This window comes from Trachypithecus francoisi, unplaced genomic scaffold (genome assembly GCF_009764315.1).
Source record: "Trachypithecus francoisi isolate TF-2019V2 unplaced genomic scaffold, Tfra_2.0 Lachesis_group2, whole genome shotgun sequence".
NCBI lineage: Eukaryota > Metazoa > Chordata > Mammalia > Primates > Cercopithecidae > Trachypithecus > Trachypithecus francoisi.
This window is the reverse complement of record NW_022681465.1, coordinates 153,718,864-153,786,085: the sequence shown is the minus strand read 5'-3', so window position 1 is coordinate 153,786,085 and position 67,222 is coordinate 153,718,864. Positions and strand designations below refer to the sequence as shown.

Genomic DNA, 67,222 nt, shown 5'->3' with positions numbered 1-67,222 from the left:
GGTGGGGGCCTGTAGTCCCAGCTTCTCGGGAGGCTGAGGCAGGAGAATGGCGTGAACTGACTAATTCTGTCAAGGAGGAGAGATGGAGGAACGGGGTGTAGAAGGAAGACTAAGAGTTCACAGGAGGACGTGCAGGCAAGGGAACAGCAAGTGCAAAGCCAGGGAGGTGTGTTCAGGAACCAGCAAATTAATGGTGGGGCAGCAGGAAGCATGGAGGGGAGGGGCAGGGAATATGGCTGGAAAGGCAGGTTAGGGCCAGATTTGAAAGGCCCTCAGTGAGAGTCCAGGGGGTTGTACTTTTCCTGAAGGCAACAGGGACTGAGATGGCATTAGTGTGTAGGCACACCACTACTTTTGATCGTGTTTCTGGGTGTCTGAAAAGGTATACAGCTTCAAGTCTCCTCAGGAGAGTCCTCTACTTCTGATGTAGCAATAATGACAATAATTTCGATGGATCACTTCGGATTGTATGCATGCTTTTTAATTTCAGCTTTCAATAAGGTCTGGGCTACCTGAAACTCAACTATTCAATCTTTTCTTTTCTTTTTCTTTTTTTTTTATGACAGAGTCTCACTCTGTCACCTAGGCTGGAGTGCAGTGGCGCGATCTTGGCTCACTGTAAGCTCTGCCTCCTGGGTTCATGCCATTCTCCTGCCTCAGCCTCCTGAGTAGCTGGGACTACAGAGGCCTGCCACCATGTCTGGCTAATTTTTTGTGTTTTTAGTAGAGGCAGGGTTTGATCGCGTTAGCCACGATGGTCTCAATCTCCTGACCTCATGATCCGCCTGCCTCAGCCTCGAAAAGTGCTGGGATTACAGGTGTGAGCCACCGCACCTGGCCTATTCAATCTTTTCATTAAAATTTTTTTAAATATAGAGGTCAGGGGCTTGCTATACTGCCCAGGTTGGACTTGAATTCCTGAGCTCAAGTGACCCTCCCGCTTCATCTTCCAGAGTATCTAGGACTACAGTTGTGTGCCATCATGCCCAGCTAATTTGTAATTTATTTTTTATAGAGATGGGGTCTCACTTTGTTGCCCAGACTGGTCTTGAACTCCTAGCCTCAGGCAATCCTTCTGCCTTGGCCTCCCAAAATGCTGAGATTACAGGCATGAGCCACCATGCCCAGACAATTATTCAGTCTTAATCTAGGCTGGGTGTGGTGGCTCATGCCTGTAATCCCAGCACTTTGGGAGGCAGAGGTAGGTGGATCACCTGAGGTCAGGAGTTCAAGACCATCCTGGCCAAAATGGTGAAATCCCATCTCTACTAAAAATACAAAAATTAGCCAGGCGTGGTGGCAAGTGCCTGTAATCCCAGCTACTTGGGAGGCTCAGGCAGGAGAATTGCTTGAACCCAGGAGGTGGAGGTTGCAGTGAGTCAAGACCATACCACTGCACTCCAGCCTAGGGGGCAGAGTAAGACTAGGCTCAAAAAAAAAAAAAAAAAAAAAATATATATATATATACACACACACACATATATAAATTCTAAAAATAAATTCTAAATATCTATTTTGTGGCTAGATCAAGCTTCATAATTTTTATTGTAGAAAATCTTAAATATCCTCAAAATAGGGGGAATGATGTAATAACCTCCCTGTATCTATCAACCAGTTCAACAATGATCAATTCACAGCAGTCTTGTTTTTTCTATAACACCCTCTTCCCTACCCTCACCCACACACACTCGATTATTTTGAAGCAAATCCCAGACATTATATAATTTCATCTGTAAATACTTCAGTGTATATCTTCGTAAGTATTTTTAAGTTCTTTTGCTTGAACCAGAACCCAAAAAAGACCACTTTGCATTTGGTCGATGTCTTTTAAGTTTCTTTTCAGCCACAATAGTTCCTTTTGCTATCTATTTACTGAAGAAACCAGGTTATTTGTCCTGAAGAATTTCTCACTTTTTGAATTGTACACATTGCATTGTTCCCCCCCCCTTATAATTCCGTTCAATATATCCTCTGTCTCATCAATTTCACATAAGCTGGTTATCATACCCAGAGGCTGGATCCGACTTGGGTTCACTTTTTAGGTAATGCTATACACTTCGTATTGCACATAACAAGAAGCACGTAATTTTTAGGGTTTTTTTTCTCTCTCTCTTTACTTTCCTATATGGGATTTCTAAATGGTGAAATATAATTCACATAACATAAAATTCTCTATTTAAAGTGTACAATGTAATGAGTTTTAGTACATTTATAGTGTTGCACAACCATTGCCACTAATTCCAGAACATTACAGTTATCCTCAAAATAAACCCTGTACCTGTTAGCAGACACTCTCCATTCCTTACCACCCCCCTGCCCCCAAATCACTGACAACTACTAATCTACTTTCTGTCTCTACCAGTTTGCCTGTTCTGGACATTTCATATACATAGAATTAAATAATATATGGCCTTTTGTGTCTGGGTCCATTCACTGAACATAATGTTTTCAAGGTTCATCAATTTTGTAGCGTGTCTCAGTACTTCACTCCTCTTTATGTCTGAATCATATTCCATTATATGGATACACCACATTTTATTTATCCATTCATCAGTTGATGGACATTTGGATTGTTTCCATTTTTTAGCTATTCGAATAATACTTGTTGCTGTGAACATTATGTACAGGTTTCTGTACAAACATATGCTTTCAATTCTCTTGGGTAGTTATCTTTTTGTGTGCGTGATGTTAAAATGAATTAATCAGCCAGGTGCCTGTAGTCCCAGCTAATCAAGAGGCTAAGGCAGGAATATCCTTTGAGCCCAGGAGTTTGAGGCCACAGTGAGCTATTATTGCATCTGTGAATAGCCACTGCACTCCAGCCTAAGCAACATAGGAGACCCTGTCTCTGAAAAAACCCAGATTGATTGATGGGTCCAAGTATCATTGGCATTACAAAGTTTCCCTATACCTTTCATGCAATGGTTACAGAAATTTCCAATGATCAATGATCCTTATCTAAATCTATTATCTCATTAGGGGTTAAAAGGGTGATTTTACTTATTTTTTGTTTTTCTATTTTTTTGAGATGGAGTTTCACTCTTGTCACCTAGGCTGGAGTACAATGGCGTGATCTCGGCTCACTGCAACCTCCACCTCCCAGGTTCAAGCGATTCTCCTGTCTCCACCTCCTGAGTAGCTGGGACTACAGGCGCACGCCATGACAACCGGCTAATTTTGTATTTTTGGTAGAGATGGAGTTTCACTATGTTGGCCAGGCTGGTCTCGAACTTCTGACCTCAGTTGATCTGCCTGCTTATCCCAATGTGCTGGGTTCACAGGCATGAGTCAATGCACTCGGCCAAAGGGTGATTTCATAATTCTATCATTCCGTTTGCATTTGTTTTTTTTTTTTTTTTTTTTTTTTTTTTTTTTTTTTTTTGAGACGGAGTCTTGCTCTGCCACCCAGGCTGGAGTGCAGTGGCCGGATCTCAGCTCACTGCAAGCTCCGCCTCCCGGTTTACGCCATTCTCCTGTCTCAGCCTCCGGAGTAGCTGGGATTACAGGCGCCCGCCACCTCGCCCGGCTAGTTTTTTGTATTTTTAGTAGAGACGGGGTTTCACCGTGTTAGCCAGGATGGTCTCGATCTCCTGACCTCGTGATCCGCCCGTCTCGGCCTCCCAAAGTGCTGGGATTACAGGCTTGAGCCACCGCGCCCGGCCCGTTTGCATTTGTTAGCCAGAATTTTTCTAGACTAAATCATAATTGTAAAGAAATCATGATAAATACTCAAGTCTCTTCTTTCATTTGTCAATGACAATATTTTGTACTTTCCTGTATGAAACCCCAAAGAAATTCTGAATGTCTACATGGTCAAGGCTTTCCATGGAGCTGCAAATAAAAAATTATGATCCTGGCCTGATGTGGTGGCTCACGCTTGTAATCCCAGCACTTTGGGAGGCTGAGGTGGGAGGATCACCTGAGGTCGGAAGTTCAAGACCAGCCTGACCAACATGGAGAAACCCTGTCTCTATTAAAAATACAAAATTAGCCAGACATGGTGGTGCATGTCTGTAATCCCAGCTACTCGGGAGGCTGAGGCAGGAGAATCACTTGAATCCAGGAGGCAGAGGTTGTGGTGAGCAGATATTGCACCATTGCACCGCACCATTGCACTCCAGCCTGGGCAACAAGAGCGAAACTCCATCTCAAAAAAAAAAAAAGGAATTATGATCTTGGAGACAGAAAACAAAAATAAATCCAATCTTGACTTGGAAAACTACAGGGTGTCTACTTAATGCCTCAGAGCAATACTGTACTCTATAAAATTCCTCCTAACCTTTCCTTTCTACCCCCTCTCTTTCCCTTCTCTCTTCCCCTTCCCTGTTCTTTATCATATAGATGGATTTAGCCTCTCTGTCTAAGTTCTTCTTTCTCTCAGCCTCTCTAGTTCTCCATCTCCTTCTGTCTCCAACCAGCACCCTCACCCACTCATTTCGATTCTGTATTACAAAAGATGCTGGACTGGGGATGGCTGAGAGCAGACTCCTGGAGCTGGGAGTGGGCATGAATTCTGAGCTGGAAACCTTTTGTGGATGGGTAAGAGGAGAGAAAACAAGGAGAAACACTCAAACTAACGAAGCTTATTTCCATCACATGTATTTTCTGCAATGAGCATGAATCACATATGGTGGAATAAAAAATAAATAAATAAAATGTTTTAAAAATAAGAGGTGGTAGGGAAGGAAGTGAGCACTACTCTTTCTCACTTTCCAGTTCCCCTTCTTCTCCATACAGACTGCTGCATCCTTGGCTTTCTGTTCCAGGGAAAGTGAAGTGGAACCTTTCCTCTGACTCAGGATTTCAAGTGTTTCCCACCCCCTCAGGCCCGCAGCGTGGGTGGGAGCCTTGGAGTCATGTTCCTATCACCATGCAGAGGAGCTCTGTGAGCTATGGGAGCCAGGCTGGTTAAAGGCCTTCAGTGATAGATGAGAAGTCTCCCTGATTTTTTTTTTTTTTTTTTTGAGACGGAGTCTCACTCTGTCGCCCAGGCTGGAGTGCAGTGGCGCAATCTCCACTCACTGCAAGCTCTGCCTCCTGGGTTCACGCCATTCTCCTGCCTCAGCCTCCCATGTAGCTGGGACTACAGGCACCCGCCATCGCGCCCGGCTAATTTTTTGTATTTTTAGTAGAGACGGGGTTTCACCGTGTTAGCCAGGATAGTCTTGATCTCCTGACCTCGTGATCCACCCGCCTCGGCCTCCCAAAGTGCTGGGATTACAGGTGTGAGCCACTGCACCTGGCCGAGGTCTCCCTGATTAAAACTGCTGGGCTCGGCCGAGCCCAGTGGCTCACGCCTGTAATGCCAACACTTTGGGAGGCCGAGGCGGGTGGATCACTTGAGGTCAGGAGTTCAAGACTAGTCTGCCCAACATGGTGAAACCCCATCTCTACTAAAAATATAAAAAGTAGCGACCATTTGTATGGTGCAGTCAGTTGGTGTGCTTGCCTCCAACTCTGGAGATGGGTGGTTTGAGCCCGTTCTGGGGAGTGTCTCTTGCATTTTGGCCAAGCACAGTGGCTCACGCCTATAATCCCAGCACTTTGGGAGGCCGAGGTGGATGGATCATGAGGTCAGGAGTTCGAGACCAGCGTGGCCAACATGGTGAAACCTCGTCTCTACTAAAATACAAAAAATTATCTGGGCATGGTGGTGCACACCTGTAGTCCTAGCTGCAGGTTGAGGCAGGAAAATCACTTGAATCTCAGAGGCAGAGGTTGCAGTAAGCCAAGATCACGCCATTGCACTCCAGCCTGGCGTGGTGGCGCGCGCCCATAGTCCCAGCTACTCAGGAGGCTAAGGCAGAAAAATCGCTTGAACCTGGGAGGCAGAGGTTGCAGTGAGTGAAGATGGTAACACTGCACTCCAGCCTGGGCAACAGAGCAAGACGTGGTGTCAAACAAACAAACAAACAATCAAACAAAAAACTGCTGGGTTCTCCAGCCTCTTCTCCAAGAAGCACCTCCTTGGGTCTTCAGGAGATCTCCTGAGGCTGTTCAATTGAGACATCTTGGTCTCTTAGGAAAATTTCAAGGCTTCGGAAGGGTAGTAGAGACCTCTCAAGTCTCCTCCTGCTTCTGGAGTCCAGGTTGGGAGAGAGAGGCCAGCTGACAGCCAGAGTCCCAAGACACAGGGCCCCGTATCACCCATGCCTATCTGTCCACGCCCCATACATGCTCTGGTGGCAAGTGTGAACAAAACAAAGTGAACAGCGGCCAAGTTTTCCTCTGTGTGTGGAGCACTAGGGAAATGTAGGTGTGGGCAGATTTTTGTGGTCTCAGCCTATCTGAGCAGGAGCCCTAGGGGTGGTGAAGAAGCCTTGGTGAGTTGGGAGACAGCAGGGCAAAGAAGACAAGCACACGTGTTCTGGAGTCACACAGACCCAAATTCTGAGCCCTTGGTCTGCCATTTACATACTTCATGATTACAGGCAAGTTCCCTACTTCTCTGAACCTCAGTTTTCACCTGTAGAAAATGGGAGTAATTCTCATTCTAGTACGTGTTAAAAAAATAAGAAATTTAAAATAATTAAAGTTTAAAAAAAAAGCAAAATAAAACGGCCATAATGGTTTCATCTCATTGGTTTATGTGGGTTAAATGAGGCAATGTCTACAGAGTGCTGGGCCAGCTCTCTTTTTTTTTTAGAGACAGAGTCTCACCCTGTCACCCAGGCTGGAGTGCAGTGGCGCGATCTTGGCTCACCGAAGCCTCGACCTCCCAGGCTCAACCAATCCTCCCCTATCTCAGCCTCCTGAGTAGCTGGGACTATGGCATGCACCATCACGCCTGGATAATTTTTGTATTTTTGGTAGCAGGGGTGTCTTGCCATGTTGCCCAAGCTGGCCAACTCTCTCATTAATTGGGAGTTGTTATTGAGGAGTCCATATGCTTCAATTTCCTTATCTCTAAAAACAGAGATAACAGTAGGATTATCTGAGGGGGGATTAAATGAGATAATAAATGAAGAGTGGTTGACACACTGTGGGTAAATGTTAACTATTAACACTATCAACACCTCTCCTGTTTTGCTCAAGGTCAAAACCCAATAGTTCCCTCCTCCTCTTGCTTTCTCCCTGACCCTGTTCCATCTGCCTGGAAATGACCCTTCTTATCTTTTTGGACAGAAGAATGCACTCAGAAGAGAGCTCGTGGGAGAGCAGGAGGAGATCCAGGGATCTCTGTCCTTGCTGAGACCTGCCTCTTCCCTCCCACCGCACTCAGATCCAGGGCTTTCCTACGACCATTTCTCTTGGACAAAGCTCTGCCCAAGGGTTCATTTTAGAGACTTCTGTAATCTCAAGAGGATCAGTATTAATCTTCCCCACCTACAAGATGAGTGGCAGCCCAAAGCCAAGTGCTTCCCAGCCAGGGAGAGAAAGACATGGAAGTTCCCTTTTTTTCTGTGTCTCTCCCCGCCTCCTTTTTGCAGGGGAGCTGAATGTGCTCCTCTGGAGGGACTGAGGGAAGCCAGGGCTGGCTCGAAAGCAATTTTGCCTAGATGAAGCTGGCAGCTGGGAACCACTTTCCCTCCGCTTGCCCTCTGCCGGGGAAACTCCATGACGGAGACAAGGCAGCTGGCAGGGAGAAGCCTCTGGATTGGGGCTGCTGCAGTGCCAGGCAGGGCCACACAGGAACACATGGGCCCAGAGGCAGACGCTGATGCCACCTTTCCTTGCTGAGGACTCCCTAGAAAGGCAGTGCCTTCGGGCCTGCGGAGAAGACTATTTTTACCTGTAGCACAGAAGCAAATATAAAGGAACAGAGAACTAGTGGAAACGGTAAGGGGATGGGCTCTGAAGAACAGGGTTCCAACCCTGGTGCTGCCACTCCACGGCCGTGCGATTTTTGGTCAAGTTGCTTGAGATCTTTCCGCAAATTTTAGTTTCCCTATTTGTAAAATGAATGTTGTAATACGTCCCTCATAGCAACTGTGCGGAGAATTAGTTGAAACGATGTATGAGAAGCTGGGACATGGGAGATGGCTAATAAATATTCATTTATTCCACAGAGGAACTGAAGAGAAAGGAAATCGCTGGATTTTGGAGGTTTTATGATTTATCAGCTTATTCTACGGAATTAATGCCATTTGTCAGGGGCCTGGTTCTAGCGAAGATATGTGTTTATCCTTTGCCATGAGATCCCAAGAGCCTCCCAAAATATTCTGGGCCTTAGAACTGGTTTCTCTGGGTGGCAGAGGATCAGCACATAGGACAGAAGGAACCTGTTCCTCAGAGATCCAATTGGCATCTCCCTTAAGCCTTTTGCTGCCCTCCACGAATCCATCCTTTTGTGCTGCCAGCTCCATGTCCCCGTTCCGGGGGAGGCCAGAATGACACAGCTACATGTCACCCCGTAGTCTACAATGAGGGGAAGGAGCTGTGTCCCTGCTGGAATTGAAAAGCATCCTTGAGGGCTGCAACTTTTACAGGGAAGGTTACCATGCCAACGACAGCCTCCTTGCCTGACAGGGATGAAAGGAAACAAGACCGTCGGTGACATGCATCTATTGTGTGTCCACAAACTTGCCTGGAATCTATCAGGGGCTGCGGACTGCTGCTCAGCAGGATGGAACAGGAGGATTCAGGTTAGATTTCAGTGGGACTCCGGGACAGGCAGGACTGATGAGGGCAGGGCACGGCCAGCAAGCGAGGATTGGGAAATGCTTCTCCGAGATGGATATCCATCTCTTGGTGAAATGTGTGGGTGTGGTACTGACAGCAGGCGTGGGAGGGGACAGTGTCCTAGATACCAGTTTCTGGCTGTGATGGGAATCTCGACTTCCTCCAGGTTCTTTCTGCTTTCACAGGATGGTCAAGGAGGTTACCTATGCTCTGGGGTAGATAGAGGAGGGCAGCAGTCACGGATGGCAGGTCCCTGGGGCAGTGGGGCCACAGGCGTGCCTATGGAAAAGGCTGTCTTGGCGAGGAAGCCCCAGAGATGCCTAAGGAGGAGCGTCTCTCTCAAGGGGCAGGGCTTCCAGGGAGAATGGCCCTCACTCCCGAACACGGAAAGGGCACAGAGGACTGAGGAGCTGGCACTGCCAAAGCACCTACGCCACGTCAGGCACTTGACACAGCCCCCATTTCATTTAATTATCTCCACAAACCTGCACAGCAGGAACTCTCACTCCCATTTCACGGAGGAGATGAGGACACAGGCTCAGGAGAAGGTGAGTACCCATCCCAGCATCACCCGACTGGCAAGGGGAGACCTTGGGGCTGGAACCCCGCTGTCTGAACTGGAAAGGAAAACTCCAGATTCAGGGTGCCCTATTTTCTTCTGGAAAGATCTCTCCCGAAGCCGTCCGCTCCTCGTTCTGCCCTTCGTACAGGCTTCCCGGGCCCGAGACGGCTGGGAAGAAGCTAAACGGGCACGTCCGGCCGGCGTCTGGGAAACCGCTCCTCCAGCCTGCAACTGCGAGGGCCCAGAGCCGCCACGCGGGCCTCCCCCGCAGCCTCTCGTTTCACCACAGCCTCCGGAGAGGGCCCGAGGCTCAGAGACGAAGGTGTTGCACCCAAGGCCACAGAGCGCGCGCGGCCTTGCTGGAATTCCCGCCGGGCCCGCAGGCGTCGAGGCCGCATAGAATCCCGGAGCCCCTGCGCCCCGCCCGCGGCTGCGAGGCTCGGGGCCCGCGGAGGCCCCGGCGGAGGCCCCGGCGGAAACGGCTCCATCCCGAGCGGACTCCCGCCCCCGGCCCGCCCCCGTCCGCCCCGCGCCATGTATGGCGCTTCCTCCCCGAGCCCTACAAGGCGCTTCCTCCCGGCTCCAGGCCCATACAAGGCGCTTCCTTCCCGGCGCGTCTGGCTGGCGGCCCGCGGGCTGGGAGCCCGGTCCTCTGGGCCCGCCCAACCCCGGAGCCCGCGGCCAGGGGACCTGCTGCCAAGAAGGGGGCGGCGGCGGGAGGGACGGGAACGCGGGGCCTGGCCCGGCGCGGGAGGCGAGGGACGGGCCGACTTAGGGGTCCCGCTGGTCCCCGCCAGTTTCGTATTTTGCCCCGCTTTTCTTCCCCAGCTGGAGCACAACACGCCCTGCTGGAGGTTGTTCAGCGGCCCCAGCCTCGGACCTCCAGCCACACAGGCCTCCGCTCCTCGCCGGCCGCTCTCCCCTGACAGTTGACAAGTGGGTCTTCCCTGACATCTCCCTTCCTCCACGCTTGCGCTTCTCGTACCTCCCTGGATTCTTCCGAGCTGCCCCTCGGCCTTGAACGCCCTTCCCACACTATTCTGGCAGAAAGAACCGCTACGCATCCTTTACTTGGTTCAGACTTCTGGCCTCCTGGAAATCCTTCCCACCCCCACCCATAGGTCACCAGCCTCTGCTGAGCTGATTTAGGATCATAGGATCTTAACAAAGTGTCGTTATCTGAGTGATCCTGTTTCAGGCCTGCCGCTGTCCCTTTTCACCTTGTACGGGCATCTTTGACTTTAGGTCTGGTCCCCAACGTCTCCACCTGCTATGGCTCCCTGTGGTCTGAGGCTCATGAGCCCCACAAGTAGTTTGACTCTTTAGGAGAAAGCTGGAGGGATGGGGTGAGGGGAGCCACAGCAGGTGTACACCCGGAGTGAGTTGGGGCTGAGCACTGCCCCTGGGTGCTCCCATCACCCAGAAGGGCCTCTCCTGCTCAGCCTGACAGCTCTGGTTTATCCACCACTGGAAGAACCAGCAAGCCCCTACAGGCCCTCCCAACAGCGCCTCCAGTAACAAACCTGGTCCAGCCATGTGGTTACCCTGATCTGATCTGCCATGAGAAACGTCCCAAACAGGGACTGGATCTCAGCACAGAGGGAGCCAGCAGCAGTTCCTGAGCCCCCTCCCCCCATGTTCCAGCAGGACAGCTGTCACAAAGTCCAACTTTCTGCTGGGGAGGAGACAAGCAAGTCCCCATGTGGCCAGCTAGACCAGCCTGTGAGCCTGTGATTGTTCTGCCACAGGTAAGGCAGGGAAAGAAGAGCCCAGAGCTTGGGGCTGAGTGGGTGAATATGTCAGAGAACGAGCTTTTAGGGCCAAGCGGCCTCTGGGCTTGATCCAGAATAAAATCAGTTACAGGCTTCCAGGTGCGACACACACACACGCTGCAAATAAAGCCAAAACTTAAGGAGCCTTGTGGGTCTCCACAGCCCCAGGTCGGCTGAATACCTGTGAATGGGTGCATGGAGAGGATCTCAAAGCTCCAGGAGGTAGGCTTGGGAAAAAACCGGGTCTCAGAATCTGGGTTGCACACTTAGAGCCTAGGATGCTTCTTGCCTTGTTCCCACTTAGGGCTGCAGGCCCCCAGCAGCCTTCTCTGCCCAGCTATGCTCTAGGATTGTGGGTAATGTAGTCCACAGAGGCCAGGCTCCCAGTGGTGCTGCTTCGGTGCCCTCTCCTCCCCTCCTCTCAGGTCCCTGACAGCCACCCGCCTTCCTGCTCCAGGAGGAGGGCTGGTCAGAGTGAGGAGGTGGGCTCCTTGCAGGGATGGGAGATCCCAGACTGGAAACCAGTGAGCTATTTACGATTCAGCTTAGCCAAGGGGCAAGGTGTGAGGGGAGCTCCTGTAGGCTGCTACAGAATTTGCAGGAACCCCAGGTCTCTGCTTGGGTAGGACTTTTATTCTCTTCAGGGTGCAGGGGCCTTGATTCTTTTTTTTTTTTTTTTGAGACGGAGTCTCACTCTGTTGCCCAGGCTGGAGTGCAGTGGCGTCATCTTGGCTCACTGCAACTTCCGCCTCCTGATTTCAAGCAATTCTCCTGCCTCAGCCTCCCGAGTAGCTGGGATTACAACAATGCGCCACCATGCCCGGCTAATTTTTTTGTATTTTTAGTAGAGAAGGGGTTTCACCATGTTGGCTAGGTTGCTCTCGAACTCCTGACCTTGTGATCCTCCCGCCTCGGCATCTCAAAATGTTGGGATTACAGGTGTGAGCCACCGCGCCCTTCCAGGGCCTTGATTCTTTGAAAGCTCTACGAAACAGAAAGGGTCCTGGGCTATTCCCTGCCTTAAGACCTATGCTCTAGTGGTCCTGGGGCTGGCTTTCGGGCGTGTTAGGAATACTGGAGCTGGGGACTGATAATCTTTCAACAACTGCCAGTGTGACACCCAATAATACCACAGCTGCCTGTTATTTCCTGCATTTTTCTTCTCATTGTTTTCCTGTGCTTGCTTCCTCCACAAAATGAGATTTCCAGACAGAAACCAAACCTTCTCTTGTCAGTGGATTGGGTGCCACTTTGGTTTCCCTGCCTCACAAAACCCTCTGTGCTTTTAACCACCAAACCAGGGCTTTTTTGTTTGAGATGGAGTTTCACTCTTGTTGCCCAGGCTGGAGTGCAGTAGCACCATTTTGGCTCATTGAAACCTCCGCCTCCTGGGTTCAACAATTCTCCTGCCTCAGCCTCCCAAGTAGCTGGGATTACAGGTGCCTGCTACCACACCCGGCTAATTTTTAATTTTTTTTTTCAGTAGAGACAGGGTTTCACCATGTTGGCCACGCTGGTCTAGAACTCCTGACCTCAGGTGATCTTCCCACCTCGGCCTCCCAAAGTGCTGGGATTACAGGTGTATGAGCCATGGTGCCTGGCCCATGGCATTTTCATTTTTTTAGCTGGGTTTGCCACTAGATTGAACACTCTTTATTGACACGGACTGTCTGCCTTGTTGACTACAGGTCCTCAAATAATATCGTTTCATTCAATTCAGTGTCGTTTCCTTATAACATTGATGAAAAAAAATCAGTTTCCGGCCGGAGTTGTTTGGGTGGAGTTGGTATATTCTCCCCATGTCTGCATGGGCTTTCTCTGGGAACTCTGGTCTCCTTACACATCTCAAAGATGTACGTGTTAGATGAATCAGCATGTCTACATGGTCGCAGGATGAATAAGTGTGGGTGTGTTTGTGAGTGTGCCCTGCCATGGAATGGCAGCTTGTCTAGGGCTGGTGTTTTCCTTGTGCCCTGAGAGCTACTGGGATGGGCTCCCGCCACCTGAGACCCACAACCGGAAGAAGTGGGGTGGAAAATGAATGAATACAAATTATTGTCAAATAAAAATCTGTAAATATCCAGTAATCATATGATGCACAATGATAAACAGTGCCATATGAAAGTGCTCTCAGCAAGCCTTCCATATTTGTGATTGTTTTTGAACTCAGGCAGGTGAAGCAGTAGGAGGTGCTCCTTACAATTTTTGTTTTGCAAACATTTATTCCTTCATTTAACCCACCACCACAACCTCCCTGATTCACCAAAAATTGAGTAAATAATCCTTGTGTTTTTTTTTTTTTTTGTTTGTTTGTTTGTTTTTTGAGACAGTTTCGCTCTTGTTGCCCAGGCTGGAGTGCAGTGGCATGATCTTGGCTCACTGCAACCTATGCCTCCCAGGTTCAAGCAATTCTTCTGCCTCAGCCTCCCAAGTAGCTGGGATTACAGGCATGCACCACCATGCCCAGCTAATTTTGTATTTTTAGTAGAGACGGGGTTTCTCCATGTTGGTCAGGCTGGACTGGAACTCCCGACCTCAGGTGATCCATCCGCCTCGGCCTCCCAAAATGCTGGGATTACAGGCATAAGCCACCACGTCTGGCCAATCCTTGTTCTTATGAATCTTTCTTAAATGTGTGTATAGCTAACATTTTATTTATTTATTTATTTATTTGTTATTTATTTATTTTTGAGACAGAGTCTCGCTCTGTCGCCCGGGCTGGAGTGCAGTGGCCAGATCTCAGCTCACTGCAAGCTCCGCCTCCCGGGTTTACGCCATTCTCCTGCCTCAGCCTCCCGAGTAGCTGGGACTACAGGTGCCAGCCACCTCGCCCGGCTAGCTTTTTGTATTTTTTAGTAGAGACAGGGTTTCACCGTGTTAGCCAGGATGGTCTCGAATTCCTGACCTCGTGATCCGCCCTTCTCGGGCTCCCAAAGTGCTGGGATTACAGGCTTGAGCCACCGTGCCCGGCCTATTTTATTTATTTATCTATTTATTGAGACGGAGTCTTGCTCTGTCGCCCAAGCTGGAGTGCAGTGGTGTGATCTCGACTCACTGCAAGCTCTGCCTCCCGGGTTAACACCATTCTCCTGCCTCAGCCTCCCGAGTAGCTGGGACTACAGGTGCCCACCACCACGCCCAGCTAATTTTTTGTATTTTTAGTAGAGACGGGGTTTCACCATGTTCGCTAGGATGGTCTCGATCTCCTGACCTCGTGATCTGCCCGCCTCGGCCTCCCAAAGTGCTGGGATTACAGGTGTGAGCCACTGCGCCTGGCCTAATTTTTTGTGTTTTTAATAGAGACGGGGTTTCACCATGTTGAGCAGGATGGTCTCGATCTCTTGACCTTGTGATCTGCCCGCCTCAGCCTCCCAAAGTGCTTGGATTACAGGCATGAGCCACCGCGCCCGGCCAGCTCACATATATCTCATTTTGAGACAGAGTCTTGCTCGGTCACCCAGGCTGGAGCGCAGGTGTGGTCTCAGCTCACTGCAACCTCCACCTCCCAGGTTCAAGAGATTCTCCTGCCTCAGCTTCTGGGATTATAGGTATGTGCCACCACGCTTGACTACTTTTTGTATTTTTGTAGAGAAGGGGCTTTGCCATGTTGGCCAGGCTGGTCTCGAACTCCTGACCTCAAGCAATCTGCCTGCCTCAGCCTCCCAAAGTGCTGGGATTACAGGCACAAGCCACTGCACTGAGCTTCACATTTATTTTAATGTTTAATATTAGAAGTTGGTGGGGCATGGTGGTTCATGCCTGTAATCCTGGTGTTTCCTGGGTCCAAGGCAGGAGGATCACTTGAGCCCAGGAGTTCAAGACCAGTCTGGGCAACAGCGAGATCCCATCTCTATTAAAAATTAAAACAAAATTATCTGGGTTTGGTGGCACACACCTATAGTACAGGCCACTCAGGAGGCTGAGGTGGGAGGTTTGCTTGAGCCCAGTAGGTAGAGGATGCAGTGAGCCATAATCCTGCTACTGTACACCAGCCTGGGCAACAGAAAGAGACTCTATCTCAAAAAAAGATTAAACAAACAAACATACTACGAAGTAACATAAATCAAAACAATGTGGTACTGGCACAATAAAGTTAGAAATATAAACCTGTATATCTGTATCAGTTGCATATGGGATTATTATACCATACCCAGTTGGCCATAGGAATATGGGATTATTTCTGAGTTTAGAAGTAATTCAGAGAGTTCAGAGTTCAGAAATAATCCCATATACCTATGGCCAACTGATTTTCTCCAAGGGAGCAAAGAGCATTAAATGGGGAAAATAATAGTTTCATCAACAAAATGGTGCTTGCACACCTTTTTTTTTTTTTTTTTTTGAGACAGGGTCTTGCTCTGTCACTCAGGCTGGAGTGCAGTGGCAGCACCATGGCTCACTGCAGACTTGGCTTCCTAAGTTTAAGTGATCTTCCCACGACAGCCTCCCCAGTAGCTGGGACCACAGGTGAATGCCACCATGTCCAGCTCACTTTTTTGTATGGATGGGGTCCCCCTATGTTGTCCAGGCTGGTCTTGAACTCCTGGGCACAAGTGATCCTTCTGCCTTGGGCTCTCAATGTGTTGGGATTACAGGTGTGAGCCACAATGCCCAGCCCTACAACAACTAGATATTCATATGCAAAAGTATGAAGTCAGACCCCCGACCTTATACCATGTGCAAAAACTAACTAAAAATGGGCCAATGACATATAACAGATAGGATCTTGCTCTGTCATCCATGCTGGAGTGAGATGGCACAGTCATAGCTTATTGCAACCTCAAACTCCTGGGCTCAAGTGATCCTCCTGCGTCAGCTTCCCAAGTAGCTATGACTACAGGTATGCACCACCACACTCAGGTAATTTTTAAATTTTTTGTAGAGATGAGGTCTTGCTATGTTGCCCAGGCTGGCCTTGAACTCCTGGCTTCAAGCCATCTTCCTGCTTTGGCATACCAACGTGCTGGGATTACAGGCAGAAGCCACTGTGCCTGGGCTAAAACTCTTACGAGAAGAAAACATGGGTAAATAATGACCTTGGATTTGGCAAAGGATTCTTAGATATGGCAACAACAGAAAAATAGATAAATTGAACTTCACCAAAATTAGTTTTGTGCATCAGAAGACATTATCAAGAAAGTAAAAATACTTAGGCCGGGCGTGGTGGCTCAAGCCTGTAATCCCAGCACTTTGGGAGGCTGAAACGGGCAGATCACGAGGTCAGGAGATCAAGACCATCCTGGCTAACACGGTGAAACCCTGTCTCTACTAAAAAAATACAAAAAAAATCTAGCCAGGCGAGGTGGCGGGCGCCTGTAGTCCCAGCTACTCGGGAGGCTGAGGCAGGAGAAGGCATAAACCCGGGAGGCGGAGTTTGCAGTGAGCTGAGATCTGGCCACTGCACTCCAGCCCGGGCAACAGAGCGAGACTCCGTCTCAAAAAAAAAAAAAAAAAAAAAAAAAGTAAAAATACTTGCAAATAATATATCTCATAAGGGTTTGGTATCTAGAATATAAAGAACTGTTATAACTCAACAGATAAACCAATTCAAGATGGGCAAAGGAGTTGAATAGACATTTCTCCAAAGATACGCAATATCAACCCACGAGAAACAAAAAACATATATTCACATAAAGACCAGTATGTGAATGTTCATAGCAGCATTATTCAAACAGCTAAAAACTGGACACTGGCCGGGCGCGGTGGCTCAAGCCTGTAATCCCAGCACTTTGGGAGGCCGAGACGGGCGGATCACAAGGTCAGGAGATCGAGACCATCCTGGCTAACATGGTGAAACCCCGTCTCTACTAAAAAATACAAAAAACTAGCCGGGCGAGGTGGCGGGTGCCTGTAGTCCCAGCTACTCGGGAGGCTGAGGCGGGAGAATGGCGTGAACTCGGGAGGCGGAGCTTGCAGTGAGCTGAGATCCGGCCACTGCACTCCAGCCTGGGCGACAGAGGGAGACTCCATCTCAAAAACAAAAACAAAAACAAAAACAAAAACAAAAAAAACTGGACACCGTCCAAATATCCACCAGTGGAAGAGACAAACAAAATGTGGTATATTCATACAATGGAATACTACTTTTGTGCTGTTTTACCCACAACACTTCTGACACCAAATGTGTGGAGTTTTGTTCCCACATCAACTAATTCTCCAACTCTCCAGACACAACTGGTTGTCCTACAATTCAACTCAATTCTGACACTAACTACCCTAAGTTAGCAGACCCCACAGATTAAGGGTTCAGTTCCATAAGACTGCCCCAATATCAGATGCCAATCACAAGTTACCACCAGTACTTCTGACTAACTGGCTATAAGGGGTTCCCATCACGCCCTCTTCAAGTTTGATAATTTGCTAGAACACTTCACGGAACTCAGGAAAAATCTACACATTATGGTAGGTTATTACAAAGGATACAACTCAGGGACAGTCAACAGAACAGATGCATAGGGCAAGGTATGGGTGCAGAACTTTCATCCTCTCTCTGGGCATGCTACCCTCCCAGCACTTCAATGTGTTCACCAACCTGGAAGCTTCCTGAACTCTGTCATTTAGGGGGTTTTATGGAGGTCTCATTGTATAGGGATTAGGGATGATTGATGAAATCATTGGCCGTCAGTGATTAATTCAACCTCCAGCCCCTGTCCCCTCTCTGGAGGTGGGAGGCAGGTGCTGAAAGCTCCACCTTTTTTTTTTTTTTTTTTTTTTTTTTTTGGAGATAGGTCTAGCTCTGTTGCCCAGGCTGGAGTGCGGTGGAGCCATCTTGACTCACTGCAACCTCCGCCTCGTGGGTTCAAGTGATTCTCCTGCCTCAGCCTCCTGAGTATCTGGGATTACAGGCATATGCCATCACACCCAGCTAATGTTTTTTGTATTTTTAGTAGAGACGGGATTTCACCATGTTAGTCAGGCTGGTCTCGAACTCCTAACCTCAAATGATCTGCCCGCCTTGGCCTCCCAAACTGCTGGGATTACAGTGTGAGCCACCGCGCCTGGCCCAAAAACTCTACTCTCTAATCACGTTCTGGTCTTTCTGGTGACCAGTCCCCATCCTGAAGCTACCTAGGGGTCCCCAGTCATCAGTCATCTTATTAGCACAGAAAAGACACTCTCATCACTCTGGAGATTCCATAGGTTTTAGGAGCTGCATGCCAGGAAAGGGGTGGAGCAAAGACCTGTATATGTATTTCTTAGTGTATCATACTACTCAACAATAAAAATGAACATGCAACAGGCTGGGTATGGTGACTCACACCTGTAATCCTGGCACTTTTGGAGGCTGAGGCGGGAGGATCACTTAGAGCTAGGAGTTCAAGACCAGCCTGGGCAGCATAAGGAGACCCCCATCTCTATAAAAAAATATATATACAAAAAAATAGCCCGACATGGTGGTGTAATCCCAGCTACTTGGGAGGCTGAGGGTAGAGGATCACTTGAGCTCAGGAGATCAAGGCTGTTATTGAGCTGTTAATGAGCCACTGCACTCCAGCCTGGGTGACAGAGTGAGACTCCATCTCAAAAAAAAAAAGAAAGAAAGAAAGAAAGATAGGTGTATCTCAAAAATTTATCTAAATGAAAGAAGCTTCACATAAAAGACTACATGTTGTGCTTTTCCATTAATATAAACATTTCTAGGAAGGCCAGAACTGTAGAGGTAGAAAGCAGATCTGTAGCAGCTGGGCATGGTGGCTAATGCCTACAATCCCAGCACTTTGGGAGGTCGAGGTGGGCAGATGACGTGAGGCCAGGAGTTTGAGACCAGCCTGGCCAATATGGTGAAACCTTGTCTCTACTAAAAATAGCAAAATTAGCTGGGTGTGGTGGCAGGCACCTGTAGTCCCAGCTACTCAGGAGGCTGATGCATAAGAATTGCTTGAACCCGGGAGGCGGAGGTTGCAGTGAGCTGAGATCGCGCCACTGCACTCCAGCCTGGGCGACAGAGCGAGACTCTGTCTCCAAAAAAAAAAAAAAAAAAAAAAGCAAAGCAAGTAGATTGATCAGCAGCAGTTGCCCAGGGGTTGGATGTGGAAACAGAGATTGACTGCAAAAGAGCACAAATAATCTTTCTGGGATGCTGAACATTGAGTTGTGAGTTGTAGGATGTTTACATAACTATACACATTTACTTTTACTTTTTTTTTTTTTTTGAGACAGAGTCTCACTGTCACCCAGACTGGAGTGCAGTGGCAGGATCTTGGCTCACTGCAGCCTCCACCTTCCAGGATCAAGATACTCTCTTGCCTCAGCCTCCGGAGTAGCTGGGGCTACAGGCCTATACCACCACACTCAGCTAATTTTTGTATTTTTAGTAGAGACAGGGTTTCACCATGATGGTCAGGCTGGTCTTGAACTTCTGGCTTCAAGTGATGTGCCTGCCTCAGCCTCTCAAACTGCTGGGATTACAGGCGTGAGGCCAGGCGTGTAGGCCTGGCCTACACACATTTACTTTTAAAAATAAATAGCCAAACTATACCTACAGTGGGTTAATTTTATAGTTTATAAATTATACCTCAATAAAGCTGTTAATAAACCACAGAAATGATAGCAGGATGAAAAAACCAGTGTCTTAGCCGGGCGCAGTGGCTCACGCCTGTAATCTCAGCACTTTGGGAGGCCAAGGCGGGCGGATCACGAGGTCAGGAGATGGAGACCATCCTGGCCAACATGGTGAAACCCCGTCTCCACTAAAAATACAAAAATGAGCCAGGCATGGTGGTGCACACCTGTAGTCCCAGCTACTTGGGAGGCTGAGGCAGGAGAATCGCTTGAACCTAGGAGGTGGAGGGTGCAGTGAGCAGAGAGCATGCCATTGCACTCCAGCCTGGTGACAGAGCGAGACTCCGTCTCAAATAAAAAAAAAAAAGAAAAAGGAAAAAAAAAAAGAAAAAACTGTGTCCTGAAATTGGAATGTCTTCCTGGCCTTTGGATCCAGTCAGGACTGATCCACGTGCCTCTCCAAACTTACCCTCTCATCTCTCCAGCTAATTCAGGTCGCAACATAGACCCCCGGAGGAGGAAGGAGCCACCCTGCACTCCCCTTGTCCTTTAACATTCCTCGCTCTTCATTGTCATTCCTTGTTCAGAGTCTCCACTGCTGAACCTTCAACACCGAAGGGCAGGGTGTGCACCTCCACTGTTCGCCACTAAATCTCACGCAGGACCTAGGACATGTCTAAATGCTTGCTGAGTCAAGGAATGAGACTGACTTAACCCAAGTCTCATTTAAGGAATAGAGGCGGCAGTGGAGTGCGTCTGTGGAGATGGCTGGAGGAGACTGGGGTAGCACTCCTTCCATAGGGGAGAACTCCTTTCATGTTACCTTTCAGAATCAGAGCCCGACAGGGGTGCTAGGAAGGGCCTCTAGCCCTGAGCACAGGAATTCGTCTTTATCTGGAGAAGCAACTCTCTCCCAGGCGACATCCTGCCTTATTACAAAGAGCCCCCCTATGCAGGCCCTCCAGGCCCACCCCAGCTTGTTCATCTTGCCTTCCCTTTCCCCACCAGGGAGCCTAGACTGGGCATGTCTTTGGGTCTGGACAGTCATATAACATGGGGCAGAGCGTCCTGGCATCATCAAGCCCTGATTTCTCCTCATGCCTCCCAGGAATGGGAATATCTCTGCATCTTTGCCTCTTAGAAGATCCGTGTCATTCCTGCTTGGAGCCTTTCTCTCAAGTTTCCACCCTCCTTCCTTATTCTCCTGGCTTCCTTGGAAACAGGTTTGCCCTCTAGCTTTCCTTTGAGTGGGGATGGAGAGGCAAGCAGAAGGGGCTAGGTATAGTATCTCAGCCGAGTGGGAGGAACTGGAAGTCTGTGGCAGTCAGGGAGAGCTAGATGGGGCTAATTTGGAAGCCCGGGGGCTGGAGAAGCAAGTTGATCTACACACCCAAGCCAACCTTGACTCACAGGGAAGTGACTTCAAACAGCTTTCATAACTCCATCTGGATGTTGGCCACCTTTCCTCTCCTAGCTCTTTGGTTTCAGGCCATGTGCTCCCTCCAATTGTCCCTTCTCTCATTTATAACATTGGAGAGAACAAGGCCTGGATGAAGAATAAGAAGATCATCCAGCTGTTAAGAGCACTGAATCTGGAGTTGCAGCAAGTGTTCATGTCGGCTCTGCTAATTTGCTGTATGAGCCTGACAGGTCACTGTGTTGCTCTCTGACCTCAGTTTTCTTCTGTCTTCATTGAGGGGATTGGAATAGGTAAGGTGCAAGACCCTTCTTAGTGCTAAAATTAAGGGGCCTGGCACAGTGGCACACACCTGGAATCCCAACACTTTGGGAGGCTGAGGCAGGCTGATCACTTGAGCTCAGGAGTTCAAGACCAGGCAGGTGCGGTGGCTAACGCCTGTAATCCCAGCACTTTGGGAGGCTGAGGCAGGCGGATTACGAGGCCGGGAGATTAAGACCATTCTGGCTAACACAGCGAAACCCCGCCTCTCCTAAAAAAAAAATACAAAAAATTAGTCAGGCATGGTGGCGGGTGCCTGTGGTTCCAGCTACTCAGGAGGCTGAGGCAGGAGAATGGTATAAACCTGGGAGGCAGAGCTTGCAGTGAGCCGAGATCGTGCCACTCCACTCCAGTTTGGGTGACAAAGCAAGACTCCGTCTCAAAAAAAAGTCCAGCCTGGGCAACATGGCGAAACCTCATCTCTACAAAAACAACAACAACAAAAAACTCCCAAAATTAGACAGGTGTGGCAGCGTGTGCCTGTAGTCCCAGCTACTCGGGAGACTGAGGTGGGAGGATTGTTTGATCCTGGGAGGATGAGGCTGCAGTGAGCCAAGATTGCACCACTGCATTCCAGCCTGGGTGACAGAGTGAGACCCTGTCTCAATTAAAAAAAAAAAAGTGCTAAAATGATAATTCCTTAAGGAGTCTAAGTATTGGGTACTGTGGAGAAAAGCTATATAAAGGTGTGGCTGTACACTAAGGACTAGAGTTGAAAGAGACTCTAGTCCTTTCTGAGAATGGGCTTGACATTCCCAGGTACAGCTTTGCCTTCTCATCACTTCCAGGATTGCTCACCTACTTGGGACCAAGGACCCCCAAGAAGCCCTTCTTCATGCTGTTTTACTTCACTCTGTAGGGATGACCTGCATTTGTACTGGCTTTGGAACCAAACAGACCTGACTTTGAGTCCCAGATTTTGCCACTTAGTAGAACGTGGATGGGAAGATATAAACAGCATCTCCCTCACTACGTTTTTCTAAGGATTACGTAACTGTTCAACAAATGTCAGTGACTATAGTTACTTCACAGACAGCTCAAAACCCAGAATGAGGAGTAAGAAAACTGGGCAGAGCTGGACTGAGACTCCTGGGCTCTCCTCTCCGTTCACTCATCCCTACTCCTTTGTTAAATTGCCCTCTCCACTTTCCCAAAATTTAAGGGCAAAGCAAGCTGTCCCAGGCACCTCTTAATGCTTGTCAGAAATCCCCCCTACTTCAGATGAAGCAAATTTCTTCGTCAGCGTCCTTAACTCTATAGCACCACCTTGTGGTCACCAGCACAAACTTTCCCTGGCCACTTCCAGAGGACCAAGGTTGGGAGTGGAGGAACCACGAGTAGCTGCCATCCCAGTCCTTGCTAAGTGCTTTCATGTGCCTTATTCCAGTTAATCCTTATTACAGGTGGTGAAACTGCTACTCAAAGACATGGAATAATTTGCCAGCCTCTCAAGTGGAGCCAGGATTTCTACCTCAGACCTCAGATCCTGCTTCCTACTGCGCTCTCCTGATAGCTTCCCGGGAAGCTGGCTAGCATGGCACTTCAGATTCAGGGACTGTCTGATACTGTGAAGTCACAAACCCAGTTAACAGCAGAGCCAGAGCCAGAGCTTTTTTTTTGCTTTGAGACAGTCTTGTTGTCGCCCAGGCTGGAGTGCAGTGGTGCCATCTCGTCTCTCTGCAGCCTCCACCTCCCAGGTTCAAGCAATCCTTGTGCCTCAGCCTCCTGAGTAGCTGGGATTACAGGCACCCGTCACCTGTCCGGCTAATTTCAGAAGAGTCAGGGTTTCACCAAGTTGGTCAGGCTGGTCTTGAACTCCTGATCTCGGGTGATCCACCTGCCTTGGCCTCCCAAAGTGTTGGGTTTACAAGCATGAGCCATGGTGCCTGGCAGAACCAGAGCTTAACTCCCTTGTTTGGTTCTGGGCTCTTAGCTAAGCCCCAGGTACACCTGCCAGTTTCAGGGAAGGACTCCTGGAGATGGCTGTACCTGAAACTGAATTCACCAGACAGGGTTTTAGACTTGATTCACAGAGAACCCTGGAGGTGGTGCATTGTTTTCACCCGTATTTCTAGTTCCTGCTATTCAGCCACATCCTCAGCAACGTGCAGCACCCACACTGCCACAAAACAAGCAGCTGTGCCCTGCTTCCCTAGCTCTAATCGGATGCTCCCACACCACTTGGCTATTCAGTTCCCAGGTCCCCTGAGACCCGGTCCCATCAGGACTGGACTTGGCAGGCAGGAATCCCAGCTGGCATTCACTCAAGTTGGCAACAAAGGAGAAGCTGGCATGAGGCTTAAATTCCACCTTGGCTCTCAGCCCTGAATCCACCGTGCCTATCTGGGAGTGTCATGGCATGCGTCTTGGAGTCAGAGAACAAAAGATGGCAAGTGCTGCAGGCCCAGACAGGCAAGCACCACAGCCCATACATCCTGCACCACTGTGCTGCCTCCCAACAATTTTGTCTTCAACAACAGCACCTAGACATGCATTAGGAGGGAAAATTACACTTCCACTAGCACAGGCATGTTCGCCCCTTCCCAGCTGGTAATTGAGTTTCGTTGTCAGGGCTATCATCTAGATCAGGTGAGAAAATGGGTGAAAAGTATGCCAAGTGCCATTACTGGTCAATTTTATTTAAAACAGTTTTCTCAAACCTAGAGAAAGCAAACCATGCACCACCTTGGCTCCTCAACTAGGCTTCCTAAACTACCAAAGAGGCTCTCTAAGCACCTCAACCTTGGGGGAAAACAAAGAAAACAAATTCTCTTCTGCTCTGAACCTGGCCTAGGAGCCTTGCTCTACTGGACCAGCACCTGCTCTTGGACGGGCTACTACTCTCCTACCCAGTGTAAGGTATGTAAGATGAAGGAGCGTGGGAGGGAGAGGGCCCAGGCCTAGTTTCTGCTATTCCATCTGGCCCATTCTATTATAGGACTCAAAGACAGATACAGAGAGAACTTTGGAATAAGGCCTGGGATAAAATTTTGGTGTTATCACTAAAGAGCTGCTACTTAACCTTCTTTTGTTCTGTTCCATCATCTGTAAAATTGGGTACCTCCATGGGATGCTGGGTTATGGAATAATATACCTAACATACCTTAAAAAAAAAAAAAAAAAAGCAGCAAGATTCCCTTTGGCGTGCGTGCATGTAGAATGGGGGAGAATACAAATTAGTGTGGCCCCAGCAACCTGAATCTTCTTCCTCTACCATAACTCTGGGATTGTGACCTCAGAAAAACTTTGCATATACCTTTCCATAGACAAATGTAGTAAACACAACTCAAATCCAAGGCTGAAATGCTACTGGGCATGACTAATCTGAGGTATGCCTTGGAGAACTCACTATCTCCACAGTTCAGGCCTTTCTAGACCAGTCCTAAAAAATCTCAAGCACACAAAGTATATTCTTAAATATGGTTTAATACTCTTCTCCATTTCTGTACATCACAACACCAAGATTTTGCTGCTTAGGATCTCTCTGCAGAGGCTATAGAGAATGCAAAGGCTACGGTTTTCACCCCCTCTTATTTATGTGTTTGTATGTGTAAGTGTAATACATATCAGTATATATTGATACACACATCAATATATAATGCAATATATATCACCGAAGAGAACACATTGATTAAAGAAATACAAAAATTTGGCATCATTTCCAAACTTAAATAGTAAAAATAAAAACTACAAAAGGAGCTGCATACCCTAAATGTATCATGTGAAACAACAAGCATATTCAAAAATGTAAATTTACATCCAATTTCTCTGGTCTTGTCCTATCACATTAGACCCATTTACAATGGCGAAACCCTCAGGTACTGCTGTGAAGAGAGCATGTTTGCTCGCTCTTGGGTGTTCTGCAAACAAATAGCAGAGCCCAAAGCAAAAAAGCCTGTTCCGGTGAAGTCTCCCACGCTGGTGAACACCAAATAATGGACTCTTCTCACTGGGGGTTGAGACATCAGGTTACACATTGACAGACAGTATTTGGACCTCAGAGTACAGTGTGAGAACCAGAAACTTTACATTTAAGACATACTCCCTTCATTCAAGTGAAACAGGATTATTGGAACGATAGGCAGGTCTGTAACCTGGGAACAAGGAGCTGGTTCAGACCAATAAAGCTACGAGTGACTGAATCAAGTCAGTAAAGAACAGCAGTCAGGCACTAAAGTGTTAAAAGTACCCAATTTGAAAACCAAATGCACCCCACTACCCTACAGTCAGTGTGGAGGTGATACCAATTGACTTTTAAAACCTTTGGTCCTTCAAAGTCTGTTTGGTATACTTTTTTCCATTGCTCCCACTGGGCACATACTATACACTTTGTTCAACTGTCACCACCTTGGGCACGCCATGACCCTGCATGTCAGCTGGGTTCCAGTCTGACTTACAGCCCAGCTGTGACGCATAAGCTTCAGGGTTTCAGGCCAACTTTTGGATCCAACATGGTCTTAAATCCATGGTGCCAGAAGCTGTGTCCCATCCCTTCCCACCCGCCCCTCATTTCTCATGTGAGAGGTGCTTGTAAGTCCCACATTTGAAACAGATGCTCCAACCCCACCAGGAGGTCAGGAGTTTATAATTACATGCAGTCATACATGTCTGTCGTTCCTGTGAAAAACCTTGCAATTCATTTTAATAAATCAAAACATTCACATAATCTCATGCCATCCAACACAAGGAAAACACATCCACCTCCCTTTTAACAAGGATTGACCCAAGCAAAATAAAATCCTCTTTAAATTTCTTCGCTTCCACTTAAATTGCATGTTTTATTTCTCCCAATCCCAGCAATAGCACAGAAGCCCCATCATATCCATCCCAAACTGGTTTTGAGTAGGTTAAGGTTATAGGGACCCCCGTCAGAACATTGATACAAAGGGCTCCCAAACGCCGGGCACAAATGTGTCTGCAAACAGATGGAAGTAAACAGTGCACTGGCCCAAATGCTTCATGAGTCTGTTTGATTTTGCAATGCAATTTGCATCCTTGAAACTGCCAGTCTGGAGGGGACGGGGTAGCGTGAGGGAGTGAAGTTGAAAGTGCCTCCTATTAGCTCACCCTTTCAACATTAAACAGAGACCAAGAGAGAAATGGTTCCAACATTTCACCACATGTATTTCTTCTTATGCAGTCTAAGCTGAGAATGCCATGTAAATGGGTCACTGCGAAATGCAGCAATTTAATTTTTCTCCAATCAAAATAAGAAACAAACCAGTATGATCTCACTTCTATTAACTTTTGAAGGTTTACAGCAGTTAAAGTATTTTTGCTTCTATGTATGAAGGTTAAAAAAATCATTTTTTTTCATAAAATACAAGAGCAACCAATTTCACCATCGAGTAAAAGTAAAAACTGGGATTCTTTTTTAAATTAGTTCAAAGTGGCATTTAGGAACTTAGTTGTAGGCTGCTGCGCTGACACCATGACAAACCAAAGTGTAGGGCTGGGTCTGGTTTTGTTTCGGTTTTCTTTTCAATATCCAATGCTCATGGATTAAGTTCTGGAAATGTTCCAATTGTAAGGCAGGGATCTGTTTGGATTCCACCATGGGTATGCTCCTTGGGTTGGATGCTGGAGGGTGAGGCACATTTTGCCGGACCCATGTCGACTACCTAGTAGTCATCAAGGTCAAAAAATTCATCGTCTCCTCCTTGGTATTCCATTCCCTGGAAATCTACTCGGTACCGCAAGATACCTGGGGAAACAAACCAAAAGGTAAATTACCTGTTCACGGAATGGGCATGGTAGGGGGCTGGTCACTCTAATAAGGGAAGCCCCATTCTCTTGCAGAATTACAGAAAACAAAGAGGCTGTAATAAACATGGGTCCAAAATAGGAACCTGCACCTGCTGCGTCCATCACCTATCTCAGCAGATAATGAGCACCTTCCCTGAAGCAGGGCTAGCCAGGAGTGACCTTGGCCTGAGACCCTGGTTTTAAGTTTGGTTTGCTGATTTGCTACTCACCTCCAATTCCACCAAAGCCTTTCACAAACTGAGACCCTTCTTGTGATTTATCTGTGACAATTTCCAACGTAGCTCCAAATTTTTTATAGTTGTTAGCAAACCATTCCAACAGGGGCATACTCTCGATAAGCTCATGTTCCTGTCCGGTCTACAGGGGTGACCATGAGATACAAAAACAGGGGGGATTAGGATATATGAAGGCTAATTAGCCCCTCGCACAGCCCCTTGCCCACCTATCACTCTCATCCTCCCACTCATAGGCATGTCTGTGTGTAAAGCTCTGTAAGTCATCTCTGGTTTTGATAACATAATGGACATAAGCAGAGAAATTCGGATTATTTCAAACAACACTTCTCCTCAGACCACCCTCAACCATGAAATACCAACACAAACACTCAGTGGGTTTTCAGCCTATGATTCCTACTGTTGACTCTGGAAGTCAGGCTGTTGTAGTGTCTCTAAGCAGGACCCATTCAATGACCCCGAAGAGACCGGCCAGGACTGCTTTTGGGAGTGGCCTCAAAGAGAACAAAGCTCTCCAAACCAGAATTTGAGGTTTGGAGGAATGAGGAAGCTATCATTTAAACCTATCTCATACAGGAGAGTGATACTTTCAACTGTTGTGATGCATTTAGAGCAAACTAGAGAAGCCACTGCAGTGGAAGAGCTGATCAAGTGAAGAAAGCAGCACAGGTTTCATAGTGCAGGAGAGGCATTATGCAAATTACATTTTTCTCCCTATTAAATTTCAAGGATAATGAAATGTTTTCCTGATTGCTTAACTACTTAAAAACAAAGAAGGCCGGGTGCGGTGGCTCATGCCTGTAATCCCAGCACTTTGGGAGGCTGAGGTGGGCGGATCACGAGGTCAGCAGATCGAGACCATCCTGGCTAACACGGTGAAACCCCGTCTCCACTAAAAATACACAAAATTAGCCAGGCGCGGTGGCGGGCGCCTATAGTCCCAGTTACTTGGGAGGCTGAGACAGGAGAATGGCGTGAACTCGGGAGGCGGAGGTTGCAGTGAGCCGAGATCGTGCCACTGCACTCCAGCCTGGGAGACAGAGGGAGACTCCGTCTAAAAAACAAACAAACAAACAAAGACAAACACAAACAAAAAAACAAAAAACCAGGCCAGGCATGGTGGGTCACACCTGTAATCTCACCACTTTGGAAAACCAACACAGGAGGATCACTTGAGCCCAGGAGTTCAAGACCAGCCTGGTGAATACAACAAGACCCCATTTCTATAAAAAATAAGGCTGCCCAGCACAGTGGCTCACGCCTGTAATCCCAGCATTTTGGGAGGCTGAGGCAGGTGGATCACCTGCAATCACCTGAGGTCCCAGCTACTCGGGAGACTGAGGCAGGAGAATTGCCTGAACCCAGGAGGTGGAGGTAGCAGTGAGCCGAGATTGCACCACTGCACTCCAACCTGGGCGACAAGAGCAAAACTCCGTCTCAAAAAAGGGCATGAGGGTTTGTGCCTGTACTTCTGACTACTCAGCAGACTGAGGCAGAAGGATTGCTTGAGCCCAGGGGTTCGAGGTTAGTGACCTATGATTGTGCCACTGAATCCAGCCTGGGTGACAGACCAGGACACTATCTCAAAAAACAAAAAAAAAAAACACAAAAACGGGTACGGTGGCTCACACCTGTAATCCCACCACTTGGCCGGCCGAGGTAAGCGGATTGCTTGAGCTCAGGAGTTGGAGACCAGCCCAGGGCAACATGGTGAAAACGCCCCTCTACAAAAAATTTGAAAATTAGTTGGGCATGGTGGTGTATGCCTGTAGTCCCAGCTACTAGAGAGGCTGAGGCAAGAGGATCATTTGAGTCCAGGAGGTGGAGGTTGCAGTGAGCCGAGATCATGCCACTGCACTCCAGCTTGGGCAACAGAGCAAGACCCTGTCTCCAGGAAAAAAAAAAAAAGCTGCAGTAACTATGATTTGGCCTCCTTCCCTGAAGTCAGATTTGTATGTGGCAGGCAGGAGATGACCACCTCCCACAGCCACCCCCCGCAATTAGTATGAGGTTTGGTTTCCCAAAGCTCACCCTCTACACCGCCAGTGCTCTAGCACATGGATTTATGCTTGCATGTATCATCAAACCAAGAAAATAATCACATACCTCTTTGTCTGTGAAATGAGATTTATCCTTTTCTTGCTCTGGAGTTAGATAGAGAATTTTCTCCTCTGTAGTATTAGGAGGAAAAAATGTGTTAACCTGGCTCTCATGTACTAATCTGTGTAAGCTCTGTAAGATGAGGTTAGATGAGAAAAGGGCTCAGGGACTCAATCTCTCAACCTTTTTTCCATAAGCTGTTAGCATACACTGAGTGTCTACTAGGTACAGTGCTTCAACTATAAGGAACATCAGAGATGCTCAAGATACAGTCCTGGTCCTCAGCAGATTTAACAATCTTAAGCAGACGTTAAACAGTTCAAGCAGAAAAATCTATGCAGGAATGTACTACAGACTGAAGGAGTAGGGAACAAGGGGTAGATCTACCTTCTGACTGCTCCTGAAATCAGACATCCCTCCCAATCTCCACCCCAGGCTTCCTGGCTCAGTAACAAATAGCAACCTTATTTTCTCATTCTCATACCTTCTGTGCCTTGGCAATGAAGAACATATCTCATTATATCCAGATTTTCATAGACTATTAGAATTTCTACAGCTCCCATTTCCAAAGCCTTTAGTGTATCTTCAACGCCAAAACAGTACTTGCCCGTGTCCTGGCTGATTTCATCGAAGTATCGTCCTGTGATTAGGGATCAGTCAACAGGACATATATTAAGTTTCCCTAGTAGATACAAACATACCTATTCAACCTAATGACTACAGAAGATAAAAAATAATGCTTTCGGCCGGGCGCGGTGGCTCAAGCCTGTAATCCCAGCACTTTGGGAGGCTGAGACGGGCGGATCACGAACTCAGGAGATCGAGACCATCCTGGCTAACACAGTGAAACCCCGTCTCTACTAAAAAATACAAAAAACTAGCCGGGCGTGCTGGCGGGCGCCTGTAGTCCCAGCTACTCGGGAGGCTGAGGCAGGAGAATGGCGGGAACCCGGGAGGCGGAGCTTGCCGTGAGCTGAGATCCGGCCACTGCACTCCAGCCTGGGCGACAGAGCGGGACTCTGTCTCAAAAATAAATAAATAAATAAATAAATAAATAAATAATGCTTTCACTAGGCAAAAGAGTTAATAAAAATACTAAATATCCTCTTTTTACATTTTGGTACCTTGTCTCATACATACAAACACGTATAGACGTACACACACACACAAAAACATTTCACAGAATATGCAGTTGCATTTCACCGATACCTATTAATTTCTTCTCTTGAATGAATTTCACGTTGGAGAGGACTTCAGTAGATAACTCAATAGCTTGGTTGAATCCATTTTCACCACCATAGGATATATCAACTAATTTTAAAACTTTTGATTGTAACCTCTGACACACAAAAAAAATATTATTAGTATTTATTGGTACTTATTTAAAATATAATTAAAACACCTTTACCCAAACCCACTAACTCTCAATGGCATGCAAAGCTCAGCATTATGATCACTGAAGTCTAAATATGGGGAAGGAGCCCAGTTTAATCAAAAGCTGCTCTTACAGTGAACAGCACTGCCAGGGTAAACTTTCCCAGCCAATTACATCACACATTTCATTAGATCTACTACAGGACAACTCATTAAGTTCAAACAAAAATAAGTTATTGTGGAGGAAAGGGGGAACCACTGGCTCCTGCAAAATAAGGTAACAGAAGTTAAGACGGGCTGGGTAGGGTGGCTCACATCTATACTCCCAGCACTTTGGGAAGCTAGGACAGGCAGACAGCTTGAGTCCAGGAATACTGAGACCAGCCCAGGCAACATGGTGAAACCTAGCCTCTACCAAAAAGTACAAAAATTAGCTGGGCATGGTGACACATCCCTGTAGTCCCAGCTACTTGGGAGGCTGAGCTGGGAGGATCACTTGAACCCGGGAGATCGAGGCTGCAGTGAGCCATGATTGCACCACTGCACTCCAGCCTAGGCAAGATAGTGAGACCCAGTCTCAAAAAAAAAAAAAAAAAAAAGAAAAGGTGTAAGGCAATTTCTTTGGTGGACCTTCTACTGTAAGGCTACTTCCTCCAGAAGACCTTGGAAATGTATTACGGCTGAGCCCATGTTATAAAATGGGCTTTAAATGCTTTAGGCTGAATCAGCTGTCATATTGCTGAGAGCTTTGCTGCTATGTATCTCCAAGAACAAATCAGAAAAAGAAAATAAGGAACAGGTTTTAGTTTATTTGAAATCAAACTCCATTCTACAGCCAATTCTGACAACCCAACTAAACCAGGGACCTCCACAGGATCCATAAGAAGCCCACCTAAAACTGGCTGATTTCGGAAGAGAAGGGGCTCAGAAAAGCACAGGGGAATGTTTCCTAATAAACATCTGTAAACCTGCCGTTTAACTCAGAGGTAGGTTTTTAACCCAGGGAATTTTTAAAAAGATGTGTCTGTTCCAGTGCTCACACAGAGGACTCACCTACTCCTACCTAGGGACTTACATAATAGAGCATGTACTTCTTACTTACCTGATCAAACATATCAGATTGACTTAGTTCAGTTTTAAAGTCAGCAGATCCAGCTAAAACTAGACCAGCCACATTCACTTTGTCCCCAGAAATAAACAGCTGCACAGCAGTCTCTGCTACTTTCCGAACATAGTTATGTCGCTTTTCCATTCTTAAACGGGCAAAACGCAAGGCTGACTGACCTCCTCTACCTTGACACAAAAGTAGCAAGAGAAAAAGGCAATTATTAAGAACTACAAGATGTCTTCAAATTAAAAATAAAATAATCATGTCATCATCCAAGAAAAGGACAAAGAAAAATCACCATTCCCTTAACTAAACGTGTAGCATAAACTGCTACTTGGTTTCAGAGAGCGACTACTAATTCTATGTCAAGAGAAGAGCCGTAAGCACCAGTGAGGCGCCCGTCACTCCGGGAGGCTTTTCTCCCTATCATCTGGGTTCATTCCCCTCACATCATACTGTTTTCTCTCTTTTTTTCTTTTTTGAGACAGAGTCTTGCTCTGTCACCCAGGCTGGACTGCAGTGGCGCAATCACAGCTCAATGCAACCTCCGTCTCCCGGGTTCAAGCAATCCTCCTGCCTCAGCCTCCCAAGTAGCTGGAATTACAGGCACCCGTCATATTTTTATATTTTTAGTAGAGACAGGGTTTCACCATCTTGGCTGGGCTGGTCTCGAACTTCTGACTTCGTGATCCACCCAGCTCGGCCTCCCAAAGTGCTGGGATTACAGACATGAGCCACCGCACCCGGCCCATCATACTGTTTTCTTATTGCTAGACACAAAGTAAGTGGGTTCATGTTCTCCTCCTGTATTACCGTGTTTCTTTGGGAGATCCACAGTGAATTTGTGCAGGACTTCTCTTGTGTTTCCTTGGAGTGTGCCAAAAAGTGCACCACTACCATCTATTACAATGAATCCAAACTTGCTATCATCTGAAAGTAGTGCTGTAAGAGCCTGAAAAGCAAACACAAGTACCACATGGTGAATCCCAAAGCTTTGCTAAGGTCAAAAAAACTCTGAGAAAGGACATATATAAGCCCTTTCACTCCACTCACCATGTTATTAGCACTGTGGAAAAACCATTCTATGGAATAATTTATAGACTTCAGTTATAATCATGTAACTCTTATGGACAAATCTGAACCCAATAAGGAAATAATGGATGATATCTATGTGAAGCTTTTCAACATATTTGACATGGGCATGTAAATATAAAACCACAAAGATATCTGTATGCCCATGTTTATAGCAATATTACACACAGCAGTTAATACTACTCAATCTCAAAAAGGAAGAAAATTTTGAAACATGCTACAATAGGGATGAAACTTGAATACATGCTAAGTGAAATAATCCTGTCAAAAAAGGACAAATACTGTAAGATTCCACTTATATGAGGTACCCAGAGTAATCAAAATCAGAGACAAAAAGTCAAATGGTGGTTGCCAGGGGCTGGAAAAAAGGGGGAACAAGGAATTATTGCTCAATAGATATAGTTTCAGTTTTGTAATATAGAGTTCTGAGCTGGGTGTGGTGGCTCACACATGTAATCCCAGCACTTTGGGAGGCTGAGCTCAGGAGTTTGAGACTCTCCTGGGCAACACAGTGAAACACTGTCTCTACAAAAAAAATACAAAAATTAGGTGGCTGTGGTGACACGTGCCTACCAGCTACTTGGAATGGCTTCAGTCAGGGAGGTGTAGGTTGACAGTGAGCCAAGACTGTGCTACTGTACTCCAGCCTGGGTGATAGATCCAGAGACCCTGTCTCAAAATACAAAAAAACTTTAACTTTTTCCTTTTTTTCTTTTTTTTTGAGACAGGGTCTCACTTTGGTGGCCAGGCTGGAGTGCAGTGGCCATCATAGCTCACTGCAGCCTCGAAGTCTTAGACTCAAATGATCCTTCTGTCTTAGCCTCCCAAAGTGCTGGGGTTACAGGCATGAGCCAGCATGCCTTTAAAGGTAGTACAGCTAGTGATTCTGAGTTTTATGAGGAAAACCTTCCTTATATGTTAACTTTATATCCCCATTATTTATGCTTTCCCAAAGAGAAAATATTGAAACAGTCCTGGGACATACACAGATAAGAGTTCTCACAATGGAATCAGAATACTACACACTTAGTAGATCTCTAATTGCCAGGGTACAATCTCTTTGGAAGTAAGAAACTGTTACCTATTCCATTTTATTTTATAAACTGGTCCTCCTGTTTGGCCTCCCAAAGTGCTGGGATTACATGGGTGTGAGCCACAAAACCTGGTCTTACCATTCCATTTTAAGAAAACAGCCCCTTCAATAATTGACTAGAAAGCAGATGGATCAACTAAAAATCCATCTTTAACAAAACCATGCTAGATAGTTAGCATTAAGACATGAATATTGTGGCTGGGAGTGGTGGCTTATCCCTGCAATGGCACTTTGAGAGGCCAAGGTGGGTGGATCACTCGAGGTCAGGAGTTTCAGACCAGCCGAGCCGACATAGTGAAATCTTGTCTACTAAAAATACAAAAATTAGCTGGACGTGGTGGTGCACACTTGTAATCCCAGCTACTCAGGAGGCTGAGGCAGGAGAATCACTTGAATTCAGGAGGTGGAAGCTGCAAGGAGCCGAGATCGTGCCACTGCGCTCCAGCCTGGGCAACAGAGCAAAAATCAATCTCAGAAAGAAAAAAAAAAAAAAATAGGCCTTGAATATGAATATTGCACATTAATAATATAGCCTTATCAAAATGACCTGTTAGGTAGACTGAAGTTTTCAATAAATCTGCTTATCAGGGAACAGGCTTATCCCTTATTAGAATATATAATTACCCTGATAAACAGGATATAACCCTCTCAGTTAAAGCTAAAATGTACAAAGTTAGCAAGATTAAACAGTATCTTAGAAAAGGAGTTAAGTTTTGGAAAAAAGCCAACAAGGCTAACTCAGTAAGTGAGCAAAAGCCACACACCATGGGTACCTGGTACTATTTAAATCAACAAGATTCAAAATCTGCTTTCATCCAACCAGATACAGGTGAGTGGTTTCAGTGGCTGAGAGGCTCCCTGAAGAACCCTCTGCTGTCAGTGTGGTAGTGAAGAGAAAAACAGTCTGGATTGTCTATACAGTCGACCAAGATCCAACTATAAATGGACTTCCCATCAAGTTAGCAAAAATCATCTATTGTAAACTGTCGACAAATGTCAGTTCTAATTCCACTGTAGAGGTTTTTCCCTAGGTTGATGAAAGGCAAGAGACTGAACTAGGAGCCAGCTGTGAATTCTTGATTGTTCTACTGTTGACTGATTTAGGTCACTCTAATGAGGTTTCCTTTCCACCATTCAAGTTCATCTTATGGCAGCTTTGTCACTCAAAAGTTTTATGGGGAAAGGGAGAAAATGAGTTCTTACAGTTCTGCTACTAAAAAGTTTACAATTTGTTTTATGAAAACTGAGTGCAATAACTCAAAAGAGTATAACTGGACTGCTTGTAACACAATGGATACACACTCAAAGAAATGGGTACTCTATTTTCCATAGTGTGATAGCTCACATTGCATGCCTGTATCAAAACATCTCATGTACCCCACATACACCTACTATGTACCCACAAAAATTAAAAAAAACACACACACACACACACACACACACACACACTTTGGGAGGCTGAAGCGAGCAGATCACTTGAGGCCAGGAGTTTGGGACAAGCCTGGCCAACATGGCAAAACTCTGTCTCTACTTAAAAAAATACAAAAAAATTAGCCAGGCATGGTGGCGCACACCTGTAATCCCAGCTATTCAGGAGGCTTGAGGCACAAGAATCGCTTGAACCATGGAGATGGAGGTTGCAGTGAGCCAAGATTGCGCCACTGCACTCCAGCCTGGGCGACAGTGTGAGACTGTCTCAAAACATGCTCAATGACTAGTGTCATAATAAATGTAAATTGCCTTACTTTTTGAAAATAGCTGTGTAAAATGGTACAACTGTTTGGAAAACAGTCTAGCAACTTCTTAAGAGTTAAACATAATTACTATATAACCTACACAATTCCACAAATCCAAGAAACATGAAAATGTATGGTCACACAGAAACTCGTCCATGAATGTTCACAGCGGCATTATTCATAACAGCCAAACAGTGCAAACAACCCAAATGTAAAACTGATGAAAAGATACATAAAATATAAAATATGGCATATATGTATACAATGGAATACTACTTGGTAATAAGCAATGAAGTGTACCGATGAATGCTATAAAGTATAAAGTATAAAATAAAAGAAGCCAGTCACAAAAGGCCACAAACTATACGATTCTATTATATAAAATGTCCAGGCTGGGCTGGGTGGCTCATGACTGTACTAGTACTTTGGGAGGCTGACGCGGGCAGATCACGAGGTCAGGAGTCTGAGACTAGCCTGACCAATGTGGTTAAACCTGGTCTCTACTAAAAACACAAAAAAATTAGCTGGCTGTGGTGGCATGTGCCTGCAATCCCAGCTACTCAGGAAGCTGAAACAGGAGAATCCCTTGAATCTGGGAGGCGGAGCTTGCAGTGAGCCAAGATTGTGCCACTGCACTCCAGCCTGGGCGACAGACAGAGCTAGACTCCTTCTCAATTAAAAAAAAAAAAAATAAAAAAAAAAAAAAAAATAAATAAATAAATAAAAGAAATTCAGCACAAGCATATCTACGGAAAGAAAACATAGTGGTTGCCTAGAATGAGAGAGGTAAGTGGGAGGGAGGGGGCACTGACTGCTAATGGGTATGGGGAAAGAATTCTGGAGTGATGAAAATGTTCTGGGCTTGACTTCTTACCTCTGTATGGAATTTGTTGTCACACAAATACAATGACGTATTAATTGGTTTGAAAGGTTCAAAGTCAATGTTGACTTTCTTTTCCTTTCCTTCTTCTGTTACAATTGTTCCACAGTATACAACCAGACCATTTGGAGGTACTGCAAAGAACACAAACAATTTGTCTACTTTATTCCACACCCAGTTTTTCCTCAAACAATAGAAAATGTTCCATAGCCTATTTTCCCTGCCTGACCCTTTAAGTCATAATTTAAATAAAGCAGAAAAGGCCTGATATCTCTCAGGCAGAACTCTCTCCCTAATTTTAAAACTTCCTCTGAGATGTTTCAGTAGGATTTATTCTTTAAAGTAAACAGGCTGGACGTGGTGGTGGCTCACGCCTGCAATCCCAGCACTCTGGGAGGCCAAGGTGGGCAGATCACCTGACATCAGGGATTCGAGACCAACCTGGCCAACATGGTGAAACCCCGTCTCTACTAAAAATACAAAAATTAGCCAGGCATGGTGGCGGGCACCTGTAATCCCAGCTACTCAAGAGGCTGAGGTGGAAGAATCGCTTAAACCTGGCAGGCTTGCAGTGAGCTGAGATCGGATTACTGCACTTCAGCCTCTGGGTGACAGAGACTGTGTCTCATCCTGGAAAAAAAAAAAAAATTGAGATGATGTCTCACTCTGTCACTCAGGCGAGTGTGCAGCAGCAAGATCGTGGCTCACTGCAACTCCCACCTCCCGGGTCCAATCGATTCTCCCGCCTCAACCTCCAGAGTAGATGGGACTACAGGTGTGTGCCACCAGGCCTGGCTAACTTTTGTATTTTTTGTAGAGACAGGGTTTCACCATGTTGCCCAGGCTGGTCTCGAACTCCTAACCTCAAGTGATCCACCTGCCTCAGCTTCCCAAAGTGCTGGGATTACAAGCGTGAGTCACTGCGCCTGGCCTACTTAACTTCCAATAAACAAAAAACAAAACAAAACAAAAAAGCTAACCACCAAGGGCAAAGAGACATTGATGATGGCTGACTTAAGGAAACATTAGTGAACAAAGCACCATAGCTGGATCACAGTATAAAACATAACCAAGATGCATAGAGAAGGAAAACGAGCAAACTCCAGATTACCTTTGTTATAAAGTTTGAGTCTTTGTTGTACAGATGTAATGGCTCCCAGGACTGAAAGGCGGTTTACTCGTGATTTAATGTTAGATGCAGTTCCAAACTCATCTGCTAACATTTTTGCCACTCGTGAAATCTGGTCTTTGGGAGGAATGATCAATGATATCATGCTGGTGCCATTGCTGTGGAAGAAAGAATAACTCATTAGGGGTTTAAATATTACGTAAGTAAACTCATGTTTTTCTCTGGTAAAAGCAAGCTGAGGGAGATGCCCCCAAAGTTATGGAAACAAGTCACTCTCAAAGGAGTAATGTAGGGACTATAATAGTCTTGTTTATGAACGTACACACAGAGTTAGGAACAGTGTTCAGAATCTAGTGCTCAATTTGACTGAATACTGAGATAAGTTGTGTAAAGAATGCATTTGGAGAGATACTTGAGAAACACCCCATTTCCGAAGGGTAAAGAAAGAAGCTATCTATGATAAATAAGGAGTGTCAACAAGCTGGCATTTGGTAGTGAATCTGTCTATGGGAGAGCCTTCAAATGTGGTGGTTGAGTGGGAGATGCCATGACAGGATGATGCAATGAGTCTTTCCAAAGTCTAGGCATATTTGTAATTACGAATTTAGCACACTAATGATGGAAAAGGAGAACTCTGGAAATCATAGGAATGTCCTAGTTATGAAATCTCTCTCTTGGCCGGGCGCGGTGGCTCATGCTTGTAATCCCAGCACTTTGGGAGGCCGAGGCGGGCGGATCACAAGGTCAGGAGTTCGAGGCCAGCCTGGCCAACGCGGCGAAACCTTGTCTCTATTAAAACAAAAAAAGAATACAAAAATCAGCTGGGCATGGTGGCAGGCACCTGTAATCCCAGCTATTCAGGAGGCTGAGGCACGAGAATCACTTGAACCTGGGAGGTGGAGGTTGCAGTGAGCTGAGACTGTGCCATTGCACTCCAGTCTGGGCGACAGAGATGACTCAGTCTCGAAAGAGAGAGAGAGAAAAAAAATCTCTCTCACAAACTCATGCTCTTTAAATGGCAACATATTAATTGTATTTGAGTTTGATTAAAAGGAGGTATCACTGACAGCCTGATAAATTCTGGGTGCCCAACCAAATTCAAGTTTTTAAAACTAAAAAACGGGACCAAAATCTGACCCTATGGTACTATCAAGGCCTTGCCACATGGGAGGTCCCTTCTCAGCAGTTACCAATCCATTTTTAAGCCCCCTTTAAATTTCAGCACCAATGCCAGTAACATTATCTTTTTCATCTACAACTTCCAAAGACACTTATCACTACTAGTCAAGAAATACCTCATTGAAAAACTCCTAGTTCTATGCAAAGTAAACATAGTGGCTCACACCTGTAATCCCAGCACTCTGGGAGGCTGAGATAGGAGGATCACTTCAGTCCAGGAGTTTGAGAACAGCCTGGGCAACATAATGAGGCCCCCATCTGTACAAAAAATAAATAATTAGCTGGACGTCACATGATGCAGGCCTGTAGCCCTAGCTATTGAGGAGGCTGAGGCAGGAGGATCACTCAAGCCCGGGAGTCAGAAACTGCAGTGAGCTATGATTTGTCACTGCATTCCAGCCTGGGCAACAGTATAAGACTGCCTCAAAAAGGAAGGAAGGAAGGAAGGAAGGAAGGAAGGAAGGAAGGAAGGAAGGGAGGGAGGGAGGGAGGGAGGGAGGCAAACAAAATAAAAGGCGGGGCGCAGTGGCTCACACCTGTAATCCCAGCACTTTGGGAGGCTGAGGCGGGTGGATCACGAGGTCAGGAGATCGAGACCATCCTGGCTAACACGGTGAAACCCCATCTCTACTAAAAATACAAAAAAAAAAAAAAAAAAATTAGGTGGGCGTGGTGGCAGGTGCCTATAGTCCCAGCTACTCAGGAGGCTGAGGCAGGAGAATAGCATGAACCCAGGAGGCGGAGCTTGCAGTGAGCCGACACAGTGCCACTGCACTCCAGCCTGGGCCACAGAGTGAGATTCCGTCTCAAAAACAAACAAACAAACAAACAAACACAAAACAAAAACAAAACAACTAATTACCGTATGATCTAGCCATTCCACTTCCAATTATATACCCAAGAGTGAGAGCAGGTACTTGCACACCAATGTTCACAGCAGCATTATTCACAATAGCCAAGAGGTGGAAGCAACCCAAACATCCATTGGTGGATGAACAAACAAAAAAAAGAGGTATGTGTGCACAATGAAATATCATTCAGTCTTAAAGGAAGGAAATTCTGACATACACAAAATGGATGAACCTTGAACACACTATGCTAACAAAAATAAGCCAGACAGAAAAGGACAAATACTGTATGATTCCACTTACATGAGGTAACCTAGAGTATTAAAGTTCATAGAGACAGAGAGTAGAACAGCAGTTGCCAATAACTGCAGTAAGGTGGAAATAGGCAGTTGTTTAATAGTTGTTTTAGTTTTACAAGATGAAAAGTCCTAGAGACTGGCTGTACAACAGTGTGAATGTACTTAATACTGCTGAACTATACGCTTGTAAATGGTTAAGATGGTAAACTTCATGTTATGTATTTTTTACAGTGATAAAAAATCCTTTAAACATCTACTTAGTCCACTTGTAATTTTTTTTTTTTTTTGAGACAGAGTCTCGTTCTTGTTGCCCAGGCTGGAGTGCAGAGGCACCATCTCATTTCACTGCAACCTCAGCCTCCCAGGTTCAAGCGATTCTCCTGCCTCTCAGTCTCCCGAATAGCTGGGATTACAGCCATGTGCCACCAGGCCCAGTTAATTTTCTTTGTATCTTTAGTAGAGACTGGGTTTCACCATGTTGGCCAGGCTGGTTTTGAACTCCTGGCCTTAGGTGATCCACCCACTTCAGCCTCCCAAAGTGCTGGGATTACAGGTGTGAGCCAGAGTGCCCAGGCTATAAGTTAAAGTTTTTTAGAGCACACACTTCCCCAAAACAGTAGTTCTCAATTTGCTGCAGATGAAAATCATCTGGGGAGTTCATTCCAGGTGATTCCTTTTCAAAAAGGACTCCTGTAAGTTTCGTTTTTCTCATCCTGATTTTTCTTAGTTTAGACACAACATGGATAAACGACTACTTAAAATTTTAGATGGTCTACATCAAATGGACTTCAAAATTAAAAACTTTTAGGCTGCTCTATAGAGTAGCCATTCTTCTTCTTCCTTCTTCTTCCTCCTCCTCCTCCTTCTTCTTTCTTCTTTTCTTCTTCTTCTTCCTCCTCCTCCTCCTCCTTCTTCCTTCTTCTTCTTCTTCTTTTTATTTCTCTAATATACTTGCTTTCATTCTCAAAAAACAAAACAAAACAAAAACCCCCAAAACAAAAGCCAACCTTTGGGCTTCAAAGGATAGCATTAGGAAAGTAAAAAGACCCACAGAATGGGAGAAAATATATGCAAATCATATTATCTCTTAAGATTCATGTAAAGAATATAAAGAATATGTCAAGAACTCATAATTCATCAACAAAAAACCCAAATAAAAAATGGGCAAGGGGTGTGAGGAGACATTTCTACAAAGACATAGCATGTGAAGAAATCGAAATCTTGATCCAATGCTATTGGGAATGTTAAGTGGTACAATACTTCCAGAAAACAGTCTGGCAGTCCCTAGGAGTCTAAACACAGAGTTACCATACGACCCAACCACTCTACTCTTAGTTATATACCCAAGGGAACTGATAAAATATGTAACACACAAAAATTTGTGCTTCAATGTTCACAGAGGCATTATTCATAACAGTAAAAAAAAAAAAAACAAAAAAAACCCCCATATGTCCTACTGATAACTGAATAATCAAAATGTGGTACATTCATATGATGAAAAACTATTCAGCAATAAAAGAAATGACATATTGCATTAACTTACAGTACATCAAGTAAAAACTGTCACAAAAGAACACATATTGTAGATAAGGGCACAGTGGCTCACACCTGTAATCCCAGCACTTTGGGGAGGCCAAGGTGGGTGGATCACGAGGTCAAGAGATCAATACCATCCTGACCAACATGGTGAAACTGCGTCTCTACTAAAAATGCAAAAATTAGCTGGGTGTGGTGGCATGAGCCTGTAATCTCAGCCACTCAGGAGGGTGAGGCAGGAGAACTGCTTGAACCCAGGAGGCGGAGGCGGAGGCTGCAGTGAGCTGAGATGGAGCCACTGCACTCCAGCCTGGATGACAGAGCTAAACTCCACCTCAAGAAAAAAAAAAAAATTAGCAGGGCGTGGTGGTGGGTGCCTGTAGTCCCAGCTACTCGGGAGGCTGAGGCAGGAGAATGGCGTGAACCCAGGAGGTGGGGGAATGCAGTGAGCCGAGATCGCGCCATTGCACTCCAGCCTGGGAACAGAGTGAGACTCTGTCTCAAAATAAAAAAACCACCACATATGGTATAGTTCCATTTACACAAAATGTTCACAATAGGCATTCCAGAGAGACAAAGGTAGATTAGTGGTTGCCAGGGGCTGAGGGGAGGGAGGAATGCAGAGTGATTGTTAAAGGATACAGGGATTTTTAGGTTGATGGAAACACTTTTTCTTTTTTTAAGGAAAATATTTTTAAATTAGTGGTTGCACAGCTCTGGGAAAACAGTGAAATAATGCACTTCAAAGGGGAAAAGGTTGGGCGAGGTGGCTCACACTGGTAATCCCAGCACTTTGGGAGGCTTAAGGCAGGAGAACTGCTTGCACCTAGGAGTTTTGAGACCAGCCTGTGCAATGTAGTGAGACCCTGGCTGGGCATGGTGGCTCACACCTTCAATCCCAGCAGTCTGGGAGGCTGAGGCAAGCAGATCACTTGAGGCCAGGAGTTCAAGACCAGGCTAGCCACTATGGTGAAACCTCACCTCTACTAAAAAAAAGTTGCTGGGCGTGCTAGGCATGGTGGCTTATGCCTGTAATCCCAGCTACTCTGGAGGCTGAGGCACAAGAACTGCTTGAACCTGGGAGGCAGAGGCTGCAGTGCAGTGAGCCGAGATTGTGCCACTGCACTCCAGCTTAGGTGATAAGAGCGAGACTCTAAAAAAAAAAAAAAAAAAAAAAAAAAGTTGGGAGTGGTGGCACAAGCCTGTAATTCCAGCTACTTGGGAGTCTGAGGCACGAGAATCACTTGAACCTGGGAGATGGAGGTTACAGTGAGCCCAAATCGTGCCATTGCACTCCAGACTGGGGGACAGAGTGAGACTGTCACAAAACAACAAACCAAAAACCAAAAAAATATAATGAAACCTGTCTCTACAAAAATTAGGCAAGTATGGTGGCATGTGCCTGTAATCTCAGCTACTTGGGAGACTAAGGTGGGAGAATTACCTGAGCCCTAGAGGTTGAGGCTGCAGTGAGTCGTGATCACACCACTGCACTTCAGTCTGGAAACCAGAGTGAAACTGTGTCTCTTAAAAAAAAAAAAAAATGTGTGTGTATATATATACGGAAATGATACAGACAGTACATAATAGGATATTTCTTTCTTTTCTTTTTTTGAGACAAAGAGTTTCGCTCTGTCGGCAGGCTGGAGTGCAGTGACATGATCATGATCTCGGTTCACTGCAACCTCCGCCTCCTGGGTTCAAGCAATTCTGCCTCAGCCTCCCCAGTAGCTGGGACTACAGGCACATGTCACCACACCCGGGTAATTTTTGTACTTTTAGTACGGACAGGGTTTCACCATGTTGGCCAGGATGGTCTTTATCTCCTGACCTTGTGATCTGCCCGCCTCGGCCTCCCAAAGTGCTGAGATTACAGGCATGAACCACTGTGCACGGGCAGGATATTTCTTTCTTTTTTTTTTTTTACATTTGTGGAAGTTAATTTTATTATATGAAGATGATATACAAAATACATTCATCATGACTAGAAATATAGGACCCAGGATATTTATTTTAAGGTCTCTTGGTCTCAACCTGACAGTTTCCTCTATAAAAGTCAAAGCATGTTTTCTCAAGAAGTATTAATTTGTGTTAATAATTATCAATAAATTCTAATTTTATCATGTTAAGAAAAGCAGGCCGGGTGCGGTGGCTCAAGCCTGTAATCCCAGTACTTTGGGAGGCCGAGACGGGCAGATCACGAGGTCAGGAGATCGAGACCATCCTGGCTAACATGGTGAAACCCCGTCTCTACTAAAAAATACAAAAATCTAGCCAGGTGAGGTGGCGGGCACCTGTAGTCCCAGCTACTCCGGAGGCTGAGGCAGGAGAATGGCGTAAACCTGGGAGGCGGAGCTTGCAGTGAGCTGAGATCCGGCCACTGCACTCCAGCCTGGGCGACAGAGCGAGACTCCGTCTCAAAAAAAAAAAAAAAAAAAAAGAAAGAAAGAAAGAAAGAAAAGCAGCTTACTATTTATATATATATATATATAAAATCTCACACTGTCACCTGGGCTGCAATGCAGTGGGGTGATCTTGGCTTGCTGCAGCCTTCACCTCCTGGGTTCAAGCAATTCTCCTGCCTCAGCCTCCCAAGGAGCTGGGACTTCAGGTGTGTGCCACCACATCTGGCTAATTTTTGTATTTTTAGTAGAGACGGGGGATTTCACTATGTTGGCCAGGCTGGTCTTGAACTCCTGATCTCATGATTCGCCTGCCTCGGTCTCCCAAAATGCTGGGATTACAGGCATGAGCCACCACGCCTGGCCTATTAGTAATTTTATAAGGAGAACAAGCAGAAGTATAAACAGAATGAAAACTACAACATATAGGAAATTAGATCTTGTGATCTGCCTGCCTCGGCCTCCCAAAGTGCTGAGATTACAGGCATGAACCACTGTGCACGGGCAGGATATTTCTTTCTTTTTTTTTTTTTTACATTTGTGGAAGTTAATTTTATTATATGAAGATGATATACAAAATACATTCATCATGACTAGACTCCGGAGGCTGAGGCTAGACTAGACTCTAGACTTTGAGACTAGACTCCCAAATCTGCCCTGACCTGATCTAAAAGCTGACTTTAGTACAATAGCTATCAGTATAAACTGAGCTTGCTCACATCTTGAAGGCAAAGGCTGATCTGATATGAACCAAAGCACACTAAAAAATGTGGTATCACCTGGTCAGGCGTGGTAGCTCACACCTGTAATCCCAGCACTTTGGGAGGCCGAGGCGGGTGGATCACCTGAGGTCGGAAGTTTGAGACCAGCCTGGCCGACATGGTGAAACCCCATCTCTACTAAAAATACAAAAATTAGCTGGGTGTGGTGGCACACGCTTGTAATCCCAGCTACTTGGAAGGTTGAGGCAGGAGAATCACTTGAACTTGGGAGACAGAGGTTGCAGTAAGCAGAGATCGTGCCACTGCACTTCAGTCTGGGCAACACAGCAAGACTCCATTTCAAAAAAAAAAAAAAAAGAAATGTGGTATCACTTTATAAACTGTTTCCACCTGATATTTCACGAGTCAGTAAGAAAGTTACTTCCTGAGATCCTTATACATTACTGGATCTATACACTTTTTTTGAGATGGAGTCTCGCTCTGTTGCCCAGGCTGGAGTGCAGTGGCCGGATCTCAGCTCACTGCAAGCTCCGCCTCCCAGGTTCACGCCATTCTCCTGCCTCAGCCTCCGGAGTAGCTGGGACTACAGGCGCCCGCCACCTCACTCGGCTAGTTTTTTGTATTTTTTAGTAGAGATGGGGTTTCATCGTGTTAGCCCGGATGGTCTCGATCTCCTGACCTCGTGATCCGCCCATCTCGGCCTCCCAAAGTACTGGGATTACAGGCTTGAGCCACCGCGCTCGGCCTCTTTTTTTTTTTTTTGAGACAGTGTCTTGCTCTGTCACCCAGGTTGGCGTGCAGTGGCACGATCTCAGCTCACTGCAAACTCCGCCCCCCGGGTTCTCGCCATTCTCCTGCCTCTGCCTCCTGAGTAGCTGGGACTACAGGCGCCCACCACCACGCCCCGCTATTTTTTTGTATTTTTAGTAGAGACGAGGTTTCACCATGTTAGCCAGGATGGTCTCGAGCTCCTGACCTCATGATCCGCCCGCCTTGGCCTCCCAAAGTGCTGGGATTACAGGTGTGAGCTACTGTGCCCGGCGGATCTATACTCTTAAAAGGATGTAACAAGTTTAATATTGTAGTTAAGACTGCCAGAACCATCTAAACTTTCCCCTAATTACTGAGCGTGCATAATCTCACAGTAGCCCAATATGCCAGCTTTAGTAGAATCTCACCTATACAGAGTGCACTGGAAGCTGGCAAGAAGAAAGCTGGTTACAGAGTCATATTAAATGGGCTTATATGTTAAGTGACTAGTAAGAAGAGAAGCAGCACTGTGAGGGGAACAAAAATAAACCCCCTATATTAGCTTTTAACTACAGGTGTTTAACATATGAAAATGTCTCAAACTGGGTCCTAGAAAGCTTATTTTTATAAAGCGAAATTTCATAAATGTGTACTATGGTGTCTTCAATATTTGTATTGGTAAGGGATCTCATTAACAGGAGCTCTTGCCCTGGAAGTTTTCTCCTAGTGGTTAATTCCACAGGTTTTCCAGGCAGAAAATGATTTTCTTCCCCCCACTCCCTGCCCCCCAAGATGGAATCTTGCTCTGTTGCCCAGGCTAGAGTGCAGTGGCACGATCTTGGCCTCACTGCAACCTCCGCCTCCCAGGTTTAAGCAATTCTCCTGCCTCAGCCTCTGGAATAGCTGGGATTACAGGCATGCACCATCACGCCCAGCTAATCTTTTTTTTTAATTTTGAGACGGAGTCTCGCTCGGCTGCCCAGGCTGGAGTGCAGTGGCGTGATCTCAGTCACTGCAAGCTCTGCCTCCCGGGTTCAAGCGATTCTCCTGCCTCAGCCTCCTGAAGAGCTGAGACTAAGGCGCATGCCACCACAACCAGCTAATTTTTTTGTATTTTTAGTAGAGACGGGGTTTTACCATGTTAGCCAGGATGGTCTCAATCTCCTGACCTTGTGATCTGCCCACCTCAGCCTCTCAAAGTACTCACCATGTTGGTCAGGCTGGTCTGGAACTCCTGAGCTCAAGATCCACCTGCCTTGGCCTCCCAAAGTGCTAGGATTGCAGGTGTGAGCCACGGCACTCAGCCCAGAAAACAGTTTTCTTTGTAAGTAGATGAGCTGGCTGTCCAGTCCTCCCACTATCAAAAATAGTTACTCTCAGATTGGCAGTCAAAGTTGTATCTCCAAAAATCAGAATTGTGTTTGGGTGTCTACCTTGAAGGCTGGTTCATAAACTTTTGTGCTATTTTCCCCAATGAATTAGAAGCTAATTAAAGACAGTACACAGGAGAGTATGTTGTGTGCTCCTCTGCTGCCACCCCTTGGATAGGGGAGCAAGTATTCTGGCTAAACCACGGAATCAAGGAAATTTATGATACACTGATTCAGTTATTATCACAAACACTTGCTAGGCTTCTAAACTGTAATTCCCAAAAAAACTTTTTGATAATTCTTTCTGGAGTTATGTCAAATTCTACATACAGGCCAATGGAGGGAAAAGACATTTGCTTTGGGAGAGGCTGGAAATGTTGGGCAACTAAACAGAACTTCCATCACAATCTAGATTGTAGGTGCCACCTACCTGACACAGGCGTCCACTCATGCACAGGGAGAATATGAAGAGAACAGATAGAGAAAACACTTGAGTACCAATTTCACTGGCTTATGCTTGGTAAGTCAATTCTCAAGGGGCCTACAACCCTAGGGGTTTGTAGGAAGTTCTTTCTTTTCTTTTCTTCTTTGAGATGGAGTTTTGCTCTTGTTGCCCAGGCTGGACTGCAGTGGCGCAATCTTGCCTCCCTGTAACCTCCACCTCCCGGGTTCAAGCAATTCTCCTGCCTCAGCCTCCCGAGTAGCTGGGATTTCAAGCAGGCGCCACCATGCCTGGCTAATTTTGTATTTTTAGTAGAGACGGGGTTTCTCCATGTTGGTCAGGCTGGTCTTGAACTCCCGACCTCAGGTGATCTGCCCGCCTCAGACTCCCAAAGTGCTGAGATTACAGGTGTGAGCCACCATGCCTGCCTGGAAGTTCTTCCTTAAAAGGGGTTGTTTTTTTAAAAAGCTGACATGCTTTGACTTACAGAGAAGAGTTTCCTAAGATGCAGTCAGCAGGGAATGGAATGTAAAGGGATAGCAGAGGTGAAGCCTCAGAGCTGAGGAACAACAGGCAACAAACCCCAAAGATTTGGAAAGTTGAAGGCTAAAGAGGGGAGAAATTTGGGACAAATTAACTGAGAGAACTCAAAATGCCTTAGGGCAACTCTTCAAATAAGATAATGATGTGGAGGGCAAAGCAATGACCTTAAGATAAGCAGCTACTTAATTTCCACTGCTGATAGTTTAAGAAGATAAACATTCATTAAGCAACCCTACTGTATAGCCCAGTTGGGCAATCTTGCATTCCATATCCATGTAACATTCCAAGAGACCAAGGAGCAAATATACCTAAGAATGTAATCTTGTTATAAGATTCCACTTTATAAAATGGCTCAAAAGTATAGCTTGCCTAAGAATTGTTTTTTGTTTGGTAGATTTCTGCAAAGTTGATAAATGAAACAAAACTTTAAAGGCAGTCTTGGCTTCTTATTCCTTTTGAATTAGGTGCAAAAAATTACCTTTCACTAGTTTCCCTGCATGCCCCTCCTCCTACCTTCTGTGGGGGAAACATTAAGTTTCTGAATTTTAAAAATAAGACACCTGACTAGGGAGGGGAAGTGCAGATTATTAAATGGATGGCTTTTACTTAAAAAATTTCAAGGGTAGTTTAATAACTTCTCATGTTTTGTATGTTAGGTTTAATACAAGCAGCCTGGGCTGGGCACGGTGGCTCATGTCTATAATCCCAGGACTCTGGGAAGCCGAGGTGGGTGGATCACCTGTCGTCAGGAGTTCGAGACCAGCCTGGCCAACATGAGGAAACCCCATCTCTACTAAAAATACAAAAACTAGCTGGGTGTGGTGGCGCACGCCTGTAATCCCAGCTACTCGGGAGGCTGAGGCAGGAGAATCGACTTGAACCAGGGAGGCAGAGGTTGCAGTGAGCCAAGATCCCGCCATTGCACTCCAGCCTAGGTGACAGAGACTCCATCTCAAAAAACAAACAAAACAAGCAGATTGTTCTTCCAGTAAAGTTTCCAAATGAGATAAACATTCATTTACCCTCACCCCTGCGAGCCAATCAAAGTTGTTAGACCAGTTTGTGTAAACACCCAAAATAAAATTAAGAAAGTTGAATACTTCTATGACTTTTAAAGTAAACACCCTTCAGGGGAGAATGAAAAATAAAGCTCTCACTAAGGAGATGCTGGCTACACAGGCAATCTACAACCTTCTTTAACCGTAATAGTTTTCCTTCATTTTTCTACTGTCCCTATACTTTTCTTCCAAAATCAAAGAACTAGTGAATCATGGGGTACAGCAATGACTCACATGCAGGTTGTAAAAACTGGGCAAAACAAGAGACAACATACAGCAATGTATCCCTCAAAGCTCCCAGGGACCTCTGTACTCAGATCCCTTCTTGTTCTCATTGGTTTCAGGGGCACTTTAGCTTATCAAAGCTTTCATCAATGCTTCACTCAGAAGATTAACTTCTGAAAAATCAAACAGGTGAAAAAAAGGAATTGTAAACAGAACTAAACCAAATAAATAAATCCCAAATAAAACTCAAGTAGAAAGATAATTTATTTTTTTTTAGCACAATCATAGCTCACTGTAGCCTGGAAACTCCTGGCTTCAAGTGAGCCTCCCCACCCTAGCCTGGGACTACAGATACGCACCACCGCGCTCAGCTAATTTTTCTTTTAGAGACAGGATCTCACAAGGCTGCCCAGGCTGGTCTTGAACATTTGTGTTCAAACGCTCTTCCCACCTCAGACTCACTGAGCAGCTAAGGTTATATAGGTGCAAGCCACCGTGCCCGCCTGACCCCCAAGGATCTTCATCAATGTTCACCATCATCAACAATGCTCAAGAACACTTCAGTCTGCATACCTCCCCGCCCCCAATCCTTTTAGAGCTTTCTAAAAAAGCAAAATAAAAGAATACATGCTCAAACAGAAAAGATCCCTTCTTTCTCCATCCTGACTCAATAGTTTCTGAATCGGGAGAGTGAGGGTGGTGATGATTTTGGGTGAGAGAGTCTCAATTTTGAAATACGAAAGATTCTTTTTTTCCTTCTGAGATAGAGTCTCACTCTGCCGCCCAGGCTAGAGTGCAGTGGTGTGGTCTTGGCTCACTGCAGCTTCCGCCTCCTGGATTCAAGCGATTCTTCTGCCTCAGCCTCCCAAGTAGCTGGGATTACAGGCGCCCACCACCACACCCAGCTAATTGTATTTTCAGTAGTGATGGGGTTTTGCCATGTTGGCCAGGCTGGTCTTGATCCCCTGACCTCAAATGATCCAACCACCTCAGCCTCCCAAAGTGTTGGGATTACAGGTGTGAGCCACCATGCCCAGCTGGTTCTTTTTTTGGGGACAGTCTTGCTCTGTCACCCAGGCTGGAATGTAGTGGCGCCATCTCTGCTCACTGCAACCTCCACCTCCCCAGTTCAAGCGATTCTCCTGCCTCAGCCTCCCAAGTAGCTAGGGTTACAGGCACACGCCACGATGCCTGGCTATTTTTAGTAGAGACGGGGTTTCACCATGTTGGCCAGGCTAGTCTCGAATTCCTGACCTCAAGTGATCTGTCTGCCTCGGCCTCCCAAAGAATTGGGATTACAGGTGTGAGCCACCGTGCCCGGTCTCAAATACGAAAGATTCTAAAATGCAGAACTAGGGTTGAGAATCACTGCATCTTGCTCGCTTTCTTCACAGGGTCATCTCTAGGTCAGCTGAAGGTAACAAGCCTCTACAACCTCACCTCCACCCAAAGAAGAACCCAGAGAGGTCACTTGCTGCATTTACCCTACGCTATAGTTTGAAGGTGTCCCCCCAAATTCATGTGTTAGAAACTTAATCCCCAGCACAACAGTATTGAAAGGTGGGGCATATGGGATGTGTTTAGGTTATGAGGGCTCTGCCCTCATGAATAGATTCATGCTGCTATTTAAAATAAGGTGCTTATAAGACTTGAGAGCTATAGTCACACACACACACACACAAGATAAAATAAGGTGCTTATAAGACCTGAGAGCAATAGTCACACACACACACACACAAACACACACATGATAAAATAAGGTGCTTATAAGAGTGGGCCATCTCTCTTTTGTTCTCTTGCCACAAGAGGAACAGTGTTCCTCCCCAAGAAAGGATGCAGCGTTCAAGGTGCCATCTTAAAAGCAGAGAGCAGGCCCTTACCAGAACACCAATCTGTGATATTGTTACAGCAGCACAAAAACAAAAAACAAAAAACCCCCAAAACCTAAGACAACCTAGCTATAATACAACCATAATGAATTGTGACAGCTCAGAGATACTCAACTTCTACCAGCCCGAACACTCACTGCCCCCTCAAGTACTCTGCCATCCAAGTCATCACTTGTAAGTCACGTAACTACTTTCAGGTTACGACCAGGAACGTTTTAGAGACTGCCTACTATACTCCCTAATTGGGATGTACAGTATATGCTCTCCAAGAAGCTTTCATCCCAGGGTTTGATGGCCGGCTTGTGCCTAGGGAATGGATGGCCAAATTTTTCACCACTTCCCTTTTCAAGCTCCCATCTGTGCCTGCCTCACAAAGCTCAATTTAAATCTTAGCCAGAGGCCAGACACAGTGGTTCACACCTGTAAGCCCAGTACTTTGGGAGGCCAAGGTGAGCGGATCACGAGGTCAGGAGATCGAGACCATCCTGGCTAACACGGTGAAACCCCGTCTCTACTAAAACTACAAAAAAATTAGCTGGGTGCGGTGGTGGGCGCCTGTGGTCCCAGCTACTCGGGAGGCTGAGGCAGGAGAATGGCATGAACCCGGGAGGCAGAGCTTGCAGTGAGCCAAGACTGCACCACTGCACTCCAGCCTGGGCGACAGAGTGAGACTCTGCCTGAAAAAAAAAAAACAAAAACAAACAAACAAAAATCGATCAATCAATCAATCTCAGCCAGATAATTTCTGGGAGAGTCACTAAGCCAGCAGTATTACATGGATCACCACCTGAAAATCAGTTTCTCTTCAATTTCTACTCCATTTCCAAAACTGTCATTGTTTTATCCACTGTGTATTTTCTATTTTTCTTTTCCCAAATTTGTAAAACTAAGTTTAAGCTTTTAAATTATGATGGTCTTTTTTATATGGAGTTAATATGGGAACAGAATAGGAGGAGCTCAGATTCAGGCTCATGTCCAACTCTATCACTTAATGGCTGTGTGACCAAAGGCAAACCACAGAAATCCCTGCGGGTCTCAGTTTCTACTTACTTCACAAGGTCATGAGGATTCTACAAGATCATATATGTCAAGTGCTTAGCTTGGAGAGCAGATAGTAACTGATCACTAAATGGTAATCAGATGGAGCTCTAGTTCTTTACTATTGCCTCCCCTCTACCAGTAGTACCAGTTGGAAAGAAGTAGCACAGCCCAACTAGAAATGGGGAGGGGAGAGAGGTAATATCAGATGGGGTTGGAGTCTTATTTGAATCCTGTTAAGTCCTGAAGTATGAGCTGATTTTGTAGTAGCAGACGATGGTCACCTTTATGGGATTACAGGACTTGCCAAATCTTCCACAGAAAAAAAGAGCTACACCAAAAATAATATGGCCAGAACACTGGAAACTTTGTAATTTATCCTAAGGGAGAACCACAGAATTCATTCCTTTCTAAAACTTTTGTGGCATAAGTTCACTATTCTGATATAACCTATGGCCAGTCACTTCAAAGGGACCTGATACCCAACTTCTCGTTTCTCTTCCATCAAGTATCAAACAACGAAACACACTGTTTACAGGAAGTGTATATAAGCTTCTTTTTCTTGAGACCGCGTCTCCCTCTGTAACCCAGGCTGCAGTACAGTGGTGCCATTTCAACTCACTGCAACCTCCACCTCCTGGGTTCAAGCAATTCTCGTGCCTCAGCCTCCCAAGTAGCTGGGATTACAGGTGTGGACCACCACGCCCGGCTAATTTTTGCATTTTTAGTCCGGACAGGGTTTCGCCATGTTGGCCAGACTGGTCTGGAACTCCTGACCTCAAGTGATCCACCCACCTCAGCCTCCCAAAGTGCTGGGATTACAAGCATGAGCCACCGCACCCAGCCCAAGTGTATATAAGCTTCTTGAGGGCAGAAATCATTTGAGCACATAGTGGTACTCAAACATTTGACAAATGAATAAATGGCCAATTCCTACCATCATCTCTATATACTCTTCTAAGCAAACATCAGAGATTTATTCTAAACTACCAAATAAAATGCCAATAAAAAAATCTGGCCAGGCGCAGTGGCTCACGCCTGTAATCCTAGCACTTTGGGAGGCTGCGGCAGGTAGATCACGAGGTCAAGAGATGGAGACCATCCTGGCCAATGTGGTGAAACCCAGTCTCTACGAAAAATACAAAACTTAGCTGGGTGTAGTGGCGGGCGCCTGTAGTCCCAGTTACTCAGGAGGCTGAGGCAGAAAAATCGCTTGAATCCGGGAGGCAGGGGTTGGTGAGCCGAGATCACCACTGCATTCCAGCCTGGCGACAGAGCAAGATTCTGTCTCAAAACCAAAACAAAACAAAAACCAACAACAAACTGTCAGTCCTTGGAGAGGAACTAATGTGCCTTAAATTGACTAACTGTCCCCAACTTCCACTGCACCTAAAAGCTCAAACCATCATACTATTAGGCGTTTACCATAACAAAACCAGCACTAAACAAAACCACCCCTTATGAAGTGTCTCATTTTAATTTTGTTGATCCTCACATTAATGCCACCCCACTCCTGCTGCTACTACCATCTATGAGGCAGGTAAGGAGGTGGATGGGGCTGCCTTTTATAAAAGGTTTAGCCTATCAAATTAGGAGGGATGATTCTGTTACCCTTCAAAGGGACCGGGAAAGTTACCTGAAATTGGTTTATGTAATTGACCTTAGAGTCTGATGCTATTACCAAATGGGAGAAATACCAAGACCGGAACTTACTGAGACATTACAGCAACCTCCACCCTAGGGTACAGAATAACTCAGATATCCAAACATTTTCAGAATAAAGTTCACAAAGGTTCATTTTAGCTTTTTATGCCCCAAAGAACAAAGATTTACTCAGTCAACTAAAACAAAAATGTACACATCTGGTAGAGTGTGTACACTTTTTCTATAATGATAGGCATTACTAGTCTTAAAAAGAAAAATTAAAAGATCTTCACAAAACCCAGTGGAATATTCCATCAGGAAGTAGCTTCGAAGCTGGAAAATTTCTCTAGTGTTCTTACAACAGTGCAAAGCAAGAGACTGCAATCATAACCAGTGTTCAGGATTCACCACTTCACTACTTAGATCTTCTTTCTAATATATGAATGAGCTTCTGGGGAGGGATTTTGCAACAAGTTATTTCTCTCTCCACTGATACTCGTCAAGAATAAACATGTTCAGTATCCAAGTTCTTCCTAGGGTGGAAATAGCATGCCTGTTTTCTTTTAAATCTTTGCACCTGAGTCTCAGCACACCTGCTCCTTCTACTAAATTACAAATGTCCATGGACAAGAGTCTTCCTTTCAGAAGGGAATGGGAGACATCTCTATTCAGCAAAAGAAACAGTTGCCAAAGAGCAAGGTAGTGTTGTATAAATTAGCACCACAGGCTTTGAAATAAGAAAAGGAGTACAGAATTTGGCACTGATCCTTACTAAAGGCTGTGATATTAGGCAGCTATTTACTCCCTGTACATACTCTAATTTCTTCATCCATGAAATGGCAATAATAGCTTTTCACACAGAGCTGTTATAAGGGGGGGTCAAAATGTATGCTACTCATCCTCAGAAAACTACTTTTCTTTTCTTTTTTTTCTGAGACACAGTCTCCCTCTATAGCCCAGGCTGGTATTGGCTCACTGCAACTTCTGCCTCTTGGGTTCAAGCGAATTCTCCTGCCTCAGCCTCCCAAGTAGCTGGGATTACAGGCATGCGCCAACACACCCGGCTAACTTTTGTATTTTTAGTAGAGACAGGGTTTCACCATGTTGGCCAGGCTGGTCTCTAACTCCTTACACCTCAGTGATCCACCTGCCTAGACCTCCCAAAGTACTGGGATTACAGACATGAGCAACCACACCCAGCCAATGTTACCTTTTTTAAAGAAGAAGAAGAAAAAAACATTATTTCACCCATGAAGCAGATGGGGAAACTGAAGCCCATGGATGAATAATTGGCTTTTTTTTTTTTTTTTTGAGATGGAGACTGGCTATGTTGCCCAGGCTGGAGTGCAGTGACGCGGTCTCTGCTCATTGCAACCTCCTTTTAATAAAAGATGAATTTCAGACAGGAGCCGTGGCAGGAAAATTGCTTGAACCTGAGGTGGAGGTTGCAGTGAGCTAGATCGCACTACTGCATTCTAGCCTGGGCAAGAGAGCAAGACTCTGTCTTCAAAAAAAAAAAAAAAAAATTAGCCAGGCTTGGTGGGACACACCTGTAATCCCAGCTACTCAGGAGCCTGAGGCAGGAGAATTGCTTGAACCTGGGAGGTAGAGGGTGCAGTGAGCCGAGATCACACCACTGCACTCAAGCCTGGACGGGAGAGCAAGACTCTGTCTCAAAAAAAAAAAAAAAAAAAAAAAAAAAAAAAGACTTTAATCATCTGCTTATACTAAATCCCCTTCAACATGTACTGTGTTATTCTGTACTCACTAATATGGAGCTGAAAATGGTTTATATTATCATTCCATGGTTGTGTGGCAGATCATGTTTTCATTTTATTACATATTTCTTCCAAAATGTCTAGTGCCCAACTCACAGCAGGTGTTTGGTGAAGTCCATTAGCTTACTGGTTAATAGTAAAACTGCATTTCTGGGCTTCATATTCATATACCTATATGTGTATTTTGGAGGAAAATCTAGTTTATAAGGTCACAGACATGGCAGGAAAACAAAAAGAACCTTTTATTTTGGCTATGATCATTCTTCTTTCTTTTTTCTTTTTGAGACCGAGTCTCACTCTGTCGCCCAGGCTGGAGTGCAGTGGCGCGATCTCGGCTCACTGCAAGCTCCGCCTCCCGGGTTCACGTCATTCTCCTGCCTCAGCCTCCGAGTAGCTGCGACTACAGGCGCCCGCCACCACGCCCGGCTCATTTTTTTTTGTATTTTTAGTAGAGATGGGATTTCACCGTGTTAGCCAAGACGGTCTTGATCTCCTGACCTCATGATCCGCCCATCTCGGCCTCCCAAAGTGCTGGGATTACAGGCGTGAGCCACCGCGCCCGGCCTATGATCATTCTTCTAAAGGAGATCTTAGAAGAACAAATGAAAATGTGAAAACAAGAGTACAAACTCAACATGCAGAGTTATCTGTATGACAAAAGCCAGTTGTCACGCACCTGAAAATGTCAAGTCCTCTGAACCTGAAAGGATTGTGAGAAGAGTAAAGACAGTGGGCAAGGATGTGTGTCAAATGGCATAAGATAAAACTGTATCAGAGGGAGCTTCATCATACTCTCTGAGAACTGTACTCAGTGAGAAACCTCAGACTCTCAATTTCTAACCTGCTGGAGAAAAAAAACCTGAACCTTCCTAACTCCTTCTCCCCCTCACTAAGATAGCAGGCTGCTGAAGAATTGAAAGACACCTACAGAATGTATCCTAGGAGAAGGTTCTATTCTGAGATCCCTAGAGAATACGCTGGACTGAGAAGTAATTTCTACTGTCCAGCCTCTTAGTTGAACAGATCCAGCAGTGGGAAGGCAAATTTCTCCTTCCTACTCTTCAAATAAGATCTAAGACCATTTAGCCCTGCTGCAAAGATGACACTAACTTTTTTAACAACGAAGTACCATCCCAGGACAGGGGGTGGTGCTGTACTGGGCTGATCCTCAATCTCAAGTTCAAAGAAAACAAGCCCTCTGAAGAAAGGGTACAACTGGTGTGGAAGATAGGAGAGACCTATAACCTACACAGCACTCTGCCTTAAATGGTATTCTAACTACGTACTCTCGCTTACCTTGCAGTATGTCCAGAGTAAGTCTTCCTTCCCAGGAAGGGTAAGTATATCTGCTATTATAATAGGAAGTCTGTCACGACTTGAAATTCAAAGGGAGTAATTGTTCATTAGGTTCACAGTGCATAGAACACCATGCCAGATACAACGGCTGTTAGGACTAGTTCTGAGTTGAAGCAGGCAGCCTACATACTTGGAGGAAACTAAGGACCACCACCACATCCTTTCTAACATATATACTCTGCCCTCTTCCCTTTACCACCTCTTTTCTCTCTCACTTATTTCTTACCTTTCTCATAGTTCAGACCTGTGGCATCTGTATCCTGATCCTTTAATAATACAATTCTCCATTAGGATATCTCTGCAGAATCAATGTTTGCATATAGAAAAGGAAAGAGCTAACATTTACAGAGCACTTTCTATGTGGCAAATGTGGTGTTAGGTATTTTAACCCATATTATCTCAACTGTCACCACCTAATCCAATAGTAATGTCCACAGTCACACATGTGGAAACCAAAATTTGGAAAGAGTGAGAGAGGTCTGTAGTTGTTTGTTCTATATTCATCTCTTCTCACAAAACCTAAAATAGTCTAGTTGTTGACTTTTTTTCTCATGTGGTCTTTATTATTATTATTTTTTTCTGAGATGGAGTCTTGCTCTGTCGCCTAGGCTGGAGTGCAGTGGCGCAATCTCAGCTCACTGCAAGCTCTGTCTCCCAAGTTCACGCCATTCTCCTGCCTCAGCCTCCCGAGTAGCTGGGACTCCAGGTGTCCGCCACCATGCCTGGCTAATATTTTTGTATTTTTAGTAGAGACGGGGTTTCACTGTTAGAAAGGATGGTCTCGATCTCCTGACCTTGTGACCTGCCCACCTCAGCCTCCCAAAGTGCTGGGATTACAGGCATGAGCCACCGCACCCAGCCCCTATTATTTTTGACACAGAGTTTCACTCTGCTGCCCAGGCTGGCGTGCAGTGGTGCAATCTTTTTTTTTTTTTTTTTTTTTTTTGAGGCGGAGTCTCGCTTTGTCGCTCGGACTGGAGTGCAGTGGCCGGATCTCAGCTCACTGCAAGCTCCGCCTCCCGGGTTTACGCCATTCTCCTGCCTCAGCCTCCCAAGTAGCTGGGACTACAGGCGCCTGCCACCTCGCCCGGCTAGTTTTTTTGTATTTTTAGTAGAGACGGGGTTTCACCGTGTTAGCCAGGATGGTCTCGATCTTCTGACCTCGTGATCCGCCCGTCTCGGCCTCCCAAAGTGCTGGGATTACAGGCTTGAGCCACCGCGCCCGGCCTGTGGTGCAATCTTAATCTCGGCTCACTGCAACCTATGCCTCCAAGGTTCAAGCATTTCTCCTGCCTCAGCCTCCCAAGTAGCTGGGATTACAGGTGCAAGCCACCACACACTCAGCTAATTTTTGTATTTTTAGTAGAGACAGGGTTTCACCATGTTGGCCAGGGTGGACTTGAACTCCTGACCTCAAGCGATTTGCCCACCTTGGCCTCCCAAAGTCTTGGGATTACAGATATGAGCCAATGTGCCCAGTCCTCATGTAGTCTTTTAACTTGTCTAACCATCAGTTTGGGGGGAGGAAGGCATGGAAAGAGCCAGAATAGAGGACCAAAAAAGTCTTCTTTATGAGCCTGAACTTCAAATGGTTCAGGTATTTGTATCAAAGACCACAAAGTATCACTTTAGCTACAACCAGCCCTTCGAGGATAGTGAGGGGGGGAAAAATGTGAAATTCAGTGCTTTGAGAACATTATTACCACCACCATTTAGGTGAATATTCTATTAACCAAAATTTTTACTTAGGGAAGGTACTCAAACACATCCAACATACCTTAATTTATTCAAAGTATATAAATTAAGCAAGCTGTTCATATTATCTCTAAGATTTAAAACATTAACCTATTCAATGATCTCGCCAAAACATTAACTTTTAATTCTGTATAATGTGAGGAATTCAGTGGGGATTCTTTAAAAATGGTTATATTTGGGGGCAGGAACAACTAATTTTATTTCATTTAGAGTTAAGATATCAATAAGTTATTTTTAAGCAACCAGTTTTTAAAATGCCCAAACACTACAGCAGAAGTTTGCAAGCTGCACTGACCTTCAAACAAGGGTTATGGCTCTGAGGGTTATCTGACCAAGTGTTCATTAGATATGAAACACATGAGGTTTCCTAGTGAAGATAAGTGAAAAGACATTTTAACAACCACCGACACAACCTAACCCAAACTAACATTGTCCATTCCTTTGTCACATTCGCCACTGTCCCTGGCTAGGACAGGCTCTAGTTATGATTTTATTAACATTACCTTAAAACAATAGTGTCCAAAACTATTTCTGAGGCCACCACTCGCCTGCACAGAAAACACCAAGAGAAAAAACAACCAATAATTCTCCCGCTTTTTCCAACATACGTTCACCTATTTTAGTTCCTTATTCAAGATACCCTCAACCACAGTATTGGTTTATGTACACATTTGTCTTTCATTAGCCAACTGTGGAGAATATACCAGGAGCAATCATGAACAGGGAAGCACTACCATCAACTTTAAGTGGGGCCTATGTCTACCAAAATAATTAACTGGTTATTTTACTAGCACACACAAACTAACATTTGACCAGGCTTACCTGAAACCAAATAACAATGTTCTACCCAAATTAAAAATCAAGTTTATGCATGACACTCCTTTCAACTCAGAAGATTAAGTATGATGCTGGTTACAAAACAGAACGCTATCAAGTTCCCCATTTTAGTAATTTGGCCTCTATAAATGCTCTTCCACACACGTGTAACATAAAATAGAATTTGTTATAGCTCAGACTACATTTTAAGGAAATCTAGTTCTGTATTTTCTGAAAATAAAATATACCTCGTATAGCACATTGGTTTAAGTTCTGAACTCTGCTACATTTTTGCTGTGACATCTTAGACAAATTATCTCTTAGCCTCAGATGCCTTGTCTACCAAATGGTGGCAATACTTGTGAGGATTAAATGACTTAATAATGTACTGTAGCACAGTCTATAATATGGTATGTGCTTAATAAATTATTTTGCCAACACACTTCCCTTTATTCAGATGTAGTTAGTGAGCCCATTTTGCAGGTGGTTTCTTTTTCAAGCTACATTAAATTTGGGTCATATGTCAAGAGATAACCACGTAAGATTACCTTAATTTCAAAATCACTTATTCTAGCATCTTTTAATAACTACTGTTAAAAACCAATCCTTGATTCCCATGCCTAGAATTCTACACTGCTAAGGGGAGGAAAGGGCTTTTTCATTTCCAAAACAATACTGTTACTCCACCACTAAGTCTCACTATCTTGTGCTAACAACCATGCCTGAAAACCAGAGTACCCCCAAAACATCAGCAAATACAGATTCATTTTGCCATCCACTTTGTCTTTAAAGCCCATTACAATTCTCCTAAAAATATTTTATCACTAGGTAGAGTAGGAAGAACATTTTTCACTGTATCCTATCTATGAAAATCTAGAGTCTGACTTTAACACAAGTTGGCAATGAAAATATTCCCCACCTCCAAAAACTGGAGTGTACTGGGGAATCTTCTGACTCCCTTATCAATACTCAGAGAGGGCCAAAATTTTAAATTTCCATGGGATCCAGATGCAACCAAATCCTGATTAAAAGCAAAGAAGGACATGATTATTAACCAAAATGTTTAGAGGAAGATGCTCCAGCTATTTTAGACAGCTTACTCATGTCTAAAATATCAAAGCTCAACAACTTGGAAAACAAGTTGTGCCTTATAACTTCATTTTTAGCATGCTTTAAACTCTAGTGAACTTTGCTAAACAAAGAGGTAAAGCCTTCAAAAGTCTTAAAGAGGGGCTTCAAAGTTTCTAGTCGCTAGGTAACATGGGTAGAACAAAATTTAAGAATGAGTTTCCTTCATCAAGCAGTAGAAAGGAATGGTGTTACTCATTAAGCAATGTCATCTTCAATGTTACTTCATTCAAACAGGCAAATTATAGTCATGATTTAATTTTCTGGACTGTTTCAGAGAATATAACGTATGCAAATTAACATGTGTGAACCTGCCTGCTAATGAAAGTAGTAAGAACAAATCCACAGATCACATCCACCTATATACAATACTGCAACAACAGCAATCTATAAAAATGCAATACTGGATTGAAAGCTTCAAGTAACAAAACAGAAGATCCTACTGAAACAAAAGAACCTGGCTCATTCTTGGTAGTGCAACATAATGGGTCGTGACCTATATTATCCTTTCTGTACAGTATTCTCACATTTTGGGAATAAATGTTCACTCTACCATATGGCACAAGTTTCTGCAAGATTATTAAGAAGGTCTGAATATTCTATTAAATTTAAAGAAAAACCTAAGGACTAAAAAATAAACTGCTGTCTGCGATTCATATTAAACTAACGTTTCTCCAGTAAACCGAAGGAGTGAGCACAAGCCCAAGTCACTGAATGGGGCCAAACTTTCAGAAGCCTCATTCCAAACAGAACTGTCCCTAATTTATTAAGAACAAAACACTAGCAAAACCAACTTGTGAACTGGGCATTCAGTACAATTAAGCACACCCTGTTTCATAAAACAGTAATAATGAAGAGCTTGAAGGGGCCGTCATTCTAAAATCGCAAATCTACCCATAAACGACAATCCTGGGCTGGAAACCAGAATGTCAAATTCTTGTGCTGAAATCAACTTTTCACATGGCCTGAGGCAGGCCATTCTACTATTCTAAGAATGCTCAGACACACAAGTACGTAATAATGTTCCAAACACTTTTTTCTGGGGGGGGGGGGGGCATTTTCTGTAAATAAAAAGTTTCTATGACTGGGAAAGAACAAAATAAAGTAATAAAGGAAACAGAAATACCTCTGGCACACCTTCCTCAAACGAACAACATTAAAAACAAAACACACACACACACAGTTAATTTTAATCTAACCTGCTCTTCCCACAATGGACACACCTACAGTTTCTTATCAAAATGTACAAGACTCAAAGCCCATGTAATTCAATTCTGAATCTCACTCAACAAGCATGAAGTACATCAGAAGCCTCTCTACAGCGATATCCCCACCAGTTTCAGATAAATGCCAGCAGGGACTCTGTAGTTATGACTTCTATCAAACGACCTCCTGATCCGTATTTCTCCTGGACATACACATGCAGATTCATTAACCAAAACCTACCCAACAATCCTTACATCGCGCATACGTTGGCATTTTCAGTCTATAGGTGGGTCCTGGAACAGCTAAAACCAGGAAGCTCCGGGGTAATTAGAGGACTTGGGAGAAGTCATCTTGGGACAGGAGGAAAACCCAGAGCAATCACGAATCAGAAAGAAGCTGTCCCTGACCACCTCTGCTTCCCGTCCCATCCAAACTTCACCCACCCGGGTTTCAGAAGCCCAGGAGGAAGAGGCCATTTTAATGAAGCCTGGCTGAGGAACGAAGGGAGAAGAGGAAATCAGGGAAGGGCGTTGGGAAAGGAAGGCCGAGCACTTTGCCACAACAGTACCCGAGTCGGATGGCAGCACCTGGAGCCCGAAGAGGGATGAGCTGGACTTAAGGGCCCAGGAGAGGTAAAAAGTAGCGGTGGCCTAACACGAGGGGGGCCGAGTGATCTAAACCCGGGGAGCGCGGGCCCCTTACCCCCATGCGGGGAAAGGACCCCTTCTCGGGCCAACCGCACCGACCCTCGCCCCTGGGTCAGGGGCTACTACCCAGAGATCCAGAAGGCGGGAGTTGGCTAGTGCCTGGTTCTCCTCATCTGGCCATGCGGCGCGGGGGCGTCCATCCTGAGGGGTCCGGGAACCAAGAGGGCACAGGGGGTGCCTGACGCGGCGCTCACCCGCGGGCCGCCTCCAAGCTCTTAATGAGCTTCTTGATCTTCCAGATCTCCACGTTCCTGTCGGCAGCACTGGGGTCGTCCGCCATCTTCTCGCCTCCTCCTCCCTAGAGCGGCCCGGCGGGGCCCGGAGACACCAAGACCACAGAGTTAGCGCCGCCGCTGGGGCAGAGCGGCCCCCTTCCTCGCCACCCCCGAGAGGCCCTCTCCTCCCGCCCGGCGCAGCTCGCCACAGAGGTCGCCGGCCTTTCCCTCCCCGTGCCTTACCTAAGGGCCCAGTCCTGGGCGGCAGCGGCTGCTCCTCCCCGGCGGCGGCTCCGCGGCGGCGGCGGCTCTGACGTAGGACACCGGCTCCCTCTCTCCAGGCAGCTGCATGTGTTGCAATCCGCTCACATGGGGCCTGTGACATCACTTCCTCCGCCAGGGGCGGAGTGGAAGGCGGCGGGCGGAAGGGAGGGGGCCGGTGCGAGTGAGGAGAAGCTCTGCGTCCGCCGCGACTTTTCATTGGCTCTCTGCCCCGCAGCCTACAATGAACCCGCCGATTGGCCGCAGCTGGGTCCGCGCTGTCTTGTGAGGTAGAGGCTGGAGGGGTGGGAGGTGCCACTTTTCTTCCGGCCCGGCAAGCCGAGAGGAAGAAGCGGACGGAAGCCGGTGGCTCTCGCGAGTTTATTGAGAGCCCTCCCCCCCCCCCCGTCAGGCTCGAATGGGGGTGGTTCTTAAAGAGAGACGACCGGGGTCGTCGTCTCTCAGTCCCTTCTCCATTAATAGGATGGACATCTGAGGCTTTGTGACGTGAAGCTAGGCACTTGGGCCCGACGCGCGGTTTGAACAGTGCTTGAGAAGCCGCGAAGAAGCGCCTCGCGCCCAGCGGCTTCTTCGCTGACGAAGTGCTGCGGTCTGCGTGCGTCACGGCTGCGCGGAATAGTGTGGAGGAGTCTTGGCCAGTAGGTCTGGATGAGGAGCCTGCCTCCGGGCGGTCTGGGACCCTCACCTGCAGGGGCGGAAGAGGCCTCTTTTCTCTCGCCCCGGAGCTAGGACGGGCTCACTTTGGACTTAGAACTTTATGGGGTGGAAGACAGCGGGGGCTGCCTGAGCTGGGAGACCTGAGGTATCTGACCCCATGTATGGTTTGGCCTGAGCCGTTGAGAACGGAGGTGGAGAGAGTTGAAATAAAATGGGCATCCACATACGGTTAGAGCTTTATCTTTTTGAGTTAGGATTTTTAGGTGGCTACTTTGTCTCCCCTCACCTCGTCTGGCTTCAAATATTGAGCCCAGACCGTGTGCTGGACCCTGTTTTCCTGGGGATACAAAGGTGAACCAAACAGATGACAGTACTTACCCCTCATGGAGCTTATAGTCGATTGGGTTTCTAACCGTTTGTGATTTTATTCTTCTTATAATAAAATAACTACACCCGTGCTTCAGTACTTCAGGGTGCTCTGAGAGTGTATGGCGGGGACGCAACTCTGAAATGAGACCCAAGAGGTGAGTAAGAGTTTGTCAGGAGGAAGCAGAACACAGTTGAGAAGTACAGAAACGCCAGTGTGCTGGCGCAGTCAGGGACGGGGAGAGAGGTTTGAAGGAGCAGCAGGGGAAGAGATCATGTAGGGCCTTTTAAGCCAGATTCAGAAGTTTGGTTTCTTTCAAGAACAGTGGGTACTTTAAAGCGTTTAGAGCCTTGGTTTGGACTGGAGAGAGCACAGGAGAAGCCCAGAGACTATTTTGGCTGCTTCATTATCATGTGAGAGATGATTTTTTCTTACACTAGGGTGCTGACAGTGCAGATAGAAGTGAATGAAGGGCCTGGTACAGTGGCCAACGGCTGTAATCTCAGCACTTTGGAAGGCCAAAGGGAGGATCGCTTGAGCCCAGGAGTTTGCAAGCAGCGTGGGCAACATGGCAAGATTCCGTCTCTACAAAAAGTACAAAAAATTAGCTGGATGTGGTGGCCCGCGCCTCTAGTCCCAGCTGCTTGGGAGGCTGAGGTGGGAGAACCCCTTGAACCCAGGAATTCGAGGCTGCAGTGAGCTGAGATCACACCACTGCACTCCAGCCTGGGTGACAGAGCAAGACCTTGTCTCAAGGGGGGAAAAAAAAGGGGGTGAATAGGACTGAATGATGGATTGGATGAGGAAAACCAAGAATGGTTCCCAGAGTACTGAAGTGGTGACATTTACTGAGGTGGGAAAGGTGAGGAGCAGGTGCTGGGGGATGATTGAGAATTTCATCTTGGGCCTGTTAAGTTTGAGATTGCTTATGAGACATGTAAGTAGTGATGCCAATCGTGTGCTTTCATTTGTATGGTCTTTGAATACTTTTTTCGTGTGTTATAAAGTTTGTCCACGCTTTGAAGATGGGGATATGACCTCCATTTCATACATGGGGAAACTGAGGCAAAGAAAAGTGAAAGGGACTTGTTCAGAGTCCCACAGCTAGTTTATGGCTTCCCGACTCCATGTTTGGTGTCCGGTGTATTATACAGTGACCCCATTACCTGTATTTTCATAGGGTGGGGACACGGTCATACTTCTCTCCCCCAGGAAATGAATCTCAGGTTGGAACCTCTTCTTTGGGTTCCATTTTGTAGTTTTTGGCATATGTTCACTTGTTATATAATATTGTATTCCTGCTGTGTGTGTGTCATCCACTGTGTTTGGTAGTGAACAGAGGGGCTGCCTTAGTCATAAACACTACTTACTGACTAGGAATCAACTGTGTCCAAGGTTTTCCTTCATTCCTCTTGCCCTATTTCTATATTAGATTGTCCTACTCTACCCTTCCTGTTCTCTGTTTTGTTTTGTTTTTAAGACGGAGTCTCGCTCTGTCGCCCAGGCTGGAGTGCAGTGGCATGATCTTGGCTCACTGCAACCTCCACCTCCCGGGTTCAAGTGATTCTCCTGCGGCAGCCTCCTGAGTAGCTGGGACTACAGGTGCCCGCCACCACACCCAGCTAATTTTTTGTATTTTTAGTAGAGAAGGGGTTTCACCATGTTAGCCAGGATGGTCTTGATCTCCTGACCTCGTGATCCGCCTGCCTTGGCCTCCCAAAGTGCTGGGATTACAGGTGTGAACCACCACGCCTGGCCAATTTTTTTTTTTTTTTTTTTATAGTAGAGACAGGGTTTCACCATGTAGGCCAGGCTGGTCTTGAACTCCTGACCTCAGATGATCCACCTGCCTCCGCTTCCCAAAGTGTTGGGATTACAGGCGTGAGCCACCACACCTGGCCTCCTCTTCATTTTGATGTTTGTGTTTACAGCATTGCTTCAGGTCCATGCTTGAAGGCTTTCTTCTGTGTGATTCAGGCTGAAGCAAGCATGATGACATCCCAAGTAGGATTGCTGTTTGTCAGTCTCTGAATTTCTTATTTCTTAGACAATTGCAGGCCCAGGTAGCCCCAAAAGCTCTTGGCCTAGTTGCTGCAAATTCACCATCTCTGCATTTAGAATTAGAAATCAGTGCATTAGAGGCAAAAGCTGGGATAGTTATCTACCTGAAGAGATTTGGGAGGTATGGAGCACGGATGGTAGTGCCTGCATCAAGGCTTTTTAAATGGGACCATGACGATTCATTGTTGAGGAGGAATGTTCTGTGATATAAAAGTGATACAGATTTTTCAAACTGCTAAATGGTGAGAACAGAATATATACCCTCTCTAAGCACACAGATTGTCTGAAAAATAAAGAAATTGTTCTGTATGATCTCAGAACTTCTACTCAGCTCAAACAATAACAAAGTTAGATATTGGGATATAGGTGATGTTCCCAGCCAATTAGGTGGGAGTAGGTGAGTAAGTTTTTGTTTCGTTTTGTTTTTTTTTTTTGACGGAGTCTGGCTCTGTCGCCCAGGCTGGAGTGCGGTGGCCGGATCTCAGCTCACTGCAAGCTCCGCCTCCCAGGTTCACGCCATTCTCCTGCCTCCGCCTCCCAAGTAGCTGGGACTACAGGCGCCCGCCTCGTCGCCCGGCTAGTTTTTTGTATTCTTTAGTAGAGACGGGGTTTCACCGTATTAGCCAGGATGGTCTCGATCTCCTGACCTTGTGATCCGCCCGTCTCGGCCTCCCAAAGTGCTGGGATTACAGGCTTGAGCCACCGCGCCCGGCCTCGTTTTGTTTTTTGAGGCAGGGTCTCACTGTTGCTCAGGCTGGAGTACAGTGGTACAATAATGATTCACTGCAACCTCGACCCCAGGGCTTAAGCGATCCTTCCACCTCAGCCTCCCTAGTAGCTGGGACCACAGGTGTGGACCATGATGCCTGGCTAATTTTTGTATTTTTAGTAGGGATGGGGTTTCACCATGTTGCCCAGGCTGATCTCAAACTCCTGACCCCACGTGACACACCTGCCTCAGCCTCCCAAAGTGCTTGGGATTACAGGCCTGTTGTTTTGATGTTGAAAGCAGAAATAAGTCTTTGTGCTTAGAGAGACCTGGTCTCTACAAAAACAAGAAAAAAAAATCAGCCAGGCACAGCAGCATGTGCCACTAGTCCCAGCTACTGAGGAGGCTGAGGCAGGAAGATCACTGGAGCCCAGGAGTTTGAGGTTGCAGTGAGCTGTGATCACTGCACTCCAGCCTGGGTGAGAGAGCAAGACCCTTTCCCCTCAAAATAGCTACAGAATGAGGTTATTGGTTAC

At 45.9% G+C, this 67,222-nt stretch overlaps 2 protein-coding genes and 1 long non-coding RNA gene across 7 annotated transcripts; 2 read left to right on the top strand and 1 right to left on the bottom strand.

Moving 5' to 3' along the window:
• Positions 1 to 8,878: 8,878 nt before the first annotated feature.
• Positions 8,879 to 22,215, top strand: LOC117065798. Of its 4 annotated transcripts, none has more exons than XR_004430042.1 (5): positions 8,879 to 9,170; positions 9,333 to 9,506; positions 10,013 to 10,120; positions 10,832 to 10,932; positions 21,982 to 22,215. XR_004430042.1 is itself a non-coding variant. In XM_033181084.1 (5 exons), the coding sequence occupies exons 1-4, from the start codon at positions 8,904 to 8,906 to the stop codon at positions 10,896 to 10,898; spliced, it is 660 nt and encodes a 219-aa protein (XP_033036975.1). In that variant the 5' UTR covers positions 8,879 to 8,903; the 3' UTR covers positions 10,899 to 10,932; positions 21,982 to 22,215. The 4 variants fall into 4 exon arrangements, 3 of the variants coding, with proteins under 3 accessions (XP_033036975.1, XP_033036976.1, XP_033036974.1); XM_033181084.1 differs by having other exon boundaries at positions 9,289 to 9,506; XM_033181085.1 differs by lacking the exons at positions 10,832 to 10,932; positions 21,982 to 22,215 and having other exon boundaries at positions 10,013 to 10,825.
• A 2,386-nt stretch (positions 22,216 to 24,601) lies between these two features.
• ETF1 (eukaryotic translation termination factor 1) lies at positions 24,602 to 63,052 on the bottom strand. 2 transcript variants are annotated; one of them, XM_033181081.1, is made up of 11 exons: positions 62,854 to 63,052; positions 62,590 to 62,693; positions 37,687 to 37,862; positions 36,570 to 36,709; positions 32,588 to 32,726; positions 31,769 to 31,959; positions 30,502 to 30,631; positions 29,777 to 29,932; positions 29,299 to 29,363; positions 27,169 to 27,316; positions 24,602 to 26,897 (listed from the first exon to the last, which is right to left on the bottom strand). In XM_033181081.1, exons 2-11 carry the CDS (start codon positions 62,673 to 62,675, stop codon positions 26,815 to 26,817), a joined length of 1,314 nt encoding a protein of 437 aa, XP_033036972.1. In that variant the 5' UTR covers positions 62,676 to 62,693; positions 62,854 to 63,052; the 3' UTR covers positions 24,602 to 26,814. The 2 variants fall into 2 exon arrangements, with proteins under 2 accessions (XP_033036972.1, XP_033036973.1); XM_033181082.1 differs by having other exon boundaries at positions 62,462 to 62,693; positions 62,854 to 62,998.
• LOC117065797 lies at positions 63,027 to 63,775 on the top strand. Its single transcript, XR_004430041.1, has 2 exons — positions 63,027 to 63,161; positions 63,355 to 63,775. It is a non-coding gene; the product is annotated as an uncharacterized LOC117065797 (long non-coding RNA).
• Positions 63,776 to 67,222: the final 3,447 nt, after the last annotated feature.

Bases quoted from the DNA above. Each gene is read 5' to 3' on its own strand.
- LOC117065798 (XM_033181083.1), top strand. From the start codon at position 8,904: ATGGAAAAGGCTGTCTTGGCGAGGAAGCCCCAGAGATGCCTAAGGAGG. The intron at 9,171-9,288 runs GTGAGTACCCAT...TCTTCTGGAAAG, and splicing joins GGACACAGGCTCAGGAGAAG to ATCTCTCCCGAAGCCGTCCG. The intron at 9,507-10,012 runs GTGTTGCACCCA...TTTCTTCCCCAG, and splicing joins CCCGAGGCTCAGAGACGAAG to CTGGAGCACAACACGCCCTG.
- ETF1 (XM_033181081.1), bottom strand. From the start codon at position 62,675: ATGGCGGACGACCCCAGTGCTGCCGACAGGAACGTGGAGATCTGGAAG. The intron at 37,863-62,589 runs GTGAGCGCCGCG...TTTCTTCCACAG, and splicing joins AGCTTGGAGGCGGCCCGCGG to CAATGGCACCAGCATGATAT. The intron at 29,364-29,776 runs GTATGAGAATGA...CTAATACTACAG, and splicing joins TCATTGCCAAGGCACAGAAG to AGGAGAAAATTCTCTATCTA.